The 72,089-nt window shown below is 38.8% G+C and overlaps 1 protein-coding gene across 1 annotated transcript; it reads right to left on the reverse strand.

Moving 5' to 3' along the window:
- Positions 1–10,275: 10,275 nt before the first annotated feature.
- On the reverse strand, positions 10,276–57,386 carry LOC150078973 (uncharacterized). Its single transcript, XM_090383778.1, has 3 exons — positions 57,205–57,386; positions 13,689–13,827; positions 10,276–10,513 (listed from the first exon to the last, which is right to left on the reverse strand). The coding sequence occupies exons 1-3, from the start codon at positions 57,255–57,257 to the stop codon at positions 10,301–10,303; spliced, it is 405 nt and encodes a 134-aa protein (XP_090239904.1). The 5' UTR covers positions 57,258–57,386; the 3' UTR covers positions 10,276–10,300.
- Positions 57,387–72,089: the final 14,703 nt, after the last annotated feature.

Below are 72,089 nucleotides of genomic sequence, written 5' to 3' on the forward strand. Positions count from 1 at the left end.
ATGTCCTGAAAAAAAATCTTGATAGTGGCTGCAACCTTGTTAAATTTAACTAAGTTTGGGTTTTCCGGGGAACGGGTACTTTATCAGCAGTAGCAGTTGTAGAGAGAGAAACGACGTTTGTGGGTTGCTCACTTTAGCAGCCAGAATTCGCATGTCTAGGTTGGATTTTTGAAGCATGAGGATGGCAAAGGCCCATGATTCAGCAGCATATTAGGATTTACGGGTACACAGTATATTTAAAACATTTCGATATGATCTTTGGATTTTGAATGTGCAGGAGGTGTTGTTTACTCTGCTAGCATGGAATAATGAAGTGCTTGAGGAGAATCTCCAGGGTCTTTAAGTTTTGATGCTTGGTAACATTGTTCCTGAGAGTGGGTTAAATCACTGTGATTGCTTTAAAGATAAGATCATGGGCGCATTATAGCTAGAGCTGGGTTCAAATTTAGCTCAAAGAACTTCAGGTACTCACCCAGGGCATGAAGCTTTTCATTTATGGCAAAAATAAGGGTGATCTAGATTAGAATCATCATGAGGATTCATCTAAGAGTGATGTGGATTAGAAGTTTAATATTATTTGCTCGATGTCCTCTCTCTGGCGAACTGGTGAAATGTATGGGGATGTCGATGAAAAATATCCCGGACCTTGGGCACGCCTGCGTGGATCTGGGAAAATGCGAAGGAGATTTGTCCTACAGATGGCTGTTTCTGCTGAGCCGCAGAGAGTTGATGAACTAGAACATGTCACTATCCACATTTTAGGATTTTAGAAGGATAAGGAGAGCGGGAATTGCGAAGCTGTCGAATTCAGTGTCGACATTCACTTTGAAGAAAGTGAAAATTAACTGCAAGGAGATTTCAGCTGTGGATCGCTTTTAGTTACCGACAGCCCAACCACAGTGTTGCTGAACACTGTGCAAATCCAGTTGTCGGAGTTATGGGCTTCGCCAAGAGTGGCATAGTGATTACGATCCTAGCCCTTCCACACCAAGTGGAAAAGGCTTGTTTCCGAATCATCAATAATATGAATTTATCATGCATTCTTTATTAACTTTATCATTTTGATGAAGTTAACCAAGGCTGAAATCGACTGAATCAGTTATTAGCTTGCAAACCGAAAGAACATTCCAGAACAGTCCATATATTCTCTTTCTGGTTTTTTTAACGCTGCTTGTAATGGCTGGGTTTCTTTCCCTCACTTTACCAATTCGTTAGAATTGACAAAGTGAGGGAAAGGAGCTGTTTCAGAACAACAGATTTGGAACAGCTCATCATTTCTGATGTCTTTCGGGGGAGGGGAGCCCACACTGCTCAGCAACCTCTGGTGTGTTCCCATATTCGATGCAGTTATCTGAGCATGTAGTAAACAGTGTTCATCTCTTCTTTTATTACTCTGGATCGGTTTATCCTCCCCCCCCCACTCGTTGGGAAGACGTATTTCGGTAGCAACCGAGCATATGTGTATGTATTTATACACACAGAGTACAGCAAAATGCTCTTTCAGAGCAGTGAAAAGGGATATTTTTCCCATGGAAAAACAGGGAACAAAGCAATTTTTTTTCCACGAAAAAAAAGTAAAGGAGCACCGAAAAGAGCAAGTTTTTTTACTTTTTCTCAGAACTGCAGCTTTCTTTGGCAACCGTCCAGGATGACATATAAAAACATTAAGTGCCATCTTATAGTTTATTAATATAAAAAGTTAATTTGAGCGTCCTTCAGACACTAAACATAGTTGAGAAAGGCATGGACTGTCTATTTGTCTTGTGCTTCACTCTTGATCGTTGACTTATAGATGCTGCCTTCCTTTTTTAGTGCCGACCGGGCTAGCCGAGTGGATACAGTACCTGCCTGGCAACCCAAAGGTCGCGGGTTCGATTCCCGCCTCGGGCTTGGATCAAAGTACTGCAAAAACCTTGGGAGGTGCAATATGGCCACAGAAGCCGATGCGCCAACAACTACCAAATCAAATCAAATCAAACCTTTTTTAGTGCGCTTTGGGTACTATGCTCTGCCAAAGCATTTTGAGGTAAAAACTTCCAGAATACAGCATTCTGAAAGTTTGTTTCCTTGAAAAAAAAATGGTGTACTCTTGTGTGTATACAGTCTTGCTTAATGTTTTCTCTATGTTACAGCTCCTTGAGCATGCCATTTCTGGTTAAAATTGGCACAAAGTTTTCAGAGCTTAGCTGGTAAGCTGTCAAAGCAACAACGGCTGCAGTTCTGAGAAAAATAAAAATCCTTTATCCTTTAAAAAAGATTTATCAAACCAAAATAACTTCGTGTGGAAAAGTCTGGATTTGAACCCCTTCAGATATTGAAGGAAATCTTCCATTCCCCGAAGGACTTTGAATTGGGGCTGTAGTTAACTGATAGGTTTCCATTCCATTATCCTCTTAGTTGTTCTGCTGTCATTCATTCTCATAACATGTCCCAACCAGGCAAGTCTGGCTCTTCACAAATCTGCCTATGACCACACCCTGTTTAAGATTGTCAAGTTCATGGTTCACAATAACGTGAACTAACAAACGTAAATTAACAAAGTTGTAACTTATTCTGGACAGCAGCAGTATTTCTGTGCTTGAAATCTCTCATTAGGTAAACTTCAGTGTCAGATATGGAAAGAATCTTCACGAGCACCTTTGCTGCCGAAAACACCCAGCAGAGCAGACGTGTGTTTTCCAATGAATTAGAACCTGTCTTAAAGAATTCTGTGTTGCAGTTCTACGTTGATGGAACACGTAGGGCGAGTATGCGTCTAGAAGACTTATAAGAAAGAAATAAGAGCACTTATGGACACGCTGTTACCAAAATGAGGTCATATTTCAAAAAACACATAAATGTAATGATAATTAAACAAGTGCAGCATGTTCTGGTAAAAAAATGTAGAGATGTTATTTTGCTATTGAATCAGCACGAGGAAGACGTATTCACAACTCTGTGTGCTTTCGAATTAATATTACATTCTACACCTTCTAAACCGCTCTTCATGTGCTTCGTTTTGCCCTCGTCACTAATCTGATCGCATTTCTTTGAACCCGTTCCAGAATTTGTCTTTGTTTAGGTGCTGTCTCCAGACCTCAATACAATATTCCGAATGCGGTCTAACCATTGTCTTGTATAGAGAGATAACGACGTCCACCTCCCTGCTAACAAAAGTCATATGGGTCATGGACAGGACACGATGTGCCATTCTTAGCCACCTGTTTATACTGCACAGAAATTTTCATGTCACACGGGATCGTAACACCTAAATCGTTTTCGTCTTGAACCACGTTTAACTCCTCTCCCTTTTAACTTCTAAGTGATCCTAGGATTGCTGCTCACAAAATTCATACCTGCAATCAGAAGCTTTAAACTTTAGTGCCATTTTTCGGACTGTATGTAACCGTTTCATGTAATGCTAAATCAAAATGGCCTAGCTTTAATTGAACACCAAACGTTCAACCTTTTAAGTTATCAGAAAACTTTAACATCCTCCTTTGGATGCCCTCGTCAGTATCATTTATGAAAATTAGAAAGAGATGCGAACCAACACTGAGCCCTGAAGGACTCGTAACAAAGTAGATTCTGATGATTAGCCATTCACCAAACCCTCTGTGTCTCATCTTTAACCAGTCCTCGACCTGCGTAGGTTCTTATTAATAACTCCAGCGTTTTTCAGTTTATCAGTCTTCCATGAGGAACGATATCAAAAGCTTTACTAAGTCTGGATATGTTATGTTTCTCGCATCCAGCTATATGCCTACATCATAATAATTTACCAGGCTGGTCAAGCATGACCTTATCAGCCCTTTGGTCAAATTTATATTTGCCTTCTTCCTCTGGAATCTTATCCTCCTTTGACCTCAGTAGCTTTTCTAACAAACGCTTCTCTGAGATCATTATTTCACTTATTTTATAGCAATCTGACTCCTTAACATTCCTTAGAGATTCAGGCTTGATTTCAACTGTTTTTATCATTGAGAAATATCTGTTCAACTCCTCTGTCATTTCTGCAGGGCTTCTGTGGACCTTTCATTACAACCGATTAAGAGACTAGTTTTGATTTACTCTTATTTTTTGTATTCACATGTGAGAACTCCTCCCTACTCCCATTCTTACTTCTCTTTGCTAGTGATTTCTCGCAAACAACTTTCGCCCATCATTTCCATCAATGGTTTTCTTGCGTCAGCCATGGACTGGAGATTATTATAAGTAAACCTTTAAAACACGAATCGTTTTTATTTTAGTTTACATTAATTTTACTATACAATCGCGTACTATAATTATTAATTGTAGAAAAAAGAGGCAATACACATTTGAAATTTAAATTTGATTTTATTTTTATTTGATTTTAAATTTAAGAATTTAAAATACGAATGGGATATTCCTGATCGTTGTTATTTGAAGAGTCTGAGTCCACAGAAACTTTCATTTATAGTTTGTGGGACCATAATGAGACAAAAGAGAGAAGGCATCTTTGCTACGATATGGGGGGGAACCCCTTAAATGTCTCTTGGCTTACCCGGGTTCGAATGCTAAATCTATAAGGCGTAGGAAGATAGCGAAGATAGAGGAAATCGCCAATGCAAATGAACGTCAATATGATTTGGTAATGAATTCTATCTTCGCTGTCTGTTTCCAAAAATCAAGTTAATACCATTCATCTTTTATATAATTTCAGTAATTTTTTATTACTCAAAATAATTATATTTAAAAATAATAAATCAAACTGTTACAAGAAAAGCGGGTGTATGTTGTGATCTTTCCTCATTTCGGATAATGGTCATCCTAGTGTACAACGAATTTCTGAAGGTTATTCGGTGCATTAAGTCCTGTTCTGCGCAACTTGTCCACAACTTTTAAAGTTCCTTAACAGAATTACATGCTAATTAAGCTTTCAAACTATGCCATGATCATTATCTTCAAATTTACAGTGTCAATAATATCGATCGACTCAATTTTTAAGTCTCCTTTTTTATTTGTCTCCAGAAACAATGTCTGAAAGCTAATTACAAAAACCTCAGGAGAATTACTAAAACTCATTAGTTAATCCAGATTAAATGCTATCATAAAATTTCTGTAAAGTTCACATTCTCATCTAGTTGATAAACATGAACACGGAGTATTAGTATCGTGTTTAGCTTTTCTTTTGCTGATTGCAGAAAAATTTCAACTTGCTTAGGGCTGCTGTTGAGAGAAGTATTTTCACGCAACCCTTGCAGAACTCACTTTAAACTAATGATCGCAGCGAAAACTAAGAGCTGGCCTCGAGTGAAACATAAATCCTTTTGAAGAGTAATGTTTGATGGGTTGCTATCGATAGTGGTGTTAAAATCCAGGAAACTTCTGCCCAGAAGTCGTTATAGAGATAAGACACTTGAACAGTAAAGCACTGTAAGTGGTTTGTCAACAGAAAATAACTGAAGGACTGTAATGTTATCTTTCAGATGCAAATATTCGCTCTCTAACACTGGCGAGTGGCTGGCTCGTTGTATTACTGAAAAGCTTGGTCTTCGCTTCATTAAAATGCAAATAGACAAGAGTCGCAATGTCCACAGACGAGATCGCTTCCAGAAAGAATCGGAGAGTTAAAAGCACTTAGATTCAAAGACGATTTGCGTGAATCTAACACCGAACACTTAAGTTTCTTAATAGCTAGTTTCCATCGCTCTTTGGGTCCGATGCTGCTTGCATCACTAATGATTGCAAACCTCGGCGAGAAATATTTGTCAAAATTATCGAACGCGCTCGTCCCTTCTTTTGTGGGTGATATAGTCTCTTTTGTTATTTGTGGGGGGTGCTACGCTCTGTGGAAATATTTATCACTTTCAAGTATTTAGCAACTTCGTTTCTAAGACATAGTTTGGCTCACTCTAGTATATATCGTATACTGGAGCTATTTTAGAGGAATATGTTTGTCCCTTCGTATGTTTGTGCAGAATAAACATTCGTCACTGTAAACGTGAACTCTAAGCGGTGCATGCGTTGGTGTCCTCCTGGTGTTCTCTGAATGTCGAGCTATTACATTCCCGACTCTAGTCTGTGTACTTTGTCATTCGCTCGTGTTTGGATACACAAATATCCCAGCGGCATTCGAGTATTTTGTCAATATGGGAAATGAGCTTGTATGTTGCGTCTCAGTAATTAACAAGCTTCGCGGCCACGGGTTTCCTGATGGAAGGCTTTTCAATAAAGCCTGTGAATATGAAGCAATCATTCTTGATTATGCTTTTGTTTCCTTCAAGCCCCACTCTAATTACTTTTAAGCAAGCAATGTCCTGATCATTCCTTATAGACAGTTCTGCAGGAGTACACTATCCCACCAAAAGTACTTGACCACAATCACTTTTGGAACAGCAAGAGTTTTAAAAGAACAAATGAAACGAGGTATAGGCCTATCTTTTGACTCCATCGATTCGTTGTGGAACTCCTCCAACCAGTTTTTTGTAGCGTGCAGCGAGGAGTTTTGTCCATTTCGCCTTCAGTACAGTTGCTAGTTCAGCTGTAAGAAGAGGACCTGTCTTCTCCCAGATCTGCTGTTTTAGTTCGTCCCAAAGATGTTCGAACTCGCGCGTCTGGATTCTTCACCGGCCAGACGAGTAATTGAACTTCTCTGCTCAGTATGGGATGGAATATTACCGTTCTGGAACATGAAGAACCAATTTCTATACAGCTTCCGAAGTGTGAAAACAAGGGATGTGACCAAAATGTCAATGTTTGGCTTAGGATTGATTCTTTTGGCACTTCAACCAACGGTTTGCTTCCGAACCACGAGAAGCAGCGATTCCCTCATGTGAAATTCATTGTAAGCACAACACTCTGCGATAGATGCGGCATTTTCTATGTCCACACTCCACTTAAAATCTGGAAACAAAATGAAATGCTAGTATGTATCTTTTTTCCACCAATATTCTAACTAATATAGTCTTTTCTGTTTTCATTTCGTATGCCAGAAATACGTCTTTGTTGTTTCAGTGAAGATCCTGCATACTTCTGTTGTTTATGGACGAGATGTATGGAATTTAACCGTCGTTTCTTCCACCTGTTGGGCTTTTTATGGGGGTATTCTCCATAATTGAAATGCGCAGTCAATTACAGTCATTTCTCTGCAGGGTCATTGCTCAAGTAGTCGAGAGTGGTCAGATTTTTCTGCCTGAATTTGCTTTGTTCGTAGTTCCAGCTGCTGCACTTTTGAGATGTTGCCTTAGACACTCGCAGCTAGCTCGGTGGATAGTGTCATAGTTCTCTCGCACCGTGTGGAAAGGCGTGGATTTGATTGTTTAACACTTCTCCAGTAACCAAGTTAGTCAGTCTTGGGAGAAGGTTATATCCCCTACACCAGAACTCCAGTTTTTTCATCCAGAAAACAATCGAACTAGCCATAGAATATCTACAATTTATAGCATATATATCCTGGTGTTTCAGCTTTGGATCTCATTGGAGTGATGTTATGTACGCATAATTGCTCAATCAGATATCTCAGGATAGGTCCAATCCAGGTGGAGGGTAACTGGGTAGATAACCCATACGGTTACTCAAAGATCATGTTCTACTTCTTGTTTATCTATAAACAGACCAATTTTCCTAGGTTTTACATCAACTGTCCTCTCCGAACATGACAGCTGGATTCTTCTTTGTATCCCATCACTTTTTGCTTATGATGCTCAAGGAGCACAAGGAAAAGGTTCCTCATATTTTTTCCAATATATGCTGTGGTAGGTTCAAGTTAAGAGCCTAAACAGCAGGACTGGCTTAAGGCAGTCTGCAAAACAAACACCACACCGGAGTGCCTCTAATAAGCAATCTCTAAGGCGCCTGCTTATTAGAGGAATCTCTTCAGATAGAAATTTGCTTAGGGGCACCAAAATGCTGCTTAGTAAGCTCCTATCTAGATGGAGTTTCCATCTTCATAGAATTTGCTTTATTCTTCAAGGAACTGCATTTAATTCTGAAGCTAATTTGCATATTTCTTTACTTTCTCTGGCCAACGCACCAAGAAGTACTTGGTGCGTTGGCCAGAGAAATTCAATTATTTCATGCTTGAAAAACTGGAGAATATTTTCTTTTTTAAATTTCATTTTTTAATTTTTACAAGGGGGAAGTTTACTATCTTTCGATTTATGTAAGTACTTATGGTAAAACTTATTTATTAATTATACTTACTTTCTGAGACTTTTCACTCTATTCCACGAACTGTATCAGCGTCTGTAAATTCGGGTGTTACCAATATAATGGCCAGTTAGTGTACTTAAGTGCTATTGTATCTCTTCAGTGCCATTAGAGATGGCAGAAAATTGAATGTTTTCATTTGCTTATTTCCTGAGTGATTTCCTTCATTGTCAAACACATCTGAAGTTCTTCGTTATACTCGTAAAGCAGACAAACATCAGTTTAGAAGAAAATGAGCCAATCTATTCCCCTTTCCAATGTTGCGAAACTATACTCAGAACACCAATCAATAAGTCCCAGATGCTCCAACCGAGGCGAATTTATAAACATTAAAAGCCCCCAAGTTCCCTTTTAGTATCCTCTAGCCAATTACTTTAAAGAAATTGCCAAATTTTTGATCGCCCGCAGTGCTAACGTTTGTTCTTGATGTGGAATATAAACATGCAACAACCATGTTTAACCAGCCTTGTAATGAGTTGCTGTTTACAAGAAATACCACTTTTGCGTAGTTGAAATAGGTTTAGAGCTCTTTGATAAATATAGTTTGGAATTATTTGCATTCGCATCTTAATTGAATACAGGGAAAGTAATACGCGGCATAATTGTCCAACTACAAATGTCCATGCATCGATGGCAACTCTTCAACAGTCTCAAATTCTTTCTTTACTGGTATTTCCTGATTTGAAATATAAGAGTAAAGTTCCTCGATAAGTGTCCAAAATAAGATGTTTTAAGAATTTCTTCCACCTAACCAATTTCGTATAAACTAGATTTATAGACTGGGTTTCCTCTATTGTGAACATCTGGACAAGAAAAGGGACTTTTCGTAACAAAGGTAAACTCCGATGCATTAGTCTGGATGAAGATGAATCCCAGTACTAAATCACCAGTAGCAAGACTGTCCAAGAAGTATCCATAAAGGATTAAAAGGGAAACAAGTATCTCTGAAAGATTTCCTATTGGATTATTTCAATTAAGTGGTGTGTTCTTGCACTAAAATAGATCTTCTCCGATTCATTTTAATATATTGTTTAAAATTTAAATCATTTTTTTCACGTCCATTTTGTAAAGTTAGTAATTTTCCAAAGTTCTTCATGAGAACTGCTACATAAAAGGATCGATATTTGCATCAATATCTCATAGACCGGCTAATATGAGCTCAACTTCATGTCCCGGAAGTTTATGGTAGCTGACACAGTAAGCCATCTGCCGAAGAACGTCAAAAAGAAGCCAACATACTTCACTGGTTATATTCGACATAGTTTCTCCAAGTATGCATCTCTGGGCAATTTACTACATATTTTCTGCTTCCTAGTGATGATACGAAAACATTTTAGTGGATTCTGAATAGGAACACATTTTCTGGGTATTGCCCATGTCAGCAATCCGATGTTTATTCCTGCAACCCATGAAATTAATGGGAGAAAAGTTTTGTGCATAAAAACAACGGATGTATACGATTGCCGATCGGTATTTCTCCTTCTCCTTCTCCAATCGACTCTATATTTTATGGTTACCCAAACGTATAATAAATTCTCTGCGAAAGTAAAGCCTCAAGGAATTTGTGTTCTGGAAACCTTAATACCTCACAAAATACTGTCACATCAGCAAAGATATCAGCATTTGCAAGTTCAGCATTTTCCAGTCACAAAAGACTTGGAAATAAACGAATATTTCCAGTGTCTTTTAGGAACTTTGCTGGATTAGCAAACAAATCGCCTACCGGTGGATTCGAACTTCACTGCAGTTGGGTGGAGAACAGCAAAGGATGCCAATAAATATCTAAACGAGTATCAAAAACACAAATTGCTTTATTCGATATACATTGATTATTTAAGATATGCAATGAGTTACTTCCAAAGTCAAATTAGGCAAAAAAAAAAGGTTTTAAAAAATTCTTTCAATAAAACGAATTGTATTTTTATTTATATGAATAAAGAATGGAAAGTGGTAGTTATTAGCGTATATAATATTGGTAGTTTATAGCAACATTAGGAAAATATATTCTGTTTTTTTCTTCTGGTTACTCCATTGAAATTTTGTATTTACATTGATATGAATTTCAATGCATTTGTTCTTCCTTCGATGTTCCAATGTCCTCTTTGATGTACATTTTACAGTCCTGGAATTGTTAAAAATATATTCGTAATCAAACAGCCACTACGTCAGAGTCCTTTGATATGTCTTCGTATTTGCTATTGCATGGGTAGAGTTGGTTCTGTCCATCAACTCTAACCACTAGATGGCGCTTACGGTGATTCTTCCGTTTTCTGTCGAACTTCCGATTTTTACATTGACGAAATCGATGGAGATTGGTTCCTACAAGGAGTAAGATGATGGCAGCGTAGAAGGCAAGTACCACCTAGAAAAAAAAAGATTAGATCAGCAAAGGTTCAATATTTTTTATTAAAAAATAAACAATAAATAAATCAGAAAATGAAAATCAATGTATTTAAACTCCACCATTCATTTGGCATGCTGGAATAATCTGCAGGTATTTTGTCATCCATTATCTGCTCCTTTCAAAGCTGAAAGGTAACCACAAATTCGGGAATGTTTTGTTGGAAGATAAATTCGAGTCCCTCCCCCCTCTCGCTAGCTGCCTATGATGTACTGGTTACATTCTGCCCTTAATTTAGCCAATATATCTCTAAGAGTGTTCACGTGAGAAAGGAACTCCTCTTTCTTACTTCCTTTGATCTCTTGGCATACCCCTTTAATACAGCCATTCATCAATTGTAGTGTGATGCTAGCAAAAGAGAAAAATGGTTTCTGCTCTTCGTTTTCCCCGCTGTTTATATTTTATTTGTTACCGCTCATGATGCTCCTCGACCCCTCCCTCCTCCTCCTCCCAGCTCTTTACTTAATGAGCTTCCGTTGTTTCCTGGAAGACTTTTACTTCTCATTTGATGGTCTCGCATAAATCTGAATTTTTCGAGTTACCTTTGTGTGGTGTTCACCAACACACATCCGAACATCGTTGTTTGAAAGGAACAGCTGCTGTGCGATAGATCGATTATTCTCTTCTGGTAACAGGACACACATACAAGAAGTATTTCCTTATTCGACTAGAGCTGAAATGATTCTTTAGACAGCGTGCAGGTCTATACTTGCCAAACATATTTTTCCTGTCTCAATTCCCGAATTAGAACGAATACATTTTCCTTTTGTTAGTAAATTCCTATATCATAGCATCTCAGAAATCTTTTTATTTTTGAGATATTAATCATGAATTACAAAACATTTTAGGATCATTTTTAATGGTCCTAAAACGATTCAGGAACTTCCAAATTGCGATTTCTCAGCTTATGTGGTAATATGCGTATAACAAACCAGGGATTTAATGTGATCCATGCGAAGCAATCTTATCAGCCATTTTTAATCCACTGCAGGATGTAGACCTCTCCAGCAACTTTCCAGTTACTTCTGTTTTGTGCAATGGCCACCCATTTAATGCCCACGAACCCTTGAATTTCATCTTTCCATCTCCGTTGTTCTCTTCCAGGTTTCTTTTAGCCCTTGGGTACCATTCTATTATTTTCTTTGTCCATCTGTCAATCATGTCTTAGAGCTCATGCCTTATTCCTAATATAATTACTTGGACGAGTGCCCAAGTTTCACTTCCATGGTTAGGAGTATACATTGGTTCATTATTTTACGTTTCCGACAAATTTGGGATATTGCTCCTCAGTATGTGACTATATTTCCTAAATGCTATCCATCCGAGATTCATTCTTCTCTTGACTTCCAGCCATTTATCCCTTCTGCATAACTGATTAAGCTTTTCCTCTAATTCTTTGGGATCATGGCTTCCGATCACAATGAAGCAATCTAAGAGGTCGCAAATCTAAATCTGAAAGTCTGGTGATCCGGTATTGACTAGAATGGACATTGTATACGGCTATTCCTTTCAATAGTCAGAAATACCACGAAGAAAAGAGTGCGCTGTTCTGCATAAACCACATTTCTTGACGCATTTCATTCTGCCCATGACTAGAAAATAAAAATATTCTTATTATAATTAAATATAAAACAATATGATTGAATTAAATAAATCTCATTTAGGTTCATTTTAAACATCATATTAATAAATACTGGTTACAGCATGCATCGTAGAGATATCATGTTGACCAGTAAGGTTCTCACTTGTATTGGAAGGATTCAGAATTCGATCTAAGATTCGGCAGAGCATCCATCCTGAGAATTAGCTAAATTTGAAATACCATGCAAGGGTTGCATGGTGTTTTTCATCCAGCAAACAGTCAAATCGTCCACTGAATGCACGCAATTTTCCAACAGAATATCTTACGCTTCACAACCTTATTTCCTTTTGGGTTAACACATATGAATAATCGCTTTTTTCCTAAGTTGGTAAATTTTTTCCTTCTCACGCTGTGATTAGGAAAAACAAGGATTCATAATTGGACAAAAATAATCAGAAGGGTTCAAACCACAGCAATATCCATTGTTAACCGAAATCAGACAGCTTTGGGTATTATACCTCATAGAAGCTGCACACCAAAAAAGATATCCAATGACAACAGAGCTAATGGAAGTCCTAAACCCACTCTTCGTGATCTTTCCAATATCCAAACTTTAAAAATTGGAGTTTTTTTACCGATGCAGCCTTCTTGAGAACCTACACTTCATTTCGAAATTAATCGAATCAATTCCAGAATAAATCCGACCAAAAAACATTTGTCGCAAGCGATGCATTGTTATTTGTGTGGAAGATGACTCATTACATTCGGTAATTAAAGAAAACTTTCCCTCCCGCATACTGGACCCTTAATTAAATAATCAATCATCCGTCCGGAAGCCGATTATATGACAGTTAGCAGTGGCGAAAACTTGAGAACACGCACATTGATTTCTTCTGGAGAAAGTGCATGGCGCTGACATTTTGGCATAGAAGAATATTAACAGGGATTATTTTCGGCATTCGTTGTCTCCAGCAACTGAATTATGGTAATTAATTATTCATAAAGTTGTAATTATTAAGAACAGAACCTAACAAATGATTCAGATGGGAATTTTGCTCAGTCAGAGCCTCATTAATAATCATACATAAATTACGAGAATCGAAATAAATAAGATTTGTCTTATTGTATTATCTGAAATTCGCTAAGAAATACAGATTATGATACTTGGAGATCTTATAAACAGATAGATAAAACAAAGTTAATGCGCATGCGTTATTTCAGGGGCGTTAGCAAATAGTAATTTCGTTCCTCCAACAACTGTTTGGCAATATCCAGTGCTTCAGCCAAATATATGGGTAACCAATGTGATATTTATGGGGAAAAACAATAAATAATTATCTAATTTCTATTGGTCTGAATTTTCTGAAGGATCTAATTATAAAATTTCATGAAAATCCATCCAGTGAGATTAGAGTTATTACATGCGGACGGACGTACCGATACATGACAATAAGTGCATTATTAATCACGCCTAAAAAAATTAAAAAATAGCAGTTTTCTTAATAATAGTATATTTAACTATTATCAAAGTATTATAACGATCAAAATACTTACTGATACATAGATTATAGCTTCTGTTGACTGGTCGGGGATTATAATATGCACGGCCCTGATTTCTCCTTTCTCGCGAAACCTCCTCAACATATTGGCAACTGCAGTGTTTTCATAGTCACATAAACCATTAGACTGTATCCTAGAAAACAAAATACTTGCTATGAATGTCGAAATACATTATAGAATTTGTGTGTATACACTATAGCAAAAGTTATAGGGCATTGTTCGAAAAATGTGGGAAAAAAGTTGGATATGTTAAAGATAGTTATAATAGATAAATGTTACATACGATAAACATAAGACTGCCTTATTAGAAAAATAAAATTGCATTTTATGATTCTGTTATGTTCGTCAATGTATTAAGCGCCTTATATCGAGAAGGAAAGAAGACACGGATAATTTGTAATACTTGGAGATCTCATAATCAGATTGTTTTGCACCCCTGCAATTCTCAGAGATAGAAAACAGATTCAAAACAGCCCAATACTTTCTCCTTGGATGTGAGGAGTCATGTCTGCGTGTAACAATTTATGTTGCAGCTGCAGATATCACACTACAGCAGAGCACCAATAATCGGCTTAGTTCTGAGAGCCTTCAGAATGGTTGTCTGGTTGGAAAGGGATTTAAGAACTGACATATTTGAGACAAAAATAAGATAAAAGAATCCGGGATACGAAGAATTTTAGAAATCTTGTCTGAAATAAGATGGCCAAGCTAGTGATTGTTTACAGATGTTGGATTCATCAGTTTTCCCGACGAAATTCTTTGTGTTACCACAGAAAAATCAAGTGTGATGTATTCATTTTCTTGTTTACGATGTTTATCTTCCAGATCTCGAAGTAATGTTGCCATGGTTACTTTACTTCGTACGTGCGCGTTCTTTGACACGTTTCTTTGTAATACTCGCTGATGAAGGTTAGAAAAAAAAAATCCAGAACGTCGACTGAAAAAAAATGCTGAATTGTATGTGAAAATAACCGTAATTTCTGTTGATGTTCTCCAAATGTTTTTCTTTTCTTAACAAAGACTTGTTAATGCTCGTACTATCTTAACATTTTTACAGGGACCGTGTTTCGAATGTCTTATCCTTTGTTTTTAAATAACTGTAGAATTATAATTGTAATCCTCCAACTTTGCGTCCTTATGTTAGCGAGCGCCACCTATCCACTGCATAAATATTAAAATTCGATGGCTCACAGCGCGCTTTTGGTTTGCAAATCTTTTCATGAAGTACGCGTAATGAACTAGTGAGCATTAATGTTTCATCCATGCCGGTTCATCTTATTCCAGCTACTGAAAAAGCGCGTGCTTTAGCGCTAGCAGGGCATCTCTGTAATTACAACGTAATTCCTACTTAAGATTGCAAGATGCCATCGCGACTTCAAATGAATCTCAGCGATCCGCTTTAAATTTCATTTCTCCGAAACAAAAAACGTCACAACTGATGTTGCTACGGCGCCATTTTGAATAATAAGATTTAATATTTGAAGCGCGGATCTCTCGTGACTATATTTTGTTAAATCACGCACCATGGTTATTTAAAACACTGCACGCGGTGATCTGTATTAAGAAGTTGCAGGCAGGGTTATCGCGAGCGAGTTATACATCCTGTAAGAAAATGAACTCTCGTTCTGAAAGCGAGGTATTCATTTGGGGAGGTGGGAATGTGTGAAAGAAAGACAATTTCTCATTAGATAAGGTTTTAATAATATTTTCACAGATAAATAAAAGTGGATTAACTCAGGATCTTTGCTGTCGATTTTATAGCTTCAAAAGGTGGTAAAAAGTTAATAATTGGCTCGTGGTACTTGAATATTGTGAATTTTTTTTTTGGTTTTTAGGCTACACTTCTAGAACATTATTTTTAATTCAAAAATATGACATTTGATCCATCTCATTTGGACAAACAAGGTCGTATATATCTGACAGGGATTCTGTATTTATTAGAAGGCTGGTGATGAATCATATTGGTCCACTCGATATCGATGGTTGACTGTTGATAATCTAGCTCGGGTTGCTGACAAACTAGACGAGTATTTTTCATCTACATTCATACGAGGAAGTATTTAGGGAAGGCGGTGCCAGGAGTTTATCAAGTTCTAACAGGGAAACGGGATACTCTTAAACAAAGGTGGTGCAAACGTTTTTGCCAGTATTATTGAGGATACCTTAAAGATTCAGGGAAACTGCTAGTTAGGGGGGGATGTGGGTAATACTAACACGCGTTTATCTGATAATATTGGTCAAAGTAACTCTTGCACATACCTTAAGAGTTCTTATCTGTTACCCCAACTGGACATTATCTAGATGTTCTTGGGGGCAGAAACGTTTCAAGTGAGCGGGTAGCTAATGCCAGGGATAAGAGTCTAAAAAACTTCAAGGGTCGTGTTAGGGTAGTTAAATATGCAAGAAGGGTAAGTCTTAACTGTTTATACAGTAACGTTAGAAGTGTCGTCAATAAAATGAGCGAATTCGAACTGCTGGTTAAAACAAGTAACGCGTTCATAATAGGGCTTACAGAAACGTGGTGCCACCCAGAAATAGGAAATGATGGGTTTCAGTAGATAGAAGGGGTGGTGGGGTAATGCTTCTTATCAGAAGCAGCCTGAGTGCGACGATAGCTTTCCCGGATTCAGACTTTTCACGTGCTAGTATAGAGTCTGTATGATGTGAGATGTGAGATAGTTGGAAACAAAGGTATAATGCGAGTAGGAGTAATCTACAGACCACATGATTGTGAAGATTATGACAAAAGCCTCTACATGCAAATGGAATGGGCAAGTAAGCGTCAATGCCTTATTATGGGTGATTTCAATTTGCCTCTAATTGATGGGAAGGAAACTCGACATGGGGAACAAAATTTTTAAATCAACTAGATGACTGTTATTTGTATCGACATGTCAGGGAAAGTACTAGAGAAAAGAATATCCTAGACCTCATCATCACACATGAATCAGATGACATAACAGGGCTGACAGTAGAGGAACCAGTAGCAGGAAGTGATCACGGAGTTCTACGGTGGATGATGACGAGAGAGGTAGCAGAAGTAAAAGGCAAAGGAATGGGTTTTAATTTCAGAAAAGGGAATTCCAATGCCTTAAGGTACTACATGGCCTCTATTAACTGGGTAGATATCGCGCAGAGAATGAATACATTTCAACTGTGGTACGCTTTTAAAACATTAATCACAGATGCCTTGAATGCGTATATACCATTAAAAAATACTCCACGAGGAGGGTTCCAAGTTGGATGAATAGTGAAGTTGCCACATTACTTGAGCAGAAAAAGGTGGCTTGGAAAGGTTACAGAGCAATAAAAAGTACTGAAGCCTATAACAGCTACAAGGTGATCTGTAATAGAGCCACAGAAAAGGTTCGACAGGCAAAGGCAGTTTATGAGAAACACTAGCAAAGAGGGGGGGGGGGGATAACGAATTCTTCATATATATAAATGCCAATAAGAGCAGGAAAAATCAGATCGCACCTTTACGCAAGGGAAAGAGGAGAGTATTAAATACACCAGCTGCTGTTGCAGATGAACTCAACAATTATTTTGCATCGATATTTACAAATGAAAAGCCTTTTGTGGCAATAGGAAATTGTGGGAGCGAAGTGGAAAAATATGTCATTAATGATATTGAAATTTCACAAGATTATTTAATGAAAAAAACTTTCGAGCCTACAGACCAGTAAGGCTCCTGGAGTTGATGGAATATACCCTATAATCTTAAGGGAGGCGGCAAGCGAGTGCATTGAACCATTGAGGCTAATTATGCGAGCATCACTAGACTCTGGGGAGATTCCGTTGGATTGGAAAAGTGTAAATGTATCTCCCATACATAAGGGTGGCTCTAAGAGTGAAGTGGGAAATTATCGACCTGTCAGTCTGACTTCAGTGGTAGGGAAAATCATGGAGCCAATGATCACGGGTGGAATAAAGGATCATTTGGATAGAATTTAAATTCTCAAGGATACTCAGCATGGTTTTGTTAAGGAAAAATCATGTTTAACAAATCTGTTTCGATATTTTGAAAGGGTCACTCGTGAGCTGGATTTAGGGAATAATTTCGACATTGTTTATTTAGATTTCAGCAAAGCTTTTGACTCAGTCGCACATGAGCAGTTGCTTTATAAGCTGGAACAGGTTGGAATCACTGGGAAAATCTTTAGATGGATAGCAGGATGGGTTCAGGGCTAAATGTTGATGAATGGCTATTCCTCAGATTGGGTTGGTGTAAGAAGTGGGGTTCCCCAAGGATCACTATTAGGACCACTGTTGTTTTTAATTTTCATGAACGACATTGATGAAGGGATAGAGGGCGTGATGTCTAAATTTGCAGATGTTAAAATTGGTAGCGTAGTTAATGATCACTGTCAAGCTGAGCTTCTTCAGAGAGACCTAGATAGACTTCAGGAATGGTCAGAAAAATGGCGGCTATGTTTTAATCCAACAAAGTGTAAGGTATTACACCTGGGAAACAGTAATCCCAAAATAACTTATTCACTTGGTGGAGTTCAACTAAACCCGGTACAAGAGGAAAGGGACTTGGGTGTTATGATACGGTCAGACATGAAATTCTCTGAGCATTGTAAACAGGTTGCAAGGAAGGCCCATGGTGTCCTATCGATGATCTATCGAACTTTTGCAAGTAGAGAGAGGGACGTGATAATCCCATTATATAAGGCTTTTGTTAGACCACACTTGGAATACTGTGTTCAAGTATGGAGACAGCGGCTAAAGAAAGACATCGAGCTTCTTGAAATGGTGTAATGACTGGTTCTATCGAGTGTTCGAATATGTGGGCTGTAGAGTTTGGAAACTAGGCACCTTAGAGCAGATTTGATTGAGGTTTTTAAGGCTCTGAGAGGTATCAGTAAAATGAATTAGCAAGAAATTTTCAATATCCTGAAAGAGGCCTCTGAGGTCGGGAAAACTCATATCTAGGAAATAAACTCATACACCGACCATGAATAAAATTTTACTGTAACTAAAATTTTACAAATAATATAAAAATAATAATATAAAATCAAAAACAAATTATTTACAATGATTGTATATTGCGGAATACTAAAAACTATAATAAAAGATCATTTACAATAAAATAAGCTAAAATATAAAATTAAAAGCGCTAAAAACCTGGAGCTTTCGAGAGCGTCAGCTCTCTTCTTCAACAGTAATATGACTTCCTGCAACATCTCCTTAAATAGCAGGTTCACGGTACCTCCACACGTGGTATTTCTCCACGTGGTTCAATCGGCACATGGTCAGAACTGGAAGCGGAAATCTCTCGGGAACGTGGCAAAGAAAATCGTTCATCCGAACTTAATACAATTGCTTCAAAAATGGGATGAATACGCATGCCTCTATCTCTGTTCATGGTATTCTTATTGGATGAGCCAATCCGTAAACCCTCGAGCCATTTACGCTCCCAGTATCCGTGTGCACGATCCAAAATGATAGCGTCCTCCGGGGAGATTTGATGCTGCTTCTCCCAAAAATGTTCGGTCACGGCAGACTTATTGTAATCAGCGGTTCTTATGGCATTTAAATGTTCCCCCAGACGATCCCTAAGCCGTCGTTTTGTTTCCCCCACATAACACTCCCCACAATCCGGGCATGCTATTCTATAAATAACTCCGCTACTGAGATCTTTTGGTATACGGTCTTTGATCTGAGACACAGCTGTGCACAGCCTCCGCCCAGGAAGCTGTACACAGCGCGTCTTATAACCCCGTAAAATTCTTGCCAGATGCTCAGTAAGGCCCGGATAGTAGGGGATGTATGCGGTGGCTACCGGGACGAACGACTCCCTACGCTCGGACACTCCTCTACTACATCTATCCAGGATCCTCTGGGGGTATCCGCACTTTCTAAGTTCTGCCGTGACACGATTAATTTCTTTCTCTTTATCTTCAGAAGTGATACAGTGTGATCTTACATTGTCAAATAAAGCTTTTGCTACACTATTCTTGTATTGTCCAGCTTGTGCTGAATTATAGTGGGTGTATTGACCTCTACACATGGGGTTTTTTAAAAACTGATGTCTTAAGCCTAGAACCCACCCTAGAGACCAATACATCCAAAAACGACAGAGTACCGCCCGTTTCCACCTCTGAGGTGAATTGTATAAATTGGGAGAAGCTATTAAGCCAGCAAACGGCATCATCCTCCCTCCCCTTCTGGACCAAGGCAAAGGTATCATCAACGTATCTTCTCCAATTCCTGATAGGAAACGAACACCCACTAAAAACCCTACTTTCCAACTCCTCCATGGCCAAGTTGGCCACGGTGGCACTAATGGGTGAACCCATGGCCGTACCGCGAACCTGCTTATACATAGTTCCTTGAAATAACATGGTAGTGCTAGCTAGACATAATTCTACTCCGGTACAAATATCTTCCACACCGAGAAGTGATCTATTACCAAGTGAGGCATCCCTGGTCAATGCCATTTTTACACAATATACTGCATGATTAATAGGAATACATGTTAATAAAGATACAACATCAAAAGAGATCATGCTCTCATCATCATTTATAGTCAAATTCCCCACAAAATTCACAAACTCTCTACTGTCTTTAACAACATACTCGGACTGCCTCACTATGATATTAGGATGATATTTTAAGTTAACATATGCATCTTGTCAAAATGTAGATTGTATATTTGTAGCATTACATCATTGCAAGAAAAGAAGAAAACTTATTTACAATTTAGATTTATGCTTACCACATTTAAAGTCTAATTTTATATAAAGTTCCCAAATTGTTATAAATTGTAGATGTTGCAATGACTTGTTGCCATTTGCTATATTAGAAGAGCACTTTCCATTAATATGAGATGTGTATATTAGTTAAAAAAAAGTGGTATTCATGTTGTATATTTTTACTTTGTATAATTTTAGTTACAGTAAAATTTTATTCATGGTCGGTGTATGAGTTTATTTCCTAGATATGAGTTTTCCCGACCTCAGAGGCCTCTTTCAGGATATTGTGAGTAGTTATGGCCATATAGTTGTGCAGCATCTCCGACAGTATCAGAAGTATTGTGTAAAAGAAGCTAGACAACAACAGCATTTAAGATTTGCGTACCGCTGCAGAGCGCATGGGCTGGTACCGCATGGGTTTAGGGTTAAAATACCTTTCCAGGATGTTGGACTAGTACGGGCCACTGTGCGTTTTCAAAAGAGTATTATGAATGTTTGAATTCGTAAGCTGCATGAAGATCTCAGATTTACTAGACGGCAAATTGGCATGTATTTAGGTAATATTGGTAGTAATGTTTCTTCTAGACACCTGGTTCTTATCAGAAGGTTAGTCTCGGATAAAGTTGCTAGGGTAGCAGAATCATATAGGCAAAGACAAATTATGAAGTTCAATAGGTTGGTGAGTGAAAATGTGGTACAGCGATATGATAGGAACACCCATTTTATACATAATTTGAGTAATAGACAACTCACGAAAGAACAGGAGGCAGTCCTTAGTTTAGGCCCTAAGTTCACGCTGGTTCCTTCGAAACCTCCCATTGCGGAGATAGCAATGGGTATTGAACGGGCCATTAATAAGTTTCCAGAGCCTTTAGCTAATGAAATCCGTGTGAAGTCTGCTGCAGCGTTGAGCCAGGTGAGGAAGGCATCCCCGAATCTCAGCCTTGGTCAAAAGAGAGCACTAGAAGAATTGAGAAGAGACAAAGGAATAGTTGTTTTACCAGCAGACAAAGGGAGATCAACGGTGGTCCTAAATACAGAGGATTATAATAAGAAGGCATTGGAACTTCTGCAAGATAATAACACTTATAAGGAAGGTGATCCAGAGGAACCCATTGGTGGGACTGGAACGGCGAGTCAATAAATTGGTACAATCCTGGTTGAACACGGAGAAGATTTCCAAGGAGAGTTACTGGTCATTACACACTACAGGTAGTCAACTCCCACGATTCTACGGACTGCCAAAAATTCATAAGGCAGAAGTACCCTTGAGACCTATAGTTTCATTTACAGGGAGTCCTTCCTATGCACTATCAGGGTACTTGGCCAAATTAATTGCACCCATAGTGGGGCAGTCCGAGTATGTTGTTAAAGACAGTAGAGAGTTTGTGAATTTTGTGGGGAATTTGACTATAAATGATGATGAGAGCATGATCTCTTTTGATGTTGTATCTTTATTAACATGTATTCCTATTAATCATGCAGTATATTGTGTAAAAATGGCATTGACCAGGGATGCCTCACTTGGTAATAGATCACTTCTCGGTGTGATCTATTACCAAGTACCGGGGTAGAATTATGTCTAGCTAGCACTACCATGTTATTTCAAGGAACTATGTATAAGCAGGTTCGCGGTACGGCCATGGGTTCACCCATTAGTGCCACCGTGGCCAACTTGGCCATGGAGGAGTTGGAAAGTAGGGTTTTTAGTGGGTGTTCGTTTCCTATCAGGAATTGGAGAAGATACGTTGATGATACCTTTGCCTTGGTCCAGAAGGGGAGGGAGGATGATGCCGTTTGCTGGCTTAATAGCTTCTCCCAATTTATACAATTCACCTCAGAGGTGGAAACGGGCGGTACTCTGTCGTTTTTGGATGTATTGGTCTCTAGGGTAGGTTCTAGGCTTAGGACATCAGTTTTTAAAAAACCCATGTGTAGAGGTCAATACACCCACTTTAATTCAGCACAAGCTGGACAATACAAGAATAGTGTAGCAAAAGCTTTATTTGACAGAGTAAGATCACACTGTACCACTTCTGAGGATAAAGAGAAAGAAATTAATCGTGTCACGGCAGAACTTAGAAAGTGCGGATATCCCCAGAGGATCCTGGATAGATATAGTAGAGGAGTGTCTGAACGTAGGGAGTCGTTCGCCCCGGTAGCCACCGCATACATCCCCTACTATCCGGGCCTTACTGAGCATCTGGCAAGAATTTTACGGGGTTATAAGACGCGCTGTGTACAGCTTCCTGGGCGGAGGCTGTGCACAGCTGTGTCTCAGGTCAAAGACCGTATACCAAAAGATCTCAGTAGCGGAGTTATTTATAGAATAGAATGCCCGGATTGTGGGGAGTGTTATGTGGGGGAAACAAAACGACGGCTTAGGGATCGTCTGGGGGAACATTTAAATGCCATAAGAACCGCTGATTACAGTAAGTCTGCCGTGGCCGAACATTTTTGGGAGAAGCAGCATCAAATCTCCCCGGAGGACGCTATCATTTTGGATCGTGCACACGGATACTGGGAGCGTAAATGGCTCGAGGGTTTACGGATTGGCTCATCCAATAAGAATACCATGAACAGAGATAGAGGCATGCGTATTCATCCCATTTTTGAAGCAATTATATTAAGGTCGGATGAACGATTTTCTTTGCCACGCACCCGAGACATTTCCGCTTCCGGTTCTGACCATGTGCCGATTGAACCACGTGGAGAAATACCACGTGTGAAGGTACAGTGAACCTGCTATTTAAGGGGATGTTGCAGGAAGTCATATTACTGTTGAAGAAGAGAGCTGACGCTCTCGAAAGCTCCAGGTTTTTAGCGCTTTTAATTTTATATTTTAGCTTATTTTATTGTAAATGATCTTTTATTATAGTTTTTAGTATTCCGCAATATACAATCATTGTAAATAATTTGTTTTTGATTTTATATTATTATTTTTATATTATTTGTAAAATTTTAGTTACAGTAAAATTTTATTCATGGTCGGTGTATGAGTTTATTTCCTAGATAAGAAAATTTCAAGATTATAAATGATGCTAGAACTAGGGGACATAAATTCAAGTTACGGGGGGGGGGGAAATGTTTAGATTGGACTGCAGGAAGTTTTATTTTAGCAAGCGAGTTATAAATTACTGGAATAAGTTGCCTAAATGGGTGGTAGAGGCTGACAGTTTGGGGAAATTCAAAGGTTATCTGGATAGTGCCTTCGGGTGAGGGAAACGCATAGGATGATAGGTTTAATTTCCTTTTCTTTTATTAATTAGTTTTTTATCATTGTTGTATTCGGTTTTTTTTTTGGCTGGTGCAGCATAAGCCATAGGCTTTCTTGCACCATGCGGCCATTGCTAATACTAAATGATTTTGTAATAACTGAGAGGAAAGCGGAAGAAAGGCACCTGTGGTGAATGGAGGCTGTCCAAGGACAGCAACCTTGGATGCAGGGAAGGTCCCAGCGGGCTGGAGATGTGCAAATGTATCCCCAATACACAAAGAGGTATCAAAGGGTGACAAGAGTAATTAGAGACCTGTTAATATAACTTCTGTGACAGGGACAATAATAGGGTCATTGGAGTAATACAGGATCATCTATACAAGGCCGCGATTATACTTCAAACACAGCATGGGTTTGTTAAGGGGAAATCTTGTTCGACTAATTTGATTGGTTAATACGATGTGGTCACAAAGAAACTGGATGAAAAAATTATTTTGATATATACTTGGATTTCAGGAATGTTTTCGGTATTGTTGCACTGCTGTACAAATTGGAATACTGCTGTATTGTAAAAATGCCACTACCCAATGTAAAGTATTGCATTTATCAATGAAGTACGTTGCATATGGGTAGCTTTAACCCCAGAGTAACGTATCAACTGCGTGTGGTACTACACTGAGGGTAGTGGGAAATGAAAAGACCTGGAGGTGATTGTGCAGTCAGATATGCAGTTTTCTGAGAAGTGCAGGCAGGCTGCTAGGACAGCTCATGGGGGTTTTGTCAATGATATACAGGAACTTTGCTAGTAGGGATAATGAGATGATTATCCCATGTATGAGGCAATGGTCAGGCCACACCTAGAGTACTGTGTACAGGTCTGGAGGCCTCATTTTAGGAAGGACGTAGAGTTGCTAGAACGAACCAGTACTGAGAAGAACAGCGAGATAGATAAGTGGAACAAAGTGTTGTTTTTACCTAGAAAGGCTTCAGTTCCTTAAATTGCAGCATCTGGAGGCCAGGCACCTGCGAGGTGATCTGATCGAGGTGATTGAGGCTTTAAATGGATTGAGCAAGCTCAGTGCTGATGGAATTCTTTCGCTTGCTCAGACCACACACACGAGGGGACACAAATTCGAATTGCGGAAGCAAGAATCGCAGATTAGATGTGTGAAATTTACCTTAGTCAGCGGGGGGTTGATTGCTGGAACGAACTTCCATCTGTCTTTAATAGAGTGAAATTTATATGCAGTTGAGAGTCGCTCGTTAGCTACCCTATTCTTTTCACTTAAATAATTTGTGTTTCTTTAAACCAACGGTTTCTTGATGAGTCATTGTAGCATGAATGCATCCCAGAATAACCAGTGAATGATCTTGATTGTCGCCTTGTAAAAAGGGTTAATGACGTCCTTCTCCCTACTAGGAAACGCTCTATAAATCATAGACACCAAACGCTTTCCTAACCGCATGTTTTCCCTGTAATATAGAAAAATATAAACGCTGCCCATTTCGGCCTCTGAAAGGTTTTTTTCAATCTACATTTCTTTCTTTCTACGGTGGGACATTAATTATCCGAACTGAAGAATTCTTACATTTTTTGATATATTTCAAACATAATCATAACACAAAATGAACTTTACCAAAGCTTTCGCAGTTTACACTAAACAACGATATGGATAAGCCTAATTTAACGTAATTTCAGTTAAAACATAAACCACAACATAATAGCAGAAACTGCAAATGATTGTACAACGAGTCCTATTTTTCAAAACACTTAAGGCCGTTGTTTAAAAGAGAATAAACTCTTCAAAACAAACATACATTGCACCGTGCATGTAGGTGGTGTTGTTTTCCACATTATTGATGTTTTGAATGTCTAACGGTATCTTTCCTTGTAAATTACTTCAGTGACAATGCAGGGATCTGCTTTGCACTTAGCCCGGTCAATGGAGAGGATTCGAGGTGGTCGTTCCCATAGCTTGCATGTGTGGGCGCCTGGATTAACAAACGAACTCCACGTTTTACGCATTCTATTTACGAATTTTTAGTGAAAAGTGCATTGTAATCCTGAACTAGATGCAATTTAAACCATCACGGTACGCAAAGGTCTAATGGAAGCGTTTCCTCCACTATGTGATTGTTTCCAAAGTCTCAAGACGTTCCTCTGCCCGAAGATTATTTTGATCTCCTTGTTTAAGGAATTACTCTAATGCAGGAATTAGTTCTCCTATGGGATTAGCGATATTGGGGCCAAGGAACAACGGACAAAGACACCCTCATTATTCAGCGTCGTACTAGCAGAATCTCTAATTCCATCCACTGTTCCAATGGCATCTCATTATTCTGGTAACTGTTACATAGCTTGTCACTGAAGTTAGGCTTAGCGTCACACGTCTATCTCATTAGCCTTTGTTAGGAACCAATTTATTTTGCTGTAGCAGCTGGGCACCAGGTAAGTAGATTACTGCGAAAACTGCTTTTGTGGAAGTTGTAAATTCGCCATTTCGATATCAGAATGACAACATTGGATAGGGTGTGCATAGGCTATAAATGCAATTACTAGTTTTAGGAATGTCTCTCGCTCTTTCTGAGTTAGACGTTTTTTATGCTCCCATAATCCAACAGTTTCTTCTCTACATGAAGATTTGTCTGCTCAAAATCAATTTAGTGGTGAAAATAGTACCCCCTGCAGTCTTTACAGTTCAGAAGGCGATAAGAATGTCAAAGAAAATCGTAGCAAAGACAAAGCCCGTTATTGATCATCTCTGTTACTATTATAATACTTGAATATACGGCAGGGGGTGGTGGCTGCACTCTCTCTTCTCCTCAGATCGACTAACTACAGCTCCAATTCATCGACGGGAATTGCTCTGTAGATAACAGAATTAGTCACTTTCCTTTTATGTTAATAAAAACTTTGACCAGAGCTATCAGGACCATGAATCATCTATTCGGGATCCAGATAGAAAACTGATACTGTCTGGACTATGATTCTCTCCCATACCTACAGTTTCTAATGGGCAACAACTTAGGATTCGTGTCTGCAAGTATGATATCGCTCAATCATCGCATGGAACTAATGCCCATCGATGTTACATGCATCCAAAGGATTGCCAAGCAACACCTGCAATACTCACCGAGAGATCAAAAACAGTCAAATGCATAATCAGTGAAGAACATGCAACAGTTGCTCCCACTACCATAAAACGCAACTTCGCAGCAGAATCTTGCCTTTTCCAAATAATCCATTATACGCACACTGGAAAAAAATACTGGAAAATATATTTGTTTCGAATAACACCAAGTGTGCGCGCGGCATGGATTCTTTGGTCTAATTGTAACTATTCATCTGCGACAAAGTTGAAGGAAGAGGACTTCGCTGCCGAATAGTTCTGTCAATTTTAGGTGATGTCTCTAGACATGAATACAATAGACTAAATGCGGTCTCCTTCTCACTACTGCAAAGATCCTATAAATCATGACCTCGACACCATGTGTCTTCTTAGCCTCTTGTTTCCAGTGAATGGAAAGGTTTGTCAGGCTGAATCTTAACACCTAAGTCTTTCTCATCTTGAAGTACTTGCAGTTCCTTTCCGTCCTCGTGGAAAACGCAGTTGATGTAATCATCATCCTCCATACACCGATTGTAAAACACCCGAGTTCGAATCCCGTGAAAGATGCTAGTAATTCTTCACTCTTTTTCACAACGTGCTTGAGATAGTCGGTCTCAGTCGAGAGTAGTACAGCCTCTTCTCTTGGAAACTCGGGGTTTTTATCCAGAAAATGGACAACAGAACACACGCAGTTTACAGGCATACAGTAGTACTCAAAAAATTGTATCCTTGCAAAATTCACCGAATTTTTGAAATTTGGCAGTGTATGTTTTGTATAACAGCATAGTCTTATTGCATCATTCGTCTCTACCAAGCTCTCTTAGATCATGTCACTTGATTAGGGTGACGCAATCATGTCACATACATGATTGCATCACCCTAGCGGCAGTATAAATAATGTCACGTGTCTTGTATTCTGTTCTGTTGCAGTGGCCAAGTTTTCAACAGTGGCACGTTTATTACGAAAAATATCAGAAACTGGCTGTCTGGACGAAAAGAAGAAAGTGAAAGTGGACGTCCACGAATATCTTCTGCAAAACGCGAAGGATAGATTTCTGGTTCTTCGGTGTGTCCGAAACAGAACATCCTCATTGTCTGAGGATGTTCTGTTTCGGTCTGAGTTTGAGTATCAGTGGAAATGTATTTTCTTTGATTTATCAAATTTCAACTTGCATGGTTCGGACAGCCAACAAACTGTGACGAAGAAGAGGAGATGTTCATCCCTGTATCGTCTCCCCAGTGAAACATTAAGCATCTCAAATGATATGGGGTCTGTATTTCACATAGACGAGTTGGTCGTTTTGAATTTGTGAAGGGTACAGTGAATGGTGAGGTGTACAAGGACATTCTTGAGACAAAATTACTTCCCACAATTACCCCGATCACTATGGGGATGTTACCAATTGCTTTTTTTTTTTTCAGAACAACTCTGCTTCGTGTCATTGAGCCAAAACCGTAAGTACTACTTTATAAAATTAGCAAAAGTTTTAAAATTATGAAGCATCGCACTCTTGCTTAAATAAATGTAATTTATTTGGCTGTCTTTGCTGCTCACAGGGAAAAAATGGATGAAGGATAAATCAATTCGCACAATAACATGGCTTGGGAACAATCCAGACTTCCATCCAATTGAAAATTATTTGAATAAAAATGGGTGTTTCAGTAATACAAAAGAAACCAAAAACACTTGTAGGGCTGCAGAAGAAAATCTGTGTTTGGTATCATGATTTCCTGGGAATGCATTCAGCGCCTTATCCAGTCAATGCCATCACGATGCGCAGCAGTCATCAAAGCAAGGGGTGGGCTAATGAAAAATTGGTGGGCCAGTTTTTTGAGGACTATTATATATGGGGCGCAGTATGGCCCAAGTTGCTAATGCGCCTAAAACCCTATAATAAACAAACATGCTTTACAATGAATGCATTGGCAAGGCGATGTCCTTTTGAAACGGTAAATGGTTTTTCGAGAATCTAGTTGAGTTACCGGATGATCCTGTGCTCCACTCCAAGGAAATTAGTGATTGAAGCTCAGCTTTAAAAAAAATTCTGTTTATCTTCGGTACGACCACCTAAGTGAGAATATTTTACAACTAATCATTTTGAAACTGAAACTACTCTGCTGCTGTGAGATTGTGGTGAGCTGTTGTTTGGCTCTGTAACGAGCAACCATTGTATTTTTTTTTTCTTTTAGTGCTAGCGAGATGGTAAGAAAAGTTAATTGCTCATCCCAGACTGTTCCATGGTCCACATGTCATTGAACTTTGCTGAGAGGTTAACCGTTCGGCTTGGCATTTAATATTGCTTCTGTGCTTGTTTTTTTGGATAATTTGAGCAGATTTGGTATTGTCAAACTCAAATCCAATTGCCTCAAGATATGCAGTTAATTCAGACATCTGATACGTAGTTTGAGATCAGCTATTCCGCAATGTAGTAGAAGTCCTCAACGTATGCTATGAAATTCGTATCGCGTGTCTTGGAATCTAGGTCAGTGGCAAAAAAAAAAGGCAGACAATCGTGTCTATCCTGATCTGTTTGTATACCAGAAAACCCACGATGGGAACCGGTATATGAAAGTTCGGTTCCTTCTAAAAGGAACCGAACTGTATGAGGACAGTCATTAATCATCTGCCACTTCCTCATCTAAAATACCGTCTACGAACTTACTGTTCTCATTTTCAACAGTGCAACGCCATTCTTGCTACAGTTCTCAAGAGATCTAGAAGGATTATTGATGGCTTACTGTCTACTTTTGCTCATAGCGCCTTAACGTTTCAGGTGATAGCCTTCATCTTCATATATACTCAAGAGGATTAAATGTTGTGCGAAAGGCTCATGTGGGATTTATTAAACACTAAATTAAAATAATTGAACTTCACGTAAGCTTTCAGCTTAAACTGTGATATTTATTGGATACCGAGCAGTTTCTATTATACTTATGAGCACAAGGGTACGCCCTGTATTCGCATTTATCCAATAAATCTCAAATTTAAGCTTAAATCTTACATAGAGTTCAGTGCCAGTTACTTTATTTGTGTTCAAGTGGCTGTTCTTAACCTGCCTGGAGATTGCGTGACCTAAAATAATTGTTGTAACCTTAACTTTTATTAGGGCGAGAAATATTGAGACCGTCTCCCTGGAAAGTTTGAAAAATCCTCAGAATTTATGGTTAAACAAAATAGTATATTAAACGATGCTCCTGCTTTTCTGTGGCATCGGGGACCAGGGCCGGATTTAAACTTGTGGCCCTAAGCTATAACATGTATGAAGCCCTTCTCTCTTACAGTTCATCTGTGAAAATATTAAAAAAGGATTTTTTTTTAAGATGGAGTGATAATTATTATCTACTTGATCTACCTAGGCGCTCATTATTCACTATCAAAGATCGTGATGCATCACAATCAAAAGCTCAACTAGATTTGAATTGATTAATTGATGATCCTGCTCTGGTTGCTGGAAACCTGAATAGGTATTTTGCATCTACAATTCACACATGAGATATTTTTTAGGGATGGGGACTCCAGAAGTGGGTCAAACTTCTGGCTGGAACCCAATGATTTTTTGAAACTGAAAGGGAAATGAAGAGAAATTGATGCTAAATGTAAAAAAGGCACCTGGGGTTGATGCGATCTATCCAGTTATGTTAAAGGAAATAGCAGATGAAATAAGCAAACTTTTAGACATGATTATGAGAACAACCTGGATCCAGATCCCTGTGGACTGGTCTTGGCGCATTATAGCCTGAGATGCTAATGCGCCAATAAAATACAAACCACAAACCTGTGGACTGGAGATATGCAAATACATCCCAAATTCACAAAGAAAGACCAAAGGGAGGAACGCGAAATTACAGACTCTTCACTTCTATTCTATGAAAAATAATGGAGTCACTGGTTAAAGAATTAAAGTACCAGAAATGCAGTCACAGCATAGATTTAAAGAGCGATCTTGTCTGACCGATCTGATTGGATGCTATGACACAGCGACAAAAGAACAAAAATAAGTTTGACGTCAAATAATTAGATTTCAGAAAAACTTTTATACTGTTGCACATAAGACTGCTGTACAAATTGGAGAATTTTTACAGCAGTCTTTTATTTGGCGTTGCATCCTCCACAGCTCTACTTTTATTTGGTTTTAAATCCTTTACAGATCCACTATATGGAGTGGTACATTATTTGGTTTTACAAAAACCAGATAATGCACCACACCTTATAGTGGAACTGTAGAGGATTTCACAGCAACATTGATGACATCTATGAATTAATCAGTCGTTATCGTCCTGTGGGCCTCTGCCTACAAGTGACTTTAAAACCGCAAGTATCACCCAGTTAAAAATTATGCGCTTTTTAGGCAAGACAGAAGTGTTACAAATTTTGCTCATGGTGGGATAGCTATACTCCGGGACTTGAGATTCTATTGCAAACAAATTCCTCTTCAAACCTCATTAGAAGCTCTTGCGACATTTATAGTGACTGGCTTTGCCTTAACACTTTTTCCGATCTACCTTCAGCCCAACCATCTTCGTACGATGCAGGAACTACAGCCGTTTTTCTGCAATTGCCATCTCTTTTCTGTTTATTAGGAGACTTCGATAGGCATCATTCCTTATGGGATTCTCCCTATCAGACATGATGACAGCTAATCGAAATGCTACTGGACAGACAGAATTTAACGATATTGGTTCATCCATTTTCCTAAAGGGTCAACTTCTGCAATAAATCTCCCAATCTTTGATCCTCTTCAGAAATATCGAGTGGACAGTATTTGACAATTTTTTTTCAAAGGTGATCACTTTCCAGTAATATGTAGAATGTAAATCTCCACTCCATGACAACAGACACCCAAACGAAATGGGAATTTTCCAGAGCAGATTGGATAAAACATACTATGTCTGTTTTGATGATCACATCATTGAGTTCTATCCCATCGATACTGTCACTAAACGTATTACCGCAAAAATATTAAGAGCTGCCACAGCTGCCATTTCATAGTCTGCTATAAGAAGCTGTAGCCATATTAATCTTTGGAGGATCGAAGATTGCAACAAAAAAAGGAAACACTAGAGGATGGAACCTATTCCGAAAATACACAACCAATCATATTATTATAAGAGATTTAGAGCCAAAGCAGGATACATCCAGCCAAAGGCTAAAAACACTCCTGGATAAAATTGGCTTCTGCAGTTATAAACAAATACCGATGTAAGAATAATCTCAGAAAAAATAAAGCGGTTAAATGGTAAATATTCTACGTTGCCGTCTTCCTTTCTTAACTGAAATGGGAAGAAGATCTCTACCCCTGCAGTTATTGCAAATGTTTTAAAAACTGTCCTCTGACTTGTCCTTCATATCCATCATTTTAAAAAATTAAAACCGTAGCTGAGAAATCGAAACAGCTTTAAAATTACGTCTCCTTTACCTTATAACCAGCCACTCACTTTCTGAACAGCAAAAATCCATATCCACCTCAAAGAACAATGCCCCTGGCCCTGAAGGGATTTATTATACCATGCTCAAACATTTAAATCAGAAATCGCTCTTCTCACTGTTGAAATTTTTCAATAGGATTTTTATGAACATAAGTTTTCTAGCTCCTAACGTCACTGCTATGTAATTGCAATCCCCAAACCAGGAAATGATCATTCTTTTTCCCATAACTACAGATCGATTTCACTTACCATCTGCCAGAGTAAAACCATTGAAAAAAAATAATACGCCATCGACTCATCTGGTATCTTGAATCCGTAAACGTAATCAGTAACAATCAGCTTGACTTTAAGAACAATATATTATCCTTAGACATCATGGGAAAAGATAAACGTCAGGAGTGCATTAATCAGAAGTCACGGTATGCCTTGATATATAGACAGCCTTTGCTACCACAATGTGCTATGGCAATCTATGTCCAGAGGTCTCTATTCTATTGATTTGAGAGGTCATTTACTCGTATTTTATTCAAAATTTCCTTCTACATGTTCCCTTCAAAGTTCGCTACCGACAGATTCTCTCTTTCTCCAACCGATATACACGAAGTTCCATTAGTGTTTGTTCTCGGTTCCACTTTATTAACAATAAGAATAAAGAACATTACACACAGTATTCTAAACACTGTCGATTCATGCCTCTGCGCTGCTGGTGATCTTAACCATATCCTGTCATTCCCAGAACATAAACCACAATGCGAAGCATCCCTCCAAATATCAATAAACAACGTTGAAGAATGGATAGATTATCTCACCAGAAATCTATGGTTATACATTTCTGTGACAAGTGCAAGATACATCCTGAACCTGAGTTATAATTAGCCAACCATCCTTTTCGAGTAGTGCCTTGGTGGGGAGTGCAGTTGGTAGAATTGCATCCTTCCAATACCGGGTGGAAAATACCTCAGTTCGAATCCAATCAAAACTCGTCCACACCACGTGAAGGGAGGCCAGTTCCAGTAGAGCACGTAATGTCTCAAAAGAGACTCTGACCAACCTAGTGATGCCAAAAGGTGTGCCAGGATCCCCTGGGGCCCATTCCAGAGGAAAAGAAAGGAGCAAGAGAGGGAAGAAAAATATCTATATATATAATTTTAAAAAAAGAAGAAGAAAAAAAGACATATTGGTGTTAGTTGGGATAAAAAATAATAAATAAATATTAATAATAAAAAACAGTAAATAATATATAAAAAAAGCTGGTGCTGTTTAAAAAAAATAAAACAAAAAAACCTGTGCTGGTTGACAAAAAAGAAAAGTAGTCTTTAATAAGTACTCTTGTATCCAGGATAATTGAGATGTGGAACTGGTGACCTTTAGGATTAGTGCAATGACAATTCTTGCGTACATGAGCCATAGTAGAAAATGTCGATTTGTGATGCAATTTGTGCTTAATTAATGAGTAGCCCAGCACTGCAGAAAATTCTGAGTGTTCCCTGAAAGTACATGATTTGTCATCAAGGATAGCAGAGAAGCAAATTATTGTCCCGCTTACACATGGGTATTTGGTGGATTGTTTTGGTGCGCTACGCCGGGGTTGATTCTCTTTCTGCGAGCAAAACACCTTGGAGGCAAAGTTCTAAAGAGCTGAGAGATGGTTCTTATTCTGCAGAAGCAACTCCTCCTGCCCTGGAGAGGGAGAGAGAGAGAGACCTGAAACGTCAGTTCGGAGCTTCACCCTAAGATCGTCGTAGATTGAGCAATTAGAGTAGGTGATTCTAATCTTCTGTATTCCCGCAGCTGCAGAGATCGATGTGATTCAAGCAAAACTGAAAGAGTTTTTGATTGAGAGAACCATGTCCAGTTACCAGAAAGGAAGTTTCCATAGTTAAGAAGCACCAGATTTTAACCGATTTAGAGAGTAAGAAGGTCGCATCAGACAGGAATTTTCTTCTGACCGCTCCAAACGGGATATTGTCCCGTCTGGTGTGCCAGATGCTAATTAACTCCTTAAAGCATCTGGATTTATCTTTTTTAGGATCTTCATTTAAATTTAACTAGATACCAAGTAATTCTGAAGGGGTTTTTTTTGTCGAAAGCAGAGGTCACGATAGATGACAAATAGATCCAACAGAAGGGATCCCGCAATAACTTGCACTGCAGTGGTGGAAACTGTTCTACACACTCTGAGAATAGAAAGGAGCATACATCCGCTGGATGGAATTTAGTTTTAACCTCATTTTGCAATTGGTGGCCCGATGAAACCAAGCTCCTGCCGCATAGGTGACTATGGGCAGGAAAACAGCATTATAGCAGAGAAAGAGTGACTTCCTGTAAATTCTAATAATTGACCCTGTGAATTTTTTTTTATTTTAGTACTTATGGGAATCAGATGAGGATAGAAGGAATGTTTATGGTCAATAATGACCCCAAGGAGTTTTGCCTCAGTGACTATAGGGAGCCGCTTTCCAAATATTTTGACTTGGGGAGGCGGATAGAGTCTGTCCGCTTGTAAGATCCAACTTGGATTTAAAAAGCATCATTTTTGTTATCACTAGGTTAATTTTAAGTTTGTTAGCCAATGACCAGGTGGAAAGGTCAGTTTAAATCCGGTTTGCATTCATCTCCAACACCGTACGAGAACTGCCTGAGACACCACAATTGTCAGGTCATCGGCGAAAGCAAAAATTTTACATTTCTGGAGGGAGCGGCCCAGACAGTCTTGAAGCACAATGTTCCAGATAAGGGGCTCAGGACCAAAACTTGGGGACACCGTCGAAAGACCTTCCTAGAAACTTGGAGAAATTGACTTGACAATTATTGAGCGGTCAGAGAAATAGCTTTGAAATAATTTGTACATTACATATGAAAGAAGTATCTTTCATACGTAATGTATATATCATTCAAGGGCGCTGCCCTCGACCATAATAGCTAGTTCAAATTTGGATTTAGAATTTACAATGTGCCAGACAAGGCCTCCTCACAAGAATGACCTGGGGTGAAGCCATATTGACAGGCAAAAAAGAGATTTTATTGTTGAAACAGAGCTGTTAGTCGAAGAGCCATAAGCCGCTCCAAGAGCTTCCCAAGATTAGCAAGCAGTGCAATTGGTCTGCAGGAATTGGATTGGAGGCAGGCTTATCTGACTTTTTGATAAGACGGAGCAAAGAAACCTTCCAAACAGAGGAGAAAGGTGCCTTCCATGAGGCATTTATTGAAGAGCAAGTAGAGAGGTCTTAATTTTAACAGCCAGAGAATGAACATATGTTCATTCATATCCATTCCTGGACACTTCTTCACATTGATCTTCTTGACCACCGAGGTAAGTTCCTCTAAAGTAAATGGCTCGGTACGTTCTTCGGTGGTGTACTTGTTATTTGCCTCCCGAATTGCCATATGCTCTGGAGAATCTTCAGAAGGATTATCCATAGGAAATAAGTTGTCAAGAATTTGGTTGATAGTCTGTCCAGCCAGAGGTTTCATGAGTCTCAGTGGTAACAGTTCCGAGAACATCATAGGTAAATGTTCTCTTCCGAGCTATCTTGTACATCGAGCCCCATGGGTTTTTGCTGTTGAATTCTTTTACAAAGACGGTCCAGGTTTCTCTTTGCAATTGCTTTACTAAAGGCATTCCTTTTGGCAATGTAGTCATTATATAATCGCATAACGGTATCAGCAGGCCAGTTGCGGTGTCGCTGATATAACCGTCGAGCGCGATGAACTGATTTACGAAGAACAGTAAGGTCCTGGGACCACCAGGAGCGGACTTTAGAGCGGATGGTCTTCTTCTTTGCTGATTTATAGGAAACTTTAATAAGAGACTGTTGAATAAGTTCGGCTAGAGTTTTTTGCAGAAGTTCAGCTGAAGCTGTCTGGAGGGTTTGATGGAAAGTCATTAGTGACAGAGGCATCAAAAGAGTCCCAGTCAACAGTTTTTGTGCAGAACCGGACGAAGTCTGGTGTTCTAGGTGAGTTGCAATTGATAGGTGCATCGGCAGAGATGTGGAACACAATGGCTCTGTGATCGCTGAGTGTCCAATCTGGGAATACTTTCACAAAAGAAATTAATATACTCCGGGTCAGTTCCAGTAGAAGGTGGGGCACAGATTGCTATACCATGCTCCACTTAAATCGCGTTTGGACTATGGAGCACCTGTGTATGATTCTGTTAGGAGAGTACTTTGGCACGTCTTTCTCCTATCCAAAATTCTGTTCTTAGATTGCCCTAGGTACATGCAGAACATCTCCAGTTCAAAGTCTATATGTTGAAGCACATGAACCTCCACTCAGTGTCAGAGGAAAGAAGTTACTGCTTAACTACACAGATAAAATTAAAAGCTGCCTCATTTATCATATTTGACTACTACTTCAGGACCCGCAGTGGTCAACCCATTAGAGAAAGAAACCCAGGGAAAAGCTTCCTACTGGTATCAGATTACAGCAATGGAATAAAGATGCTCCAGCAAACATTAACATTCAACAACTACATCTTGCTCACAGAAAATTATTCCCGCTTTACTAAGGTTTATGCCGATGGTTCAAAGCCTGGCAATGAAGTGGGCGCAGTTGTTATCTTCTCTTATACAACTGTTTCTATTTCTCTTCTGACAGAGTGCAACAGTTTTAGTGCTGAGTTACATGATATCGCGATTCCCCTACATAATATTTCACATCTGTCAATCCATAAAGGCGTAGTATACCTTACTCACAGAGTGCTTTATTAGCAGCTCTGAAAAAGAAGTAACGGTCCTTTATTAAAGCCCAAAAGACATGAGCTGATACATCTCAGTGATAATCAGCAAATAGTTATCTGTAGGCTGTTCTGGGACTGCAGGAAATGAATGCGCTGATCATGCTGCAAAAAAATTCCTCCAGAACAACCTTAATAAATGTTCTAGTTCCGTTTACTGATACAGATCCAACAAAGAGAGAGAGAAAATACAATGAACACTTCTATGGAAAATGCAAACGAACAACCAACTGTTTCGATTCAAATCTGAACCTCACCTTTGGACCTCTAGCTTCCTTAAAAATAGAAAAGCGGAAGTAATTCTAGCGAGAACTCGATACTCGCCTCACTTATCTGTTTCTGAAAACAGGAAATGATCCTCCACAGTGCAACTGTTTGAAACCACTCACGGTCAAGCATATACTTATGTAATATGAATCATCCAACAGCGCTCGACGCTTTACGTTTAGTTCCCTCTCTGATCTACAAGAACCGCCCCCCCATATCATTCGGAGAGTTTCGAGACACAATTACCCTGATAGGCGCAATATGGCCTAAGCATCCCTTGCTCTAGAAAACCCCATAACTTTCCAATGGTGTTGTTAAACAGTTTGCTTATTCCAATTTGTTTTAGTTGTGTGGGCAATAAAGTTGCATACCTTTCCTGTTCATAAATTGTAACTGTTAATCGCCCTCGCGTGTAGCACAGTTGGTATAATCCCTGTCCTCCCACACCAGGTGGAAAGGATCCGAGTTCGAATGACGCAAGAAATTTGTATGGGTCTTTTTTACAAAATGGCTAAAAGTTGGGTCGGTCTCAGGGGAGGCTAGTATGGCCTAAGTTGCTGATGCTCCTAAAACCAACAACAAGGTAACTGTTAATCTTTAAAAAGCAATCATATCCAACTCATTAACATTTTTTAAATTCCTTTTACTGCAAACAAAATTTAAACACCAAGTATACGATTTACTAATAGGAGATAATAGCCTCTTACTTCTTTCCGAGCACCCTTATCAAACTTTCAACGATTAAATATTTGTCATGTTTGCTGATGATGTATTGATCGTTGACGAAACTGCTGACAACGGGAAGTACAGGAGATTAAAATTTGTTTCCTCTACCTCACTGTGAAGAAGTTTTCATCACAAAAAATATCATAAACATACAATTTAGGAAGATGGTTGCATTTCCGTTAGTGATGCACCCGCTGTAAAAGAAAATGATTTTTAAACGAATTGGGGAACAATAATTCAAAGATAAAACAGTAAGTGTTGATTTTCTTTCTGTGTAATCCTTATTATAGATTTCGTAGGAAATAAATACGCCACATTTCGTAAACTAACCTATAGCGTGCAACGCGCCACGAAAGGCTAACATCCGAAAACAGATTACGGCTCACGAAACTTAAGAATGACGACTTCATTAAAGTTTTCTCTTGGGCCTCCAGGAATGCATCAACTTGCAGCAATGATATCACTGTCGGTGGGAAAATGGATGCTAGTCAGTTATTTTTTTCAAATTAGGAAATAGATAAATGTCATGGTTCTAGATATAATAGAATATGGGGGTTGGTCCAAGGTTTCAAAGCTGCACTCATACAGGGTGCCATGGTAATGACAGACTTTGTGAGCAAGCTCATTGTCCTGGAGAAACAAGACTCCTTTGCTGAATTTTCCTCAGCGTTTATCTTTGATGTTTTTTCTGCTATTTGGACTGCTCCTTTGTCTGTGGTTCAAAGAGCTAGATCCACGTCTCATCCTGGTCATCATGCAAAGAACTTTGCTGGATCTGCTTACAATTTGCTTGACTTTACAATTCTTGTGCATTTTTGATTTCGACTTTTCTTAAGATCAGATCTCTTGAGAATCGCATTAGTTTGACCCATTATTTTTAATGGAAACTCTTCCATTAGCCAAACCTCAAGGCAACCATGACACTACCTTCAAGAAACCGATCGGCTTATGCAGCCCATCGGCCCTTCTGGAATTTTCCAAAGTTCCGGATTGGCCAATCTGTCCTTTTCTCACTAGCAGTGGTGATCATATTGTTGTATGGCTGGACTAAGCCCCGAATCTCGGGATGCCCAAAAGGAAAAGCAAAAAAAAAAATTACCTAACATTTTATACATTACTGATTGGAAACAAGTCGTCCAGTATCTGGTCGTGATTGACGGAAAAGAAAGTGACGTAATCGCGCCAGTTAGAGGATATTTCTTTTTTCTTCTGACCTCCCTGTTTAAAAAGAGAGATCTAGGTTCAAATCACTTTGGATATTGCAATGATTCTTGAAAACAAGTCCTCAATCGGGACTGTAGTGTAAATTGGCCGTTCAACAGTGCAGAAAACACCATGAAACTGTTAACTAGCGTACCATATTGATTGACGTACTAAAAACAACCAATCACCTATAAAATCGGATTTTTACCCCATAAAATTTCCAATCCGACCATAAATATAGTAATTTTCGGAATTGCCACTTCGTGACTGTAGCTACCTTGCCAACACTCCTTAGAAACTTGAATTCTTTAACGTTTCGATGAAATCCCTGTCATCTTGGTTACAATTTAATAAATTCGCTTTTCCGTTCATTCTTTGCTATCCTTTGTAAGCTCATCTTTATGATTTGTCTCATGAATCCAATGAAATTGAACTCTCCATTATTAAAAAACCGCATCTAAAACGATTATTTTAGATAGAATAAATCCTAAATGCTTCGTTATTTGAGAAGAAATAACGAGACCTTTTGGTTATGGCAATTTAATGATGTGGTTTCGTTTTTATCATTTGCTCAGAGGTAAGGTGAGTGAAGATTTTTGCATGTAATATTAACGATCTAGGGGTCATTATCTACAAGGATTACATTTTTCAAATCGCTCGCTACGTTGCTCAAAAGAATCAGTTGTATTTTAAATTACTTCATCATATCTCGGATTTCTAAACAAAACTCTCTCTCTTTAAATGTTTTGAGAAGCAAACCAAAGTCGATGATATACTTTCACTCATATATTGAAGATTGTGGTACAGCACTGCTCCTTAAAGAGTAGTGTAATGATCTAGATGTAATTAATTTCTAAACTATTTCAGAGTTTGATTTCGCTTAATTTTTATTCTATTTTAATTCGATAGTACTGAGTAACAAATTTTCAAGGAAGTTCTGTTTATATCTGCGTGAGGTTTCTTCATGAAGTTAGGTCTGCTGGTTGCCCATATGATTTTAGTTTTTACATAGCATCAGTGGTTTGCCGAGAAATTAAATAAACGTAAATATGCAATAACATCATATCACATGGGTGTGTATTCCCGTTGTGATCAGTACTAGTTTCTTCATAAAGATTAATCAAATCAAATCAAAACAATAGTACAGAGATCTGCAATCAGTTTAAAAACGTGCTTGAGTGATATCTTTTTCTGTACGTGGAAGACTTGCTGCTGGAACCCCGCAGATCCTACTCTTTTAAATGAGATTTCAGCAGCTCTGCTGAAATCTTATTTAAAAGTTGGTTAGACCCAATCCCCACTGTCATCCGATTCATTCTGATTAAGGATTTGTGTCGCTTTACTTAAACAGGTTTCTGAGGTGTAATCCCTGTTATTCTATTCCCCAGATCCATCTTCCAATTCTGAAAACCTTTTTGGAAAGTGGAGAAGATGGATTTGGAATTGGCAGGTCTTCATTGTGTACCACCGCAGCAATAGAAGATTGTATTATTGTGGCATTGTAATGACTATCCTACCACCCAGGGTGGAAAAGGTACAGTTTGAATGCCATAGATGACGCGAGGAATGTTTTCGGCTTTTTTTTTAACAACATGGCTGAGTTTGTCGATTATAAGGGTTCTTTATTTGGACCGGGAAATTTTATCCCCGATATATAGAAATAGTATAGTACAGTATACAATTATTAATACAAATTTCACAATCACATTACAAATCAACTGTACTGTGCAATGGTCATCTCCTCAGCTACAGCACAACAATCTGGCAAGTAGGCTACAGTAGAAACCGATGAAGAGACACTGTTCACAATGAGCACAAGCATCACATTCTAGAGACTGGTCATCACAACGAGCTGGACAATTAGGCTACAACAGAAGCCGATGAAGAGACACACTTTCACAGTGGGCACAAGCATCACATCACATCCTAGAGATTGATCATCGCCGGTATTCTTCAAAAAACAGAGTTCAACGAGCAGCCAGAGAGCTGAACAGAAGTTACTCATATTAACCAGCAAAACCAAGCTGGAAGGTGTTATTGCAGGAGCAAATCCAAGAAAAACAACTAAGGCTTCTTGCAACTGCTTTGGCAGGTGCAGAAGTGGACATCCACCCATTAAGGAAATAGAATACCAACATCCTGTCCACCTCTGCAAAGAATTTTCTCTGTTTCTGTATAAAAAATAACATACTGTTCCATGTAAAGAAGAGGGTACATTATTATTATTATTTTAGGGTTCCCCGTAATTAAATACATTAACCCGTATTTGTGTCTGTAAATTGCGTATGTTCTATGGTTGATTTGCCTGTTTTGCTGGACGAAAAAACCCCAGTTACTGGGGAGAAAAACCTTGCTATCTACGCCTGAGACCAACTAACTCAGCCGCGGAGTGAAAAAAAGCCCATTAAAGTTCCTCGCGTCATCGACGGGATTCGAATCCAGGCCTTTTCCACCCGGTGAGGGGAGGACGGTGACCATACCACTGCTACCCGCGCAGAAAGAAGAGGGTACAGTCCACCAATTCATCCATTATTCAACCTCACCTCTCCCAATTGCGAAAGTATATTTCTTCGCACGAAAACTGAATTTGATCATCGCCGAACTTGACCATTTTATTTGAAAGGCAATAAAATTTTCCCTTGTTTTAATAAGTCGTGGTTCAATCCCATCCACCAGACGAGTTACATTATCAACACTATTCAGTAAATCCAAAAGCAAATCAGCATATTTCAAATAATAAAACACAACGTGTTCCCATGCTTCCAGCCACACGTACAGCATCCTGCTACGATTCCAAGACTATTCAGTTTATCAAAAAATGTCCATGACCTGTTAGTAAGAATGTACAACTTAGATTTGGTACTAACCAGATTGGTTTAATACAGTTCACACCATTAACATAAGGGAAAAATTTGAATGTTATTCTACCTTTTTCCAAACAATTCCATCTGCTTTGCCATTTTTATAAAAGGAGCTCCCAAATTCTCTTTTCGTTTCTGAAGTCATGTAAAGTGTTAATTTCGATGTCCAGCAACTCTGATTTTATACCTCTTCTGAAAAAAAAGGATAGGCTTCTAAATACTAACTGCAAATCAAGTGGCATTTTGTCAGCTAACACTTGCAAATCTTCTGCAGGCCATAACCATTTTTAGTAACATAACTCGATGTATAGAATAAAGCTTTCTGGTGTGGTTTACTTTGATTGCATGGCCGCCAACCCAGATTGATGCACCATACGTAACAATCGGCAGAAAAATGCAATCATAAATGAAATGGAGTGCTTTATCTTCCATTCCACCCGCGTTATTCTTGAAATCATTGCCATAAATTTCTTCACTTTTTCTGATATATATGGGGGATAAAGTTCAAGCCACTAGCAATACATATTCCAAAGTATTTAATCATTAACATCTGCTGTAAGGAAATACCATTTAGACTCACGAGCGGAGGTCTACTAAGAGCCAATTTACTTTTCAACGTCATGATTTTAGTTTTGGAGGTAGAGATTGTCAACCTATGTAAATTACACCATTTGCATAATTCTTTCAATATGCAATCAGACCTCATTTCAAGCTCCTTTCTGATGTTTCCGTGCACAAGTATTACCATATCATCTGCATAAGTTGTGTGTGAGTGGTCAAATTCTCTCTTGAGCCAATCTTCCAAAACCAAGTTCCACATTAAAGGACCAAAAATTCCTGCGGACAGCCTTGAGTCACACGACACGTAATTGATCCAAAGTTAGACTTAACTGTTACTGCGCGATCCATAAAGTAATCTTTAATTATAGAGAAAATATTAAAAGAACATTTAGCCATGCGCAACATCATCAGTACACTGTGCCAACTAATGGAATCAAGGCACCAGTAAAGTCTACAAAAATTCCCAAGGTATATTTAAAATTCGATTCCCGAACATTGCGAACTAAACAGTGAAGCGCATCCTCAATACTTACACCAGGAGTGAAACCATATTGTTTGTTAGAAACACCAATATTACTTCTTTGGTAGATAGCAATCCGCATGGCTAAAAGCTTCTCATAAACTTTACCAAAGACCAAGAAGCAATGCAATAGGTCTATATGAAGCAGGTGACCTGGTTGGCTTGGTTGGAGATTTCAGGATAATCTTGAGCTGTGCATCCTTCCAAGGAGACGGAAATACATCATCTCTTAGACAGTTATTAAAAACTTGTAACAATTCGTTCCAATTATATGTTATAAAAGCCTTGTGGATTAACTCAAGACTTGGACTCTGCAAGGCTTTAAGGGGGGAAATTTCTATCAGCATGGCCCACACTTGTAGGTAGAAGGAATTTGTTTTGTACAGACGGGATACACTTAAACAAAGGTGGTGCAAACGTTTTTGCCAGTATTATTGAGGATACCTTAAAGGTTCAGGGAAACTGCTAGTTGGGGGGGGATGTGGGTAATACTGACACGCGTTTATTTGATAATATTAGTCAAAGTAACTCTTGCTCATACCTCACGAGTTCTTATCTGTTACCCCAACTGGACGTAATATCCAGATGTTCTGGGGGCAGAAACGTTTCAAGTGAGCGGGTAGCTAATGCCAGGGAAGAGAGCCTAAAAAACTTCAAGGGTTGTGTTAGGGTTGTTAAATATACAAGAACAGTAAATCTTAATTGTTTATACAGTAATGTTAGAAGTGTCGTCATTAAAATGAGCGAATTCGAACTGCTGGTTAAAACAAGTAATGCGGACATAATAGGGCTTATGGAAACGTGATGCCACCCAGAAATAGGGGATGATGGGTTTCAGTACAGCTTGTATAATGTATTTAGAAAGGATTGAGTAGATAGAAGGGGTGGTGGGGTAATGCTTCTTATCAGAAACAGCCTGAGTGCAACGATAGATTTCCCGAATTCAGACGTTTCATGTGCTAGTATAGAATCTGTATGGTGTGAGATAGTTGGAAACAAAGGTATAATGCGAGTAGGAGTAATATACAGACCAGGTGATTGCGAAGATTATGACGAAAGCCTCTACATGCAAATGGAATGGGCAAGTAAGCGTCAATGTCTTATGAGTGATTTCAATTTGCCTCTAATTGATTGGAGGAAATGGGAAGGAAACTCGACATGGGGAACAATTTTTAAATCAACTAGATGACTGTTATTGTATCAACATGTCAGGAAAAGTACTAGGAAAAAGAATACTCTACACTTCATGGTCACCCATGAATCAGATGACATGACAGGGCTGACAGTAGAGGAACCAGTAGCAGGAAGTGATCACGGAGTTCTACGGTGGATGATGATGAGAGAAGTAGCAGCAGTAAAAGGCAAAGGAATGGGTTTTAATTTCAGAAAAAGAAATTACGATGCTTTAACATGGCCTCTATTAACTGGGTAGATATCGCACAGAACGAATACATTTGAACTATGGTATGCTTTTAAAACATTAATCACAGATGCCTTGAATGCGTATTTACCATTAAAAAAATACTCCACGAGGAGGGTTCCAAGTTTTATGAATAGTGAAGTTGCCACATTATTTGAGCAGAAAAAGGTGGCATGGAAAGGTTACAGAGTAATAAAACTTACTGAAGCCTATAACAGCTACAAGGTGATCTGTAATAGAGCCACAGTAAAGGTTCGACAGGCAAAGGCAGGTTATGAAAAATCGCTAGCAAACAGAGCAAAGATGGGGGGGATAAGGAATTCTTCACATATACAGAAATGCCAAGAGCAGGACAAACCAGATCAGACCTTTACGTAAGGGAAAGGGAATAGTATTAAATACACCAGCTGCCGTTGCAGATGAACTCAACAGTTATTTTGCATCGATATTTACAAATGAAAAACCTTTTGTGGCAATGGGAAATTGTGGGAGCGAAGTTAAAAAATATGTAATTAATGATATTGAAATTTCGCAAGATTATTTAATTAAAAAACGTTCGAGCCTACAGGCCAGTAAGGCTGCTGGAGTTGATGGAATATACCCTATCATCCTTAATATTAATCCTTAATATACCCTATATTAAGGGAGGTGGCAAGAGAGTGCATTGAACCATTGAGGCTAATTATGCGAGCATCACTAGACTCTGGGGAGATTCCGTTGGATTGGAAAAGTGCCAATGTATCTCCCATACATAAGGGTGGTTCTAAGAGTGAAGTGGGAACTTATCGACCTGTCAGTCTCACTTCAATGGTAGGGAAAATCATGGAGGCAATGATAAAGGGTGGAATTCAGTATCATTTGGATAGAATTCAGATTCTCAAGGATACTCAGCATGGTTTTGTAAAGGGAAAAATCATGTTTAACAAATCTGGTTCGCTATTTCGAAAGGGTCACTCACGAGCTGGATTTAGGGAATAATTTGGACATTGTTTGTTTAGATTTCAGCAAAGCTTTTGACTCAGTCCCACTTGAGCGGTTGCTTTATAAGCTGGAACAGGTTGGAATCACTGGGAAAATTCTTAGATGGATAGCAGGATGGCTTCGGGGCAGGAGGCAGAGGGTTGTCATAAATGGCTATTCCTCAGATTGGGTTGATGTAAGAAATGGGGTTCCGCAAGGATCAGTATTGGAACCACTCTCGTTTTTAATTTTCATAAACGACATTGATTAAGGGATAGTGGGCGTGATGTCTAAATTTGCAGATGATATGAAAATTGGTAGAGTAGTTAATGATCACTTTCAAGCTAAGCGTCTTCAGAGAGACCTAGATAGACTTCAGGAATGGTCAGAAAAATGGCAGCTATGCTTTAATCCAGCAAAGTGTAAGGTATTACACCTGGGAAACAGTAATCCCAAAATAACTTATTTACTTTGTGCAGTTCAACTAAACCCAGTACTGGAGGAAAGGGACTTGGGTGTTACGATACGGTCAGACATGAAATTCTCTGAGCATTGTAAACAGGTTGCAAGGAAGGCCCATGGTGTCCTATCGATGATCTATCGAACTTTTGCAAGTAGAGATAGGGACGTGATAATCCCATTATATAAAGCTTTTGTTAGACCACACTTGGAATACTGTGTTCAAATATGGAGACCGCTCCTAAAGAAAGACATCGAGCTTCTTGAAAGGGTGCAAAGACGGGTAACTCGCCTGGTGAGATCGGCAAAAGGGCGTCCTTATGAAGAAAGACTTTGAATATGTGGGTTACAGAGTTTGGAAACTAGACACCTTGGAGGAGATTTGACTGAGGTGTTTAAGGCTCTGAGAGGCATCAGTAAAATGAATGAGGACGAAATTTTCAAGATTATAAATGATGCTAGAACTAGAGGACATAAATTCAAGTTACGGGGGGAAATGTTTAGATTGGACTGCAGGGAGTTTTATTTTAGCCAGCGAGTTATAAATTACTGGAATAAGTTGCCTAAATGGGTGGTAGAGGCTGACAGTTTGGGGAAATTCAAATGTCATCTGGATAGTACCTTCGGGTGAGGGAAGCGCATAGGATGATAGGTTTATTTTACTTTTCTTTTATTAATTATATATATATATATATATATTTTTTTTTTATCATTGTTATATTCGGGTTTGTTTTTTTTTTTTTGGCTGGTGCAGTATAAGTCATATGCTTTCTTGCACCATGCGGCCATTACTAATACTAATAAAGGGTAATTCTTCAAAGTAGCTACCATACGACTCATTCAATGCCTGCAAATGACGATGTTCTTGTTTAACACATGGGTTATCCGCCATGTTATCTTTACCTATAAGGTGATCTAAGATTGCACCCATGGAATCTTCCCAACTACACTTCTCAGTGGTGCCCTTGCCAACAGAATATATAACTTCAGCAGCTGCTCTGAATTTTCCAGTACAAATTTTATAAACCAATCCCCAAGGGTCGTTATTTCCTGCTGTTTTCCAGCAGTCATATTTCTGTTTAGCGATAGCGTGGACGTACTTATTACGAAGACTTTGATAGTCCTTCTTTAATCGAATAACTTCCAAGGTACTTTCCCTACGTTTGCTCTTCTGAAATTGTTTCCTAGCCTTATTAACCTGTTTTTTTTTTTTTTTTTTTTTTTTCAATAGAGTAAGCTGAGGTGTCCACCATTTAACTGGTCCATGTTTTATCTGTTTCCGTTTCACAGCAGCTACACACACACATCATATATCTCACCTGTCATGTTAGATAACTCAGAGATCGCAACCTAGTCTACTGAAGACTTCCCTCAAAGTTATCCCAGTTTACATGCTTAACAGAAAAGCGCCGTAATTGATTCAAACCAATACTATTTTTCCCTATGTGTATTGATTTCATAAAATATCGCACGATGATCACTCAATACCCAGTCAGATTTGACTTTCCATCCACATACAAATCTAGCGCCAATTGAGTTTGTAATCGTCTGTTTGATTCACCATTTACTGTCCAAAAGGTGGACTCCTCCCCGGTTGATCGTGAACCATAAGCGTCCGCTCCGCTATCATATTATCTAAAGCCTTCCCTCTATCCTCAGTAGTGCCACTGAACCAAAGTGAACTCCTGGCGTTAGAATCAATTGCAAACAAAACAGGCAAATCTCCTAGCTTATCAAGAACACCATCCATATAAGCTAAATATGGCCGAATGTCAGAGTTGTATTTAAAATATATTGAAACAAATACAAATGCATCGACAGTAGACTGAATGATACATAATTATTCAATTCAGACTGCTACATAAGGATTCAATTTTGGTTAATACTAAATCAGAATTAAAAACAATTATTGCAGCTCTCACTTCTGCACAAGGATTATATATGACCCTACAAGAAAGGGATGACCAAATACCTTATCATTCACATAATAAGGTTGTTGGATGCAAGCAACATCGATATCTTCTCGTTGGCATACAATTTTTATTTCATCCGCAACAGATTGAGAATTCAGCTGCATTATTGTCAAACCTTTAAACGAATTTATGTTGTGAATATACTGATTTGAGATACAGTAATTCGGACTGTTGGCCATAGTTACGAAAGGAATCAGCCGTAGGCAGTTTAATTAGTTTAAGAACTCTTTGATATTCTGGACACTTTTTGTCCCGAGAAGAATGGTCTCCCACATGAATTCTAGCAATAGTTCGAACACGCAGCCTCTTTGTTAATGTCTTTGCAATCTTTATATGTATGGGCTTTCTCAGAACAATGGCTGCATATAGGATCTCGTCGTCTACCTGTTTTGGTAGTATGCTGACAATTGTAACATACAGTCACAAGATAGAAATCGTTTAACCTGCATGACATCAGTCCAACAAACAAGCGCTGCTGTTGCATTGGAAACATTCTAATTCTTTGTGAAACCTCTAAAATCCAGTTATACCCGGAATCACTTCTGTTTCTACTTATGAAGCGAACAGTGACCTCAGCAACCATCTCCTCTTTCGTCAATCCCAAATGCAAAAGATTTTTCTCATACATGTCACGTAGCAGATCATCCTTCTGAACTTCCTTACAAACATCATACCCAAATAACTCCATTTCAGGTCTTTTGGGAAATCAAAACGCTAATCCAAGCTGTCAATTGTTCGCACTTTTTTATTTCTTCTGTCTTTTTTAGTTTGCCTCTCTAAAACAATGCCACGATCAAATACTTTTCTTACCTTCCGTATCCTGACCACTCTCAACGAGTTTCTCATTTTCTTATCCACAGCAATTCGGACATCTTCACTACTTTTAAGTACAGAGTCGTCAATAGCTTGAATTAATAAAATATGCTGACATCATATGATCTAGCCACTTCTTCGTCTGAGGAACTCACTTTCAAGCCCACATCCTTTGCAGCAGAAGTTACGTCACTCTTAACTACACCACTATAAAGTTTCAGATTTTGTCGGTTATCCATATCTTTCCTATAATTCTGAGCGGATTCACGCATACATTGTATCCATTCCTTAAATTTCTCATTAGGTATTTCAAGTTCCAAAACCATGGCTTCAAGGAGATCCCATCTAGACAATATCCCTCTGATTGAACTCCTATTGATACCACTCTCCTTGGCAAAAAAGAAAGCTTCCAAATCTTTGCGTAATTTAAATGTTATTTCTGTAAAGTTGAGTATTATCTCCTCCAAAACCACCATCTGCGCGAGACAGTTTCTCTCCCCAGAAGAAGTCATGTTTTTGGACAACAGGATTAAAATTCATGTTTTCGTTCCTAATTTCTTTTGAACACGATGACAAGATAGTCGCTTCAGTGTCGTTCCCTATCTCAATTTTAGCTGAAGAATTTATTTTTCTCAGCCAACTCCATATCACTCAACATTTTACTTAACTTTACGTAATTCCTTATCCCAATCATTTTTATGCGCATTGATCTTGACTTTCCTCTTATTATTTCGTCTTAAAACAGGAGACCTACTGCACGATGAACGCAGTGATCCAACTGAACTTTCTTCCCCACCATAGTATAACCCCCTTTGACGACATGTTTTGATGGAATATTCAGGAGATCAACGTGGTGTCAAAAGTGCAATGTCCTTATCATCCCTATTACCCACACTATCCAATTCTGCTAACATGATAGCTCTACCCGAGAGAACCTCTTCCCATTCCAACTTCTCACCTACACCTCCAGAGATAGACCTCAGAAGATTCTTTGCTTTGACTCAGTGACAATTTACCTCGAGATATACTTGGATCCTGAACTTCTAGCTAATGTGAAGAATTCCAATTCTTCCTTAATCTAAGTTTGAAATTTGCAGACTTAGTGGTCTCTGTAGCAACATTGAGATCAGACTCCTTAGCCACCATGTTCAAGATCCTTAGAACCTGCAACCTCTTTCAATTCAACGCCACACATTTTTCCACATGTGAGATAAACCCTGAGTGTATCTGACTCCATTTGATAATGTTTTTTTTTATTATGAGAGGACACTAATAACCGTATAGGGGTACTACCAGTCTTCTTCCTTCGTTAACAATGGCTGTATAGGCCTTTACTATTTATATCTAAAATTCTTTAAAATTATATATCTTTTCCGCTAAGAAGATATTTTGTTCCAAACTTAGATGAAACTAATCAGCCAGATATATCCTTCCATCTATTTGAAGTCCCCTTCATCCATACCTTGCAGATTTTAAAAAGTAGCGCTTCAAATTTTGATTGTCAACAAGCACAAGTTCTAGAATAGAACAAACAGCAATGGCCGAGTCGCCCAACATCCATAAGCTTCCTACCCAAAGAGATGTCTACTGTCTAACCACTGCAATTAAGTTAATGATAAGAAAAATGTCTGTGACGTGTGCCACTGGAGAATCTCGCAATCAGCTCTCAAATCAACTCCTTCGCTCTGCCCCAGACAACCCTTACATCTCTATGATAGATTGTTGCTCCAGCAGATGCACTCCCAGGTGAAATCCTTGATGCACACAAACTGATTCGTGAGAGATCATGCCTAGAGAGCCAGTGATTACCAGATCACCCACTGAGCCTGGCATCGTTTACTATTAAAACTCACCATGCTTCTCCTACGCAAGCCCTTGGAGAAGCTGGGTTGAACTGCTCAACTCACTCTTCTGAGTTGAGAGATTATCGAAGATTGTTCATCCACCGCTGGAGTGCAAATATGGTGCATAGGAGACAAAATTTCTTTTATTCTTTTTTCAGGTATTTCCATTTATTTTTCACTAAATGACTTTCATTTTATTCAATTTACTGTCACTAAATTTTATTTCACTTTGTGACAGATTTTGCTAGTCAAGGTGGAACATCGTCTCGGTGGAATTCCGGAGTTTTTTCCGTTTTCTTTATTACCATATTATTCCTTCTTTTGTCTATATGGGCTGACTTTATTTTACTATTTCAAAATTTTTCACATACACATCTCGATTGGTCAATGTCGACAAGACTATTAATTGTTCCTTGGTGCTATTTAATTATACACTCATACATTACCATAAAAATGTCTTGTTGAAAGAAGATTATAATCGACTGAAAGAAGACCATCAGTCTATTATAATCTACTCGCTGTTCCACCATATACAAATGACGTCATACTTCAAATAGATGGTGCTCCTACAAAATATTTAAGAAGGCCTTGATTGCGCAAGCAGATTGTAGAATGCACGAGAGAATATATCCTCCGGAGTACTCGGAAGAAAATTAATCTTTATTGCGCAGACAGAACAATGACCCATCGTGCCATGCAAGGAATACTTCAGAGATGAAAGCCGACCATTAACGTGCAGGTTACAGACAGCGCCATGCCTGTGTCAGTAGGAGTGGCAATCCTACTTTGCTCATCACAAAATACCTGAATAGTATGAGCAAGATGTCCATCCTTAAAGTGCTTCATGCGTTTCTAATTCAATTTCTTTAATAATCAATTTAGAACACATTTTTCTCAGATTTCGAATGCTCCAGTCTTCTTCAATGATCTTGTTTAAGATGAGTAAATCGAAACTGAAGTTTCGGATCACTTCATCTTATCTTTCCACGATACAGTTTATTAATTCTTGTGTGACCATGCAACTATCGATGGCTTATGCAATAAAGATTAAAGGCAATTCCCAGTTGGTTAGTTTATCTCTGCGAACGACACTTTGCAAGGGAATACCGTATGCCAGAACCATTTAAGTATGGCAATCAATTCCGAACAGCGCTTCAGCCTCTCTCGCGAAGCAATGGTTTGAATGATGAGAAGGTACTGTTCATCTAGATTTCTCCTATTCATTGAAGACAATTAATACCAAATGGGGGAAGTTAGAGACTTAGGCAGGACGTAATAAAGGGTACGTTACCTACAGGAGATGGTAGATGATAAATAGCATCGTTCCCATTTGGGTAATTTCTCTGATCGAGGTAAAATGTCTGAAAAGTATCTCCCAAGTTGGCGGCGCTCCCTTGTTGATTGTGATTTATATTAATGATCCCAATATACATTCCAATTGTCTCAGTTGGGGACCATATAAACTTGATAAGAGGGTACTAATGGACTCGCTCAGATCTCAATCAGTGTCCTTTGCAGTTAGCATTTAGAGATGTTCTTCTTTCAACATCATTACATTATTCTTTGAATTAATATTTTTAGGCAGTTTGCTCTTATATGCGTATAGCACCTGTCTTAAATTACGTATGTCCGTCCGTATGCCCGTCCACTCGACTTTCGGTGGACAGATTTTCATGATTTCTTTTTTATTTGGCTCTTGGAGGGATATATGTTGAGCAATTCCAAATTTAATGAAATTTAGACCAATACAAATCCGGCAATTATTTACTTTCTTTTTTGATGAGATCGTTATTTTGTTATCAGTTTACTAAATATATAAATCATGAATTATTACTACTTATTATATTAATCGCAGTAGATGATATGGTAACGCCCTTCTACGAAGGAATATTCACACCCCTCTGTGTCGGATTAATTCCCCTAATGGAGGATTTTGCATTAATAATATTTGGACTGCGAGGAAATTGAAATGAGGTATTTCTGCTGAATATTTATGAAATCATACATGGAGGGACTGAAGATAATTGTTTTAACTGCAAAGTCTGCAAATTTAAACGGCGTAAGAAAATTTGCTGCCCTCTAGAAGTAATTACAGTAGCACTTATTTAATGAACAGACTGCGAAAACCATTAACCATCTAAATGGTTAGCGCATTGCGAATTAAAACTGTGATCAATGGGTGCAGGCCTTAGAACGAGTTTAAAAAAAGGTGTGGTGGTCCAGGCCACGTCTCTCCATTTCGGGGAACATCTTCCTTAATTTTTACTGAGGGCACATACTGATGCCTCATTATCGTGCACAAAGTGCACTGTCGAATGGCTAGATATTGGATTTTCCCACCTCCCCCACCAAAATCTTCATCCCCAAATTTTATGCATTTTATATCTGGAGGCGTGAAAACTATACACCATATATTAAAATGATATCCTGAATAAAATCCACGTTATATGAAAGTAGCGCCATCTACCTTTCTTTTAATCTTCCAGCCTTTTGGGGACGATTCGTTTCCATTGCCAAACTTATTATCGAATCATTTATTTCTCGACGAATATTATCCAGAGCACACCATATAATTATTTACAGCATTCTAATTTGATTTATTCATTAATTTTTCTCTTTGTTTCCAAGGTTCTATTCTCTATCCTTACAACCATCCCCTTGTTTGTTCGTGCGTAATGACGTGATCGTGGAAATAATAAATGAGGGACGGAACGGGTAACAGAAGCGGCAATAAGGCAGCCAGGCGTAGCGAAAGAAATTTGGCAACTTTCACAAGTCGAGAGAACGTTTGTTTAATGTCTTTCCACAGAAAACAACAGCTCTGGAAATTATGGCTCTGGATGTTCTATCTGTCGCACTCAAACATATTTCTCTCAGCATATTGGGATCAACAGCAGCAGAAGGCTTGGTAATTCATCTCCCTAAGATGACGAAGATCTCGATTTTTGCAGCATACACCTGTGCCTTCAGGAATCCCCAAAATGCAAAGTCCAGCGGGTTAAGGTCAGGTGATCGTGGTGGTCCTCTTCACTGGTCCTCTCCTCCCAATCCATCAATGAAGAATCATGTCATCGAGCCAATGACTCGCTTTGAATTTCTTCACCAGTTTTCCAACTGCGCTGTGCGTTATTGGATTCCTTTCAGGTTTCATTAAACTCGTTCGCCACTTCCCTCTGGGTCTATCCCTAACGACCACTATCTCCACCTTTTCATCCAGTGTTAATGCCATTTTTCATCTTTGAAGAAAAACATATTTTTACCATTAATTTCCGGATTTTCAGTTTAATTTAGCAATACGCATAAAAAAATAAAAGAAAACCATTAAAGAAAAACCGACGCACAGTTAACCTGTACTCTAATATTTTGGTAGGGTGATGTGCATAAATAAACAGTTGTTTCGCTCATACAGACATGAGAAAGTGTTAAAATTCAAATTCCTTCTTTAATTATTATGGATTAAAGACGGCGTCAATTAGAAGAGCCCGAAACTTTGAACCTTAAGCTGATTACCAAGAAATCAGCTGTGGCACTTTACCGATTCGATTTATCAACCCACCTGCACCTTTCCCACACCAAAAAGATGCACAGATGTGCACAATCCACATACCGATAGCTTTTTTTTGCATAATTATTTTCTGCGAGGTACGGATTTCATTATTAACGCTTCTGATGTAAAAATGAAGGGAAAAATCTCATTACATGCAACTAAAAGCCCCCAGAGTTTGTGAACGTTTCTTGAGATTTCCGCTTGGCCTAACTAAATTGCCATTTACACGAATCAATCTTTTCGTGATCCGAAACAATTTCTTGTAGAAGGGTCTCACAAAGAAAGGCAGTCCTCGGTGCATTCTTCAATAATCGCATCTTATTGGGGGGGTTTGTCGGTTTAAGTATTACCATTTGCCAGTTCAATAGCGTAAACATCTTCCGAAATCGCGGACATGTAAAAATAAAACCAATCTTTATTTACAGGAAAACTAATAAGGCGTGCTGTGACCTTTAGCCTTTATGGCAGCCTCAGCTCGGAGACCTCTAGGTTTTTGTAAATATCCTCCGATATTTTTGCTATTCTGTGTTCAATCGGCTACCTGTTTTCGGATAGTCTCTTCCCAGAGGTTCTCTTTAGGACTGAGGTCATGGCTTTGGGCTGGCCACTCCAACTTTTCGATGCTCATATCCTCAGACCAGTCAATGAACAGTATGATATGGAGTGGTGTCCTGCTGATACAGATATGGTCCGTCCCCGATGTGCTGCCACAACACAGCTAACGCATTATTGTTCAAGACTAGATAGACTGGGGCATTTTTGGTTTTGTCCAAAACAATCGATGGTCCTAGGATAAATTATGAACACATCTTCGGACCATCACCTCGCCAATGAACAGTCAGATCAATGCAGATGGCCAGGCTGCGATCAATTTTTTCGCGGACTGAGTTGCTTTAAATGATCTCGACATCAAGTTTAGGAAGTTCTGCTCAATTACTTACAGAATATCGAAAGGGCTTATCGGCGTTTTTCACAAAGTGACTGAGTATTCACCATTCAATCAATGGCACCATGGTTCCCAAACCCAAGCGAAAGATCTGGAGGTCACATTTACTGCAGAATACGATTTTTATAAGCATATCCGGAATAGTAAGAAAAAGCAAAAATTTATCCAGTTGTGGACTACCTGTCCGGCTTTGCTACTCCAATTTGGAATCCTCACAGAACCTGTGATACCAATAGAATCATTGCAAAAGACCTTCGGCCACTATCTTTTAAGGGGCAATTCTGCGTTCTACTGTCCAATTTGCTGTCTGAATTTGCTTTCCTACTTCAAGATGTGAGCATTAAAAACACTGAACTGCCCTGGAACTTAAGCATTGGTGTCGTATTTTCTCTGAATCAGCTACCTCAAGCACTAACGACAGCTACTAGAAAGAAGCTTACCTTCCACGTCATAATTATTATTCGAAAGTATCGAAGAACTTCTTTAAAACTATGGAATTTATAAATAAGTATGATTTGGATATAGCTTTGGACATTAAAGAGTTTCACAGGATTATCTGGGACTGGCTACCTTGTTCATGGGTTGAATCCAAATTAAGATATATCCAAATATACTGTGATAAGGCAGAGACAGATGCGCATTTTCAGAAAAAAATTATATAAATAGAACCAATTGGCGTAAACTTCCCGATTGTAAATGATGGATGAGGCTTTCCAAGTCACAGACGCAAAGAGGAACACGAGACTGAAGTCCAAAGCGTCCAGAGATGTATATTATACATTAAGATTAATGAACATGAATGCTATAGGTTGTATATAGCACTAATCCACCAGGAGGAAACTTTTAAAATCTAATTGTATGTGCTTTATTGACCGGTGCTATTGATCAGCAGAGGGGCTTGCTCATATTTCAAGAGGAACTGTTAAGAAAATGGCGCTCATCTAGGAGTGACATCTATTTGAGCAGCTTAGTCCAGAAAGGTCCTTAAAGACTTTCTGGCATCATTCACGTCCAATTAATCCTCTTCAGGAGATAATTATGGATGCAAAATTAGTCAGAAATGGTATTCTTCATTGAGTGCCAAACTACTACTTGGATTTCGTCTTTTGAATCGTAATAAGTAGGTAAACAGCAAGTGCCCAGAAGCAGTAAAAAATCAATGATGAAAAAAAAGTAACCTTTTTTTTTTATGGAGAGTAAAATGCGTGCAGTGGGATGCACATAACACCCCTCAGCAATAATCAAAGGAGGTTTCGTGCAGTACCGAATTCCCCAGTTGCACGTGTGCCTGTTGTTGCTGAAATGCTCCAAAGAAAATAAGCATCAGGAGACTGGAGATGGTCTAGGAAAAGCATTTATAGTTTTTCTATGTCCGCCTGTTTGCTGGTAGATATATTCCAAGAATTTAGAAGCATCTGGTAGTGTTGATAATGGGATAGAGAGATAGATTGATTTCTTTTTATAAACAGAAAGAAAACCACTATTCTTACGTATAGAAAAAGATAACACACAGCAACAAGAAAAGAAATAAACAGAAAAAAAAATCGATATATATATGAGAGAGAATTAAACATGGAAAATATTCTTGGATAGAAAGTTAAGATGGGCACAAAGACTGATAAGATCTCGGTTTAAAAATTTAAAGTTGTCACTACTGCAGTTCATTTGAATTAGCTTAATGGCTTCTATATTCCAGTGGCAACTTCGATACATGCTGGCTGTTAGCACAGTGGTTACGATCATCAATACCGTCAGAAAATATTCGAATCCAGACTTTTTCCACCGTGGATGAGGCCTGTGTTCGAATTTCGAAGATGGGAGGAATTTTTATGGACGTTTCATAGCGTGGCCGAGTTATTCGGTCTTGGTCAGGAGTTGCAGGTCTTCCCTTTTTAATGAGCAAAATCAGGCGAACGGACCATAGAATACACTCAATTTATAGACAACAACCAGGCTTCTCAGAACCATACTTAACTTCTTCGCAGAAACAAAACAATAGCATAACAATTGTTGCAAACCCAAGAATTACTATTCCATATTTTCAAAGGCTAAAGAGCTAAACTCTCCAAACTGTGTATGCATTAATGCATAGCAAACCACTCTCAGCTTCTCTTTCTGTATTTTAGGCAAACTGCTATCTCAAGACAGAGTGGATCGCATTCTCCATCACATGACCTTGACCTTGTTACGCGACTAGAAAGACTTATCGCTTACCTTGTGTTGCGGCATATTCTTTCTCGGAGGGTGCGGATATGCAGGAAGGGCATAACGACCTGAGGAGCCGAGAAACTTGCGAACCTCACATGCCGACTGTCAGATCCCTGTTCATGTCCGATGGCGATGAGGCTGAAGGAGAAAATGGGTCAACGGTGCACCTCTTCGCTCCCGCTCTCTCTCTCTCTCTTTAGGTCGATGAAGTGATTGTGATGGGCTAGTCACAAGGAAGCCTCGTGTATTAGCGACACGTGACACGGGCAGCCAGCGCCGCCTACAAATATTAAAAGGAATATGCGGCTTCCATTACAAGCCATCTACTCGTTCGCATGTGGTGGCCCTCATCGCATTAATTATTTCTCCGTAAAAGCACTTCGATTCGGTCATGTCTCAAGGTCGTGTAGTTCCGTAGGCGAACCGTCTTACGGCACTCTCTTCCCTAATGTCCAACATTAACTGGATTTATTTATTTAACTCTTACTTTCACGAATTAATTCGACCTGTATCGGAAGAAACATTCTAACTTCACTGAGCACGCTTAATGAGTTCGGTTGCCACGGTTACAGCATGTGAATGTCTAATAAGTGGTTGATTGGAGCACCAACACTATTTTTGCCATTCACCTGTTGAAACTCGACTAGCAACGAAGGCAATTTCCAGTTGAATTCCCTTGGAAATACAGATTCTGAGAAATAGATGCAATTCGTGTTTGAGATCACTTTTAAATCTAATACGCACAGGAGAGAATGGAAGGAATAAGCAGATGAAGAATGAATACACTCAGTGGACATTTTATTAAGTACGCGGCACCAAACGATTCTGTATGAATATTTCGGAAGCTGCAATCCTGCTGGGATTTTCACGTATGCCTGTCTTGGATGTATCAAGATTGGTCCAATAACAATAGAGATCCTGTGGTCGGACAGAGGTCGTTCATGCGAAAGGCCAATGGAGGCTGACAAGCTTTGTGTAGGGTAACAGAAAGACTATACTCAGTCAAATATCAAACTAGCATAGTAGTCGCAACCAAAGAGGAATTTCAGAATGCGCAAGTGATATCTTGATGGGGCAGGGCATTGCCGCCGACAACCGAACCAAGTTACACTATCAGCAGAAACAAGAAGGTACGGTTACAATGGGATCAAGAACATCAACGCTTGATTGTGGAGGATTGCAAAAACGTTTCCTGGTCTGGTGAATCCTGGTTCCTGCTGTTCACAGTGTGGCGTAAACAGCGTGGGTCCATGGACCCATCGTGCCAGGTGCCAATGTTGGTTGGGTTCTCGTAGAGTAGCACAGCTGGTAGAATCGCCCTTTGACCCACTCTAAGTGGAAGAGACCTGAGTTCGAATCCCGTCAGTGAGGAATTTTTATTGGTCTTTTTCACAACGTAGCTGAGTATTTAGTCTCAAACGAGGTAGAAAACTCAGGTTTTTCGATCAGCAAGCAGCAAAATTGACTACAGAAGAGACGCAGTTTACAGACATGATGTACAAGACGCAATATGGTAGCAGATAGTTGTAGTGGTTTTAGAAGTAGTTTCGTGGTGAACATTTTGGCCCCCTTGATAGCAGTAGAGTAACATCAGAATTGTACAGAAGACTCAATCTACTGCGGTAGCCTTCCCAGTCAACAGATCTCATTTCAACTGAGCACTTCTGTGATGAGGTGGAAAGAATTCTTCAGTATGAAGATCCAAAAGCATCCAATTTACAACTGTGGGGAACAGTTGAGTCAACATAGACAAGTATAACTGTAGTACGCTTAAGACACCTGGTTGATATAAAACTGTGACGAATTCAAGCTGTTCTGAGGATTAAGATGGGGAGGGAACTTACTCGCTGTTCAGTGAGTATGCTTAATAAAGTGGCCCCTCATTTGTACGAGAATAGTATAAATATTTATAGATAAATGAAAGGAAAAATAATTGAGATGTTAAAATAAGCAGACAGAATAAGAAAAGGGAGAGAAAGTTCAAGGACTAGGTCCACTGATTATCTGATAATAGACAAACTGATAACACGCTGGGAAAGAATATTTTTGCGTAACTTATCACCTTGTTGTCTTTATCAGGGTGCCAACCATCAATATTTTAGGAAAAGACGAAAATATCATGGGTATGGATTTGATCTGTTCGTGCTAAACTGTCCAAAATTTCTAGAAGATTTTGGTAATCTTTACCCCGAGGAACTTATCTTGGAAGAAACTAATTTTTGCAGCAGAAATGCCAATTACTTAGATCTGACTGTTAGTATTAATCAATTTTGAGGTGGCTAATTTTTCTCTCTCCAATTCTCAAAAATAATTCATCCAATATCTCTGAAAGGTGTTCACTCTAATATGATCCTCTCTCAATGTATCAGGGTTGCTACGATTTGTAATGATTCCAGTATTGCTATTTCTAACATTAAAAAAATTTAACTTAAACTCATTGGAAATACTTTTTCTTTGCTTCATTTACAATATTCATTTTCATAAAGCTCATATTATCAATTTTACTTTTACCAGATTGCATTGATCTAAGGCAGATTTCCATTACATTTTGTCCTCTACATCTTAATTTGTATATCCTTCTCAGTGGAAGGGAATACGGCTCAATTCCTTCGGCTATCAACGGCACTCGAACCCAGACCTCTCCAAACGAGTGACAAGTGGCGAAGCCACTATACCTTCATGGAGGATAGAAAAATGGGGAAATTCGATTCTATGAAAGAAGTTATTCAGAATGAAAAATATGTAATATGTTTAGGGTGTCATCTATCGGCATAGGAGCAGGGAGTGTCATCTGAGAATATTGTGGGAAATTGCCTTTCCTTAAGTGGTTGATGCTAATAACCATCTTACCTGTGCGAAATTAAATCCTAACTCAACTTCCGTCTGTGCTGGAGAATTTCCGACTGCGAGTCGATTTTCTATTACCTTGTAAATTGCATCGTAGAGAGCGCTGATTGGTTGTTCGCGGTGGAGTGAGAAGGAGAGTAACCTCCTCGTGAAAAATTCAGGCGATTGGATGCATCTGGAGAATTAAATGAGAATTTTATTTATCGGTAAAGAGATGAGGATGGCGGGCGAAGCAACTCGTGTCAAATGGAATCTGGAAACGATCGCATCCCTCTGAAAGACTTCCATGAAAATGAGGGCGGCATCGTGGTGAATTTAACAGCGAGCGATAGAAAATCGCGAAACAAAGGCCAGCGGCACGCGAAGACGGAGAGATCATCTTGTGTTGACGTCACAGTGGACAAGAAACTGATACTTCTTGAAATTTCCCAAATGAATCCTTCATCTTCGCTACGTGTAATTAGAGAGGGGATATGAAACTGCCTGAGATGGGCCAACGTAGGTAATATCTCGTATAGATTGGTGTGGTATGAGATGGTCAAGATTAGGGTGCCAATTAAGCAGACAGACGTAGTTGGATAAAAGGAAATGAGAGATAAAGAAAAAAATTAGAAGTGGAAAGAAAGACAGACACGCACGCAGAGAGAGAAGACACGCAGACAGAAATGAATCTATTTAAGATCCACCTCTCATCCAGCGTTCAAGGCGAGCGGGTCCTGAAAGGTGTGAATCACAATGTCGGACACAGATCAATAAGCAATATCCCCTCCGGCAGGTGTTAGTGAAAATTGAGAGAGCTATGAAAGACAAGCGGTACTTGGAGCAGGTGACGAAATAATGCGGGTGGGTAGCTCCTTTGTAGGGTACCTTGAAGAGCGTAGGCCACGCCTCCTTGGAGACCGAAGAATGATGGCCTTGGGCAAATTCCTTCTCTAATAAAGAGAAGTTGTTGAGCCCGCATTCTATGTATAGTCCTTTTAAAAATTGCTTCGGTCTTTCTATCTCTCACTTTTGTGTTCCTTTCGAGAAACAGCGATCACAAGAGAGAACGCACTTGCCGACGGGAGCTCGTATTTTCTATAGAAATCTCTTTCTGGTGCGATAAAGGTGGCGTGTTTCTCTCTCTGTCTGTTCTGTTTTAGTTCGCAGAGCGCGCGTAGAAGTTCAGTGTGTTATCCCAAGGGCGTTTTCACCATCGGAATTCACAATTCGAGGTGTCTGATTAACGCTAAAATATGCTCATTTGATTTTTCACTCACGAAGTTCGCTGTCAATGAATGTATGGCTTTCTAGGAATCCAGCTGCGATGGATTCGTGTACAACAATTGTTTATTTGGCTATCTAATTTCTAAAGTTGTGTTTACAATCTTCTACTTTCCTTATTTCGTACATCAGTGGAGTCTGTCATCTTGATTCTTTATCTGAAACGAATGAACAGACTGGAAATCGAACTAGATTTTTTAAACATTTATTTTCCTTGAGTTTACTTACATTTCCGTTTTCCGATCTCTTTCTCAAGGTCTTGCACTTCCCTTACCGTGCTTTTGTGTGTATGACTGTTACATATATCAGGGACAAAGTCTAAATCTTCTAGCATTTATGTGACCTCACTGCATTCCTCTTGATTTTCATTTACTGTTTTTCACTGACTGATCGGGTATGACGTTAAATATTGCTGGAGAGGGAGGGCAGACTGTTTTGATCACATTTTTATCCCAAATTCTTCTGATGCCTTTCTTCGATGATGGACCCACATTTTTACATTTCTTTCGAAGTATTTTGTCCGATATTTGTGATTCTCCCTGATTTTCTTCTCACCAAAAATTAATAATCCTGTGAGGTGTAGTGGAGTTGATATTTTGCTCTGGTTCCATGCCCATTTCGATGCATTAATTTGTTCAGTGCATGGTCGTTCTATCTTCAATTTCCCTTTTTATTTTACGTAGACTAATAATATCTGTTACGAACTTACTGGATAAAGGCAGCAAAGTGATTCCTCTCCAGCTCTATGCACGTGGGTTCCCCCTTCCCGCGTATTCTCATCAGAATCCTCTTTCCAATTCCTCCGGTATTTGCTCTTTCGAGTATCGCTACATCTGCTGGCGTTAGCGACTCTGTTTTGAATATTTCCGCGCCGTAGATATTTATCCTATCGATTTGTGGGGCTTTTCCATATTTTCGTGGCTTGCACAATTTTCGCTTCATTTGGTAAGTTTTCCTTGATTCTCGAAGTCCGAATTAAATTCTATCTCTTCTGTTTTTCTCCTTCGTCTAGTGTATTTGCTCAATATTTCCTTAAAATATTCTCTCTACTTGTAACCCTTCTACAACCAATTTATACGAGAATAGAGAAATAAAAAAGAATACTCGTGTTCTTTCACTACCGTATTGATCTCCTTAACCTTTTCTATCCATTTTAGCTGTTCCCTATAAATTTATTAAAATACTTACATTGTATAACAGTGATAAGGAAAATCTTTAAATCATAAACTTCTGTGAAAGGCAGATACATCATCAGTTCTCAACAAAACGCAGATAAATTTTTTGTCCTATCCAGAACTTGAATATTTTTAATACCACGTGGGAAAATGGATATATATATCGAGAATCAAGATACTGTCCAAGGAAAAAGGAAATATGACATGGTCTCCTAAGAAATAAGGTCTCCTATATTTCGAGAATCCCATTTCTGTCCTAGAAAAGAGGCACATTGTCTCCTAAGAGCTGCTGGTAGGACCAGGGATCCTAGGTTCTTGCCAGCAAAAGATGCCTCTTATTAAGCAACCACCGCCATCTACTTGTATAGTGGACACGATGGACCTATGGACTCGTGTTTCTTGCGCCACGCACGAAGTCTTCCATCGGCGTGTTGCTCCAGGTATTTGGACTCATCCGATCAGCACACTCGTCTTCATTCCTTCAGTGTCCGACATGCGTGTTGTTGACACCACAACATTCGCTGTCGATGATGATCAGCGGTGAAGAGAGGGTGCTTGTTTCTTGGATTGTCTACTGAGCATGTGGCACATCTACATTTTGGACATTGTTCCTGCATTCCTCATATTGCATCGCGATGCAAACTATCGCATGGTGAATCACCATTCTGCTCGTACAATGCTCTACACCCTTCACTCACCATTAACATCCGTTCACCTTCAGCGAGAAGTGGTTTGATCCTTTCGATACCATTCTTTGTACATCTTAATCACAGGGGGCCGTGGTTAAGACATGCTGTTCTCGATATGGAAGCAGCCGACGCATGAGCTTGACAATCATCCCCTTTTGAAAATCAGTGATGTCTGTACTTTGTCCATTAACTGCTGTTTTATCACTTTGGCTTGCACAATCAGATGCAAATTTAGCGTACGAATGATCAATGATCACAGAGTGTATAGATAAACTAGCACCTAAAATTTGGAATCTTCCTTTCATTTTTCTTAATTTTGAGGGTCTAATTAAATAGGCCCACTTTTGTTTAGCAATTTTTAAAAAAATATTTAATTAGGTACAAAAATTAAAGTGAAATAATATTTAAGAAATTTCTAGAATATTCGAAAACATTCCCAAAGGGTGTAGAAGATTCCTGAATTTGGTAGAACTTTGCAGATGATTCTAGAATGTGGTACAACGTTGTAAATGACTCTAGAACATATTACGAAGTGGGAATATTGTTTCAATATTACAGAATATTGTAGATGATTCTAGTGTTTTGCAATAATATGAATTGAGGAGTAAAAGCTGTAACTTATAAAATCGAACACCCGTCATCCAGAAAGAATGTGTGGTGTAAGTTTCGCGTGTTTTGTGATAAACATGGAAAAAAGTACTATTGTAATTTTGTATCTGTGTAAGGAAAGTTATTCCATGAGAAGTATTGAAAAAAAACTAGGTCTTTCATTTTAAGGAGTATTAAACTACTGTTCAATGATTTAAGAGGACAAACCATGATCAGGCCGACTGCGCGTAAAAATAGAAGCACAAGATAAGACCATGACTGATTTATAAATGCAAGCGATGACTTACTGCACCTGAAATCCGAGCTGAGTCCAATAGGAAGAGAAACTCCTCTCTCTACATCCACTGTAAAACTTCGTCTTAAACAAAAAGAATTTCGTGGTGAAAATCGAAAGAAACTTGACTTGGGCTAAGAGCCATCAACACTGAAAAATTGGAGTGGAAAAACGTACTGTGGACAGATGTATCCAAATTTGAAATTTTTGGATCCAAGCGTACAATTTGTAAGATAATCAACCGAAGAAAAATTGTTGCCACATCGTTTAGTTCTTACGGTCAAGCACGGGTGGCGGTTCCATCATGAGTGGGGTTGCTTCTGTTTTTTTGGAGTGGATAACATCGTCAGAATTGAAGGAATTTTAAGAAAAGAAGGTTATAGATAGAAACATTCTTGAACTTAATGTAATATTCTCTGGAGTTAAACTCTGTGGGAAAAAAATTTATACTACAATAAGACAATGACCAGAAGTACAGATTTAAGTTGTGCAGGGACTTTCTAGAAACAAAAGAGAAGGGGAGGTGAGTAGTGCGAATTATGGTGAGGCCTCCCCAGTCTCCTGACGTAAACCCAATAGAGCTTTTATGGGATCATCTGAAACATCAAATCATTGAAGTCTACTCATCTTCGCATCATTTTTGGCAGAACCTGCAGACCGTAGGTTCTGCCAAACCTTCAGTCAAGACTAGTGTTATAAAATTAATCTCTAGAATGCCACATCTGTGTAGGCAGTGATAAATTTTCGTGAAAGAGAAGGATCAGGGACAGGGAAGTATAATTCAAGGATGCGACGTCTGTATTCCCTGTCAGAAGCGAACTTATTAAGGTCAGCATCCAAGGACTGGGCACACGAAAGTAGCTGAAAAGGCAGAAACCCATCGGATAGGTGGAGACGGCTGAGATGTGGGCATAGTTGGAGTCGCTCTGAGGGAAGACTGAGGGACTCTCCATGAGCACAGGTCCCAGAATGATGGTGCCGAAATCTCGCCAACCATCATTTTGATAGTCGTGGTAAGACGTTTCACCCTAATCAGTGTTGGGAGCCTGTGAATTTGAATAAAGCTGGCCATTTCAGTTGTCCTTATCTGTGGAGGAAGTTTGTTTGTTTATGGCCCATTTTAAGAGCCAAAACTCAGCAGAAAAAAGTGGCCTGATTGTTGCTAGTGCCAGCTGATGCCCATACCTCTGCAGCGTATAAAAGCGGAGAGTATAGTGGTTTTTATATATTTTCTAGTAGTTGTGACTTCATTGATATAATGTTGTAGATGATGTTTGGCAATCCATCGGAGTCGAGCTGCCAGGGTGAGGAACTTATCTATGTGGTAACTAAAGCAGAGCTTAGGATCAAACACAACCCCGAGATCAGTATGCTTATTGACGATAGGAATTTAGAGAATTACACATAATGGGCTGAATATAAGAAGGCGTTTTCTTTAAAGAGAATATCATATATTCAGATTTTTTGGGGTTTATTTTTAATCCGAGGTTGAACTGGTTGAGGTAGTTTTCAATTTCCGTCATGAGAAGATCATCGTATGGAGAAATCGGTGTGAGGAGCTTTATATCATCTGCATAACATAAGATATCATACCTGGACTCAACAAGTGAAGAGATAAGTGCTGTGAACAAGAGCCCAGATAAGACACCACCCTGTGGCACGCCTGAAGAGATACTTCGCTCGTATATGTGCCCATGGACAGTAAGCTGGATTATTCTGTTTTGAAGGAGTGACGTGAGGAACTGTAGAGTGTCTCCCTTGATCTGGTATTGGTCTGAAAGTAGCTTCAGCATTGCAGGAACGTTTATAGAGTCGAAGGCTGCTTCAAGGTCTCCATGGGTGACTGCAAGCTCTGCTTGGGATTCAAACGCAGAGAGGATAGAGCTGGTGGTGGCTAAGAGGTTAGTCACAGTGGATCTATGAGGAAGGGAGTAATGGATTTGAGGAGGCTGAGGTGGAAGAAGTTGTTTAGTTAGAACGGGGAGAGGTACCTTCTCAAGGAGCTTTAGAAGACTTGAGGGATTGGAGATTGGCCGGTAATGCTTAAGAAATGTAGGAGATTGAATTTTGGGAATAGGCTTTACAAGGTAGATGTTCCACTGCTGGGGAAAGAAATGGCTTGGCAAAACAGCATTAAAAATAGTTAGAACGGGATCCAAAATATGGGCTAAGACATTTAATAATGAATTGGGGGATTCCGTCAGCACCTGCCATAGCAGAAGCTGATGTAGAGTTAATGGCAGCTAAATCGATTTGCTTTGAAACGTGTATAACGTTTCACAGCAAATTGATTTTGATAAAAAATGAAGCTATTTATAATATATTTCCAGGAATGCGTCCAAGAACTCATATTGGGGAGGATTGCAGTGTGCATTTCTGCTATATTAATTTTTTCATCGATTTTAACTTCGTTTTTCTAAGTCCAATTTCCTTTTATTTTTTGATAGTATCTTCAACAGCATAGTAATAAAACTAACAGCAGGATGTTTGTAATAATTCGAATTGATAACAGTAATTCGTAGCGATATATAGTAGTGCAATGGGGGACGCAAATACACCCTTTTCACCCCTTCATTGCATCATTTGGTCAACTTAGACCATATAATGCAATGAATTAATAAATAAAATAAAACAATATATATATATATATATATATATATACTATTCCCATCCCGAAAAGGCAACTGTCCAGTTCTACTTTGAATTTAGCCAGACTGTACCATTGGGAGTCAACTTAGAGGTCCACAACCCACTGACCGCAGATGAGCTTTAAGATCCAGTCTTCTGTTATTCCCTTAAATATTATATTTTGTGCTCCCTTGTTCTTGTTTCATCTATGAGGAAGAAGAGACATTCCTCATTCATTTTATTCAATCCCTTCAGTGCCTTACACACCTCCATTTGATCTCCCTTTAGATGTCAAGTTGCCAGAATTGCATTCCACACCTTCTGATTCATTCCTTCTATGTCCATCGATTTTGCACTCATCATTAACATCCTCGTCCTTCTTGCAGCCTTATCCAGAAGCTCCGTGTCTTTTTTTTCAGGCGCAGTCTCCAGACCTGAATACAATGCTCCAAATGCCATGTGTCGTCCTAGCAACTCGTGTATATTTCATTGAACATTTTTGTCAGGCTGAATAATGATACCCGTCTCTTTCGCCTTGAACCACTTTCAGTTCCTCTTCTCTTAGCTTATACGTAACTCCAGAACTTCTGTTCCCAAAATGCATAACCGTACATTTATAAGCATTAAACTTTAGTTGCTATTTTTCGGACAATGTATGCAACCGATCGATTCAAGTCTTTTAGAAGCAATATGCCTCAGCTTGAATTGTTAACCATGCTTTCCACCTTCAAATCATCAGAAAACTGTGACGCCTTCCCTTTGACACTGTCGCAGTTTTATTAATGAAAACCAGAAAGGGGGTGGGACCTAACACCGGTCCCTAAAGACTCCTCTCGTTACACAGTACATCCTGATGATTGACCATTTACGAAATCCTCTGCGTCATCTTGTAGCCACCCCTAATCTGCGTAGCTTCTTATTAGTATCTCAAATTTCTTCCAATTTATCAGTCTTTCATGAGGGACGGTATCAAAAGCTTTATTAAAGTCTAGATATACATATAATGTCAAATTATTACCGTCGTTCAACAGCTTAATCACTACATCCATGATTCCTTCCTTTGAATCCATGCTGGGACCTATTCAAGATACCATTCTTGTCGAGACGGTCCTGAATTGCATCCTTAACCATAGACTACATGGTCTTCCCTACCACAGAAGTGAAATTCAGTGGCCTACAGTTATCCAATTCTCCTTTAATATCCCCCTTTGTTGATCGAGGAGATATTTGCATGTCTCGAACCGAAGGGGATCTTTTCGGCGTCTAATGACGTGCTCATTAATATTCCCAACGATTTAATGAGCTCACTTGCTGCCTTTCTAGTTACATGTATAGTTGAATATATGCCTCTTCTGGAGCTTTGTCCTCCTTTAACCTCTGGCCCTCTTGGGTAGGGCAGTTGGTATAATCGCTGCCCTCCCCGCACCGGGCAGAAAGAAATCCGAGTACTAGTAGGGTTAAGAATCTAAAATTAAACCCGACTTTGAATTCCATCAATGACGCGTGGAATTATTATGGGTCTTTTTTACGTGGCTGAGTTAGACGATCTCAAGCGAGGATTGCTTGGTTTGTACTTCTGGAAAGTCGGGTTTTTCGTCCAGCAAAAAGCAGATCGACTACAGAATACACGCAATTTTCAGGTATATTATATATGGCGCAATATGGCCTGAGTTGTTGATGCGCCTACAACAAACAACTAACCAACCTTTAAATTCGGTACCTTTTTTTAGAAAACGCTTCTCTGAGATCGTTATACCACTTGCTTTAGAGGAATCTGACTCGAAATTCGTCTTTAAATTGAATATCATTGTGTTGCATCTGATAATCTCATCTGCCATTTCTGTTGGGATTTTATATGGATCTTCCACTGCAGCCAGTTAAAGGACCTATTTTTCTTTCCTTTTTTGTATTAAATTATTGAGAAGAACTTCCAATTTTCTCGTAATCAGCTCTCGTCCTCTTACTCCAACACTAACCTTGTTAAATATTCTCTTATAATGCTCATAAATCAGAATCCTGAAAGAAGTTTCATGTCGTAAGTGTATGCCAAAAATACGAGAGAAACTTCTTTACAAATTTAATCATCGAAGAAAATATTTACAAGAAGAGGGTTTAGCGCGGAACTCTATAGAATATCCTTCTACAGAAAAATAACTCAGAAATAATTCTCAAAAACTTGAAAATGTCTATGGTCTGTGCAGTCCTAGAATCAGCTTTTTAAACGGTTTGTAGTGCTCGGAAAGCATCGATTAAAGTGTCACGTATAACTGAGTCGAAATCCTCTTGCAGGCCAGGTGAATGAAGTCGTCCTACAGTAAACTATTTAAAGGATATAGCCAAGACATCTACAGATTTTTAACGTTCCTTTATAAAAGCATGGAGATTTCTGGATGAAAGCCTTGTGAAAATGAAGAGAGGACGAAGTACGAAATTGAACAGATTATTAAATTCACGGTTTCTTTTTTATTACTAATGTACAAAGATTTTTGCTAAAGGAGTAAGTTTGGAAATGTGATGGTAATTTGATTCAAATTGTTTCGAGTACTTTTTTGTGTAAGATTCACATATGCCGGCTTCAGGAGCTAACACCGAAATTATTTTCTCTTAAGTAGCAGTGGGATGACATCAAGCCCAGATATAGTCCTTCTTTGAGGTTAAAGTTTGTAGCAAGTCTAGCTCTGTAACTCACGATTACTTGAAGATTCTTATCTCACTGGAAGTTATCCAGTTCTGTCCAAATGGCAGTAATAATTAGAGAAACCATTCAAACTGTCGGAATCTGTGATTATCTTTATTTTATTGATCGCTGTACAACGATGTTCCAAGGGTTTAATTCATGCCAAAAAAGAAAGTCTTGTTTGGCTATCCAACTAGGCATCAACAACATCCATGCAGAATCATCTGCAAATTTCCTGCTCCGTAGTTATTTCTTTTAGATTTGGGAATTGATGAAAGTCACTGTGGGGGACAAATCTGGTGGATGAGGTGCTAATTCAAATGACGCGTATGAAATTTCAGCCATTTCAAGGCGGGATTTATGTACCCGGAGGTACTACTCCACCAGTCAGTTGCTCCCCTATAAATGAACTTATGAAAACAAACTTCTTATAAATGACCTCTAATTTCGGCTATGTTCATTGGAGACAGACATGCAGGTTTATAATACATATTTCAAAAGAAATTGAAACTAATTATTCAACATTGAGGGCAGAGAATCTTGATAACCTTCTTAGGTTGCTTTCCAGAGGAAGGTTATTCCCGTAAAGTTTTTTTTTTTTTTTTTTTTCAATAATACATTTATGTTTGTTGATATTAGTTGATCATGGTAACCAATATGGCAGCTGGGTTATACACGTATTCAGCACTAAGATAAGATCCTCTCTCCTGGGGTATCGGGCATCAGGATGGATCAATAGCTGGAGGCTATTCTGGTTCTAATTGAAGTAATATCAGTGGACGATTCAGTTGTATCGAAACTGGGAATGTACTCTGTAATTGAGTCAAACAGAACTGAACCAAGATGTCTACCACGTGTTAAAACTAATGATGTTACTTATTAGCTGTCAGTTCTTGAGGAAACTAAAGGGCGTGCGGTTATGCATGTGGAAACTAATGACAAAACAGAAACAATTTACAACTGGTTTAAGAAAGTTCATTACGATAGGTACAATATGCTCCTAAGAGATAGAGAGAAACGATGCAGTGTAATTCTGCTTATCACAAGCTGTTCGCAATCAACATCTCTTCCTAGAACCCGATCAATCAAGGTAGACGTGTGTGTGATGAGATGAATAGTTAGTGGTAAAGGAAAGATTAGATGTCGAATTCATTTTAATCGAATTGAAAATCTAATATTTCCCTTTCCACTAGCTTCTTAATTTAATTTCTTCCTCCAATAATTGGAGGAAGAAAATAATCGGCAATTTCAGCAGCTCAATACATTTTTGTAATATCAGTATAAATTTTTAATAAGTCTAACAAGTTGTTTAGAAAGTGGGTAGATGGGAGGGGGGTGTATCTATCTGTAATTGTGTGTTCAGTGGTCGATTTGAGTAAGTGATGGAGCAATCAGCAGTTATAAGCATAGCTTATACAGAGAGATAGAATATTTATTATGATTTTATGTTTTAAAGATGTTTTACTGTGATTTCTCTTATGATTATTTTTTAATAAAAATTTTAATAACGTGACATTTAGTCTTCAAGATGGCAGCTGACATTCGTTGATTTCGAGCTTTATTACTAGCTTTTCAGCTAAAAGTGCATGGATGACTTAATCCTTTTCTGTTGCAGAATTTTTAATGATTAACAGCCTCGTACTTATAATTTCTTCATGGATGGTTGTTATCCTTCAAATAGCTGTCCTTCGTTTATCCCATCGCAAAACCAGCAAACGTCTACATACTCTTCTCTTTTTATAAATTTGCCAGATTGCCTCCGAGCTCAGCAGGTTGCCGCAGAACTTCCAGGAGCACATACCCCGGAAGTGGTAATGGTCTATTGCCGTGTGGCTGCCAATACTTTTTCTGTCCTTGAAAACCGATTGCTAGGACTCCAGTTGTCGCTATTGGTTGAGTCTTTTTTCGCTGCCTTCCTCACCTGCTTTAATAGTAACTGGGGTCTCTGAATGAACTCCATTTGAAGACGACGTAATGGGACGCTGCACGAGCAGGAGCTGATTTACGCGATTTTTCCCATCATGCGCTCTACTTTTCATATTAAGAGAGCCTTATTCTTCTTTTTAAGATTAACAAAGACATCTTGGTTTGTGAGATTTTATTCTTGTTTTCATTTTTATCTTCTCAAAGAAGTTTGTGTTATTGAGTGTCTGTAAATACAGATAAATGTAAATCATTATGTTTACAGCTCATAAACGTGAAAAAACAAACATGGCAGATTCTGAATGGTCTAAAAACTTCGTTTCCCTTGCGAATTCGTTGTTTTAAAGTCCTAAAATCCAAAAATGGCAAATAATAAATTAATTTTGTAGCTTGAAAAATACTTGAAGTTTACTAGTGAGACGTGGTAGTACAGTGAGATGCGCGACTACATCTAATATTTATATTAGCGCCACATTTAATATTCCTAAAACATATTCAGAACCAATTTAACACAGACGTAGTCATTCATTCCGGGAGACCACGTTAGATGTCCCGCGTTATAGGGACATAAAAGGTACTCATTAAAATTTAGGTGAAGCAGTAGCTGGGTAAAGTAAGGTGCTTCGTTGTATTCACGTAATATCTCTTCCCGATCGAGAGAGATAAAGAAAACAAATGTAGTTGTAGAGAAATCGTTAGTGACACTCCATCACTGCAATCTGCTCCCAGAGAACTGATGAAGATAACAAGTTCTCCGAAATGGAGACAGCGGAATGCTTTTCATTTATCAGCCCATCCCACGTGGA

This window comes from Mastigoproctus giganteus, chromosome 10, assembly GCF_048544385.1.
Source record: "Mastigoproctus giganteus isolate SK-2022 chromosome 10, ASM4854438v1, whole genome shotgun sequence".
Lineage (NCBI taxonomy): Eukaryota > Metazoa > Arthropoda > Arachnida > Uropygi > Thelyphonidae > Mastigoproctus > Mastigoproctus giganteus.

What these genes read in the sequence shown, in the direction of transcription:
- LOC150078973 (XM_090383778.1), bottom strand. Translation starts at nt 57,257, where the DNA reads ATGCCCTTCCTGCATATCCGCACCCTCCGAGAAAGAATATGCCGCAAC. An exon ending in AGAATATGCCGCAACACAAG is followed by an intron (nt 13,828 to 57,204) that starts GTAAGCGATAAG and finishes TTTGTTTTCTAG; the next exon opens with GATACAGTCTAATGGTTTAT. An exon ending in AAGCTATAATCTATGTATCA is followed by an intron (nt 10,514 to 13,688) that starts GTAAGTATTTTG and finishes TTTTTTTTCTAG; the next exon opens with GTGGTACTTGCCTTCTACGC.